Source organism: Anomaloglossus baeobatrachus, chromosome 5 (genome assembly GCF_048569485.1).
Source record: "Anomaloglossus baeobatrachus isolate aAnoBae1 chromosome 5, aAnoBae1.hap1, whole genome shotgun sequence".
In the NCBI taxonomy this organism is placed as follows: Eukaryota; Metazoa; Chordata; class Amphibia; order Anura; family Aromobatidae; genus Anomaloglossus; species Anomaloglossus baeobatrachus.
The window spans coordinates 254,728,212-254,800,300 of record NC_134357.1 but is presented as its reverse complement, the minus strand read 5'-3'; the positions used below and the strand labels follow the sequence as shown (position 1 = coordinate 254,800,300).

At 45.6% G+C, this 72,089-nt stretch overlaps 1 protein-coding gene across 1 annotated transcript; it reads right to left on the bottom strand.

Moving 5' to 3' along the window:
* Positions 1–29,737: 29,737 nt before the first annotated feature.
* RAD9A (RAD9 checkpoint clamp component A) lies at positions 29,738–63,867 on the bottom strand. The gene is made up of 11 exons (XM_075349366.1): positions 63,680–63,867; positions 61,996–62,066; positions 61,347–61,466; positions 60,151–60,265; positions 57,279–57,378; positions 52,838–52,947; positions 42,649–42,755; positions 42,485–42,549; positions 41,627–41,725; positions 38,173–38,368; positions 29,738–30,125 (listed from the first exon to the last, which is right to left on the bottom strand). The coding sequence occupies exons 1-11, from the start codon at positions 63,723–63,725 to the stop codon at positions 30,042–30,044; spliced, it is 1,113 nt and encodes a 370-aa protein (XP_075205481.1). The 5' UTR covers positions 63,726–63,867; the 3' UTR covers positions 29,738–30,041.
* Between the last annotated feature and the right edge of the window lie 8,222 nt (positions 63,868–72,089).

Below are 72,089 nucleotides of genomic sequence, written 5' to 3'. Positions count from 1 at the left end.
AGCCGCACCCTCTGCCCGCCCCCTGCACACACAGTCCCTGTCAGTATATTCTTCCCCAGCACCTGACCTGGTATCACTACAGCATTGCAAATAACAGCCCCACATCGGGGTCTGCACCGCACACATATGTCTCTGCACACGCACACACATGGCTCTGCACCGTACACATGGCTCTGCACACGCATGGCTCTGCACCGTACACATGGCTCTGCACCGTACACATGGCTCTGCACCGTACACATGGCTCTGCACACGCATGGCTCTGCACCGTACACATGGCTCTGCACCGTACACATGGCTCTGCACCGTACACATGGCTCTGCACCGTACACACATGGCTCTGCACCGTACACATGGCTCTGCACACGCATGGCTATGCACTGTACACGCACACACATGGCTCTGCACACGCACACACATGGCTCTGCACCGTACACATGGCTCTGCACACGCATGGCTCTGCACTGTACACGCACACACATGGCTCTGCACACGCACACACATGGCTTTGCACCGTACACATGGCTCTGCACACGCATGGCTCTGCACTGTACACGCACACACATGGCTCTGCACCGTACACACATGGCTCTGCACCGTACACATGGCTCTGCACACGCATGGCTCTGCACCGTACACATGGCTCTGCACCGTACACATGGCTCTGCACCGTACACATGGCTCTGCACCGTACACACATGGCTCTGCACCATACACACATGGCTCTGCACACGCATGGCTCTGCACTGTACACGCACACACATGGCTCTGCACACGCACACACATGGCTCTGCAACCCCCCATCCCCATCGGGAACACATGTGGAGTACATACTCACCCGTCCTCGGTCCCCGCCGCTCCTGCACGTTCGTCCGCTGTCTGTGCTCTCTTCAGCACAGTAGTGACGTCACCGCTGTGCTGCAGAGCGCACAGACAGCGGGAGGGACAGTGACTTCTCATCAGCACTTTCAAATGTACCGGCATCGGTGATCTGTGATGCCGGTACATTTGAATGTGCGATCCTGGGCAGGGGGCCCGGTGCTGGAGCTGACACTACGGCAGCTGCCGCCAGGCCCCGCCCCCAAATCACGGACCCCACAGCAGTGCAGGGGGAGGTTACTGGAGGTGCAGGGGAATGTGTGGGAGGGTGCAGGGAAGGGGGGCGGGGCTCATCACACTGTAGTCGCCCAGCAGGGAGGTGACATGCTGCTCCACATTTGCATGTCAACATGGCCCTGCCCATGTAGACGTGCAAAGACCGGAAGCAGCAAAATCGCGGCAGGAGCGGTCACATGACCGCTCTGAGCCGGGGGAGAGGGGCTGACAGCAGGGCAGGTAAGTGGTCTCTATCTACTTACCTGCCCCAATGTAGCCCAATAGGGAAATAAAAAAAAAAAGTCAAAGAAGCCGGATAACCCCTTTAAAGGACCACTCCAGAGGTAAAATAAAAGAAAAACGCTAGAGTGGTACTTTTAAGCATACATAAACAAGGTACGGATGTAAAGAACTTTCTTGTAGCATTAATCCTGGACATTGAAATATATCGCAGTGTATGTAGTACAATTGTTCACTCCGCTCAGAGAAGGTGCCCTCAACTAAGCTATTATCACGAAGCAGAATTACACTGCGTTACATATCTAAATGCATAAATCACTAAACAGCCATAAAGGGCAGCATGCTCGCAATACACAAACAGGGCATACAGAATAAGGCACAGGCAGTAAAGTCATATGATTTAGGTCCAATTCCCCCTACCTACCCCCTTCCCCACAAATCCTCCACCCCACTTCACAAAAAAATGATAGATTCTGCAAAGCCATAGGTATCTTTGTGGAATCTAAACAGGGCTGCCAGGAATACATTATGTAGCGTAAAGACTGTTTCACCAGCACTGCACAGATGCCCACACAGGGTGCCAGGGCCACACCAAGCCCAAACTGTGTGGAGGTTAGATAATCATGTGGAACAATATTTATATGGGAGGGAGCCACTTGTTTTAGAATACTGATTACAAACGTTATTAGTATTGCAAACCACATAGCTACAGTATACTGCAGTCTACAGTAAAAAAGCACACCGAGAAAAATACAATTTGCCCCCGGGAACAGTGGTCAAATTGTCTACTGTGAGTATGCCACACAAAAAAAGTCTACATGAACAAATGCATCATCTATAAAACCAATGTGCACCATACAAAATATGAAATAAGCAGCAGTCTGCATAGGAAGCTGTCATCAGCACATAGAGATAGACAGTCTAGAGAGTAATAATGCTGCTAGATAATAACTAGTGATGAGTGAGCATGCTCGCCAGTGCTCAATACTCGATTAAGCATCAGTGTGCTCGGGTATGCTTGTTATTTGATCAAGTATCGAGGGTTCTTAAGCACCATGATGGAGTCCCCGCCCGCATGTTTTACAGCTGTTTTTCTTCTATGATACCCGGGGGTGTGATGCCTACGGTCTCTCTGGAAGCACTTGAGGGAGTGTTAATGTAGGAGGGAGAGCTTAAATTATAGCAGGGTTTGTACACTTGCACCCTTTAGTGCCTTTCAGGTGGCACTAAAGGGTGTTTTTAGCATTGATTAACTTAATAAATGAATAGTTTAAAAATACAGTATAGGGTGAGATTGCCTGGTTGATAGTTAAAGGTACACAATTTGAAAGGGGGAGGAGTTGTAAATGTGTGTATCCTAGTTAGTCTCCATGGACTCTCATGCAATCAGGCCTGCAGTAGTATGCATTATGGGTGAGTGTGAGTCTATTATTTCCTTTTGCAGGAGGCCCCCCTGTCCTGCAGACTGGCTGGAGATTACCCATAATTCAAACTTGAACTTACATGAAAAAAATCAGAAAAGAGCAAAGTCCTGCACTACACATGCACTCATACCGCACCATGGGCTCATTCCTCACTGGGATAACACGATCCAGCTGTCCAGTCAGGAAAACTGGTTCAGTGTGCAGGTCGGCACAGGAACAGTCAGTCCCAATAATACCAAAGAAGAAGAAGAATACGACCGCACCAACTGTGATTTTTCATCCGGTGAATCTTTATTCCATATTGAAGGTGTGCGATGCAGGCGGGTGGAGGAGACCTGGATGCAGCCCCTCGCTGCGGACGACGGCCATTTCGCCTCTGAATGGGCTTCTACGGGTCCACGTCCACGTGGTGGACACGTAAAAGCCCATTCAGAGGCAAAACGGCCGTCGTCCGCAGCGAGGGGCTGCATCCAGGTCTCCTCCACCCGCCTGCATCGCACACCTTCAATATGGAATAAAGATTCACCGGATGAAAAATCACAGTTGGTGCGGTCGTATTCTTCTTCTTCTTTGGTATTACATGAAAAAAATGTCTAAGGCCTCAGGTGTATGCTATGCTTTTTACCGTGTTTTTGCTGCATTTTTCAGGTGTAATTTGTGGCACAAAATTGCAGGCATTTCCTTCCCCAGCAAAGTCTATGAGATTTCAGTTTTACTGTGCACACTTTGCAGCTTTTTTTGGCTGCATCTTTGTGATGACCGTTGATTACGTAGGAGCTTTGTGAATTTTTTTAAAATAATAAATTAGTGAATGAAGGATAGTGTGGGGTAGTCTTTATTCAAATAAACTATTTTTCCTGTGTGTTTTATTCTCTTTACACTTACGTACTTAGTAATGGGGTGTCTGATAGATACATTACCTCTCCATTACTAATCCCTGGGCTTGATGCCCGCTCACAATTCACAGCAAACATCAATCACAAAAAATATTACCCTGATTACCAACGCACCAGGACAATCGGGAATAGCCGGGATGAGCCAATTCTAGGGCGGTTGTGGGCTTTTATTTTAAGGTTGGGAAGGGCCAAATAACCATGGACCTTCCCATCCTGAAAATACCAGCTCCCAGGAGTCTATTTTACCTTGGCTGGTTATAAAAACAGAGGGGACTCCATGCCATTTTTTTAAATTATTTATTTTCTTCCCAGCAGTGACCACTAAGTCAGAGATGCATCCAAGAGTTTTATCCCTGATGTTTAAATTACATTTGAGCGCTGCTTACATCCAATTCTGCAATTTTCTGTCATTCCCATCCATCCTAAGGGTGTCTGATGAAAAAATGTTAGAGTTCCCCATTGACTTCCTTTATATTCGTTACTTGAATTGAGCCCATCTGAGAGTCCGACCGAATTTGAGAAACGAGTATTTTAGCTCATCACTAATAATAATATGATGTGAACTTTAAAGTATGTCAGACGCCACATGGCAATGCCTTTGTAAGGAAATAATGGAAAGCACAGATAAAATAAATGTGGAGAACTAGTAAGGGTCAAGATGACCTTGGAAAGGGTGAACAAGTTGCGTATGTACAACAGGACAATAGCATGTATGTGGCACAGTGCCCAACACTGTGAGCACCCTGTTGGAGTGCTGCACAATCATACTGTAATAACAGGTGCATCAAGCAATGCGTAAAGTGACAGTAAAATGTGAAAGAAAGCGAGTATGATCGTACAAATAACTACAAACCATAAGTGACCAGTGATCAACAGTGAAATCAAATACAACCCTAACAATATGTAAAGTAAAATAGATACAAGATGGGATCTGTACCACAAAGATACAAGAAAAACCCCACAAACATTATATAACATGTATGCATACATACAAAGCAAAAAAATATAATTCAAGACTTGTAATTAGTGTTGAGCGAGTATGCTTGTCACTACTCGGTACTCACACGAGTATCACTGTACTCGGTCTACTCGGCGGGGACCGAGTAATCTCGCGATACTCGTGCTGTACTCGTGGTCTTCATCCCTGCATGTTGGCGCTCTTTTGAGAGCCAGCCCTCATGCAGAGATTGGCTGGCAGACCACTGCAATTCCACAGCCCTGTTAGTTGTGGAATTGCAGTGATTGGCCGGCCTGCACAGCGTGACCGAGCCTTTATACCGGCGGGCACGCTGTGCTCTGCACACAGCCATCCAGACAGTCAGTGCAGGGAGAGTGTTGCTGCTTCAGGGAAAGGTTTGCGGCCCTTTATAGTTATTTCTGTAGCAGGGCTGCAAACAGTGTGACCAGAAGTCCTTCTCAGGACTATTGTAGTTGTATACAGGCAGGCAGGGTATAGTCAGGTCGGAGTACAGGAGCAGAGTCCTTCTCAGGATTATTGTTGCTGTATACAGGCAGGGCAGGCAGGGTATAGCCAGGTCGGAATACAGGCTAGTGACCAGAAGAGTCCTTCTCAGGACTATTGTAGATGTATACAGGCAGGCAGGCAGGGTATATAGCCATTCCTAGTGGTGACCGTATACCAGCCGTCATCATATCTGGGGCTGGTGTACACAGTCTAAAACAGTCCTGATAGTGTCAGACTTCTCAGTAATTGTCGCTCCTAAAAAGCTCTTAGGCTATGTGCACACGTTGCTTTTTTTTCAGCGCGGAAAAAAACGCACCCTCTGGCAGAGGGGAGAATTGTAAACAATGCTTTTTGAGAAAAACGCATCGAAAACGCATGCGTTTTTCATGCGTTTTTTTAGGTGCGTTTTTTTAAGACTTGTCAGTGTTAATAAAGTTGGTTGAACGCAGAACTTTGGAAAAAAAAAAACTGTGATGTTATTTCCTTCTCCACATTCTGTTTGGATAAATGGGAGGGCTTAGAATGGAAGGAGCACCATTTGAATTTTGGAAAAGTTGAAATAAACTTCGCGCACCATGTCACATTAGCAGGGCCCCTTGGGCACCTATACGTCAGAAAACCCCCACAAGTGATCCCATTTTGGAATCTGCACCCCTCAAGGATTTTATTCAGGAGTATATTAAGCATTTTGAATCCACAGCTACTTCACCCAAAATGTTGCTGTAGCAACAATATTCTCACTTTTAGGCTATGTGGCCATGATCTAGCGACACAACGTCTAGTACACAGTGTCAGCCTTCCTGCAGAGATGTGAGTGTTGTCCACGGGAGAACGCAGCTGGCCATGCCCACGATTTGGGTTCAGGTTGCTGTGGACTTTAGTTCTATTCTACCTGCAGAGAGCACTCTCGTCTCCACAGCATAAATTGACATGCTGAGGCTTGGGAAGCCACGCCACCGGTCAGTTTATGCTGCGGAGAAAAGAAGCACAGTGGGCACGGGATCTCCAAAAATCCTTCCACTGTGCTTCTACTGCACAACGCAGCGTTATTGACGCAGGGAAAACACTCAGCGCCCAAACCACTGCAAAACCTGATTGTGGGCACACAGCCAAAAAAGCGTCAATGGATGAATGGATGTCAAATATATATAACGTCCCACCCCCGCCTGCATATTCTAAGCTGGCACCTTTAGTACCTTTCATGTGGCACTAAAGGGTGCCTAGCTTAGCATTTATCCAAAAAAAAAAACAATGAAAAAAATGGCGTGGGGTCCCCCCTATTTTTGATAGCCAGTCAGGGTAAAGCAGACAGCTGTAGCCTGCAAACCACAGCTGGCAGCTTCATCTTGTCTGGTGATCAATTTGGAGGGCTCCCCAGGCTTTTTTTTAATTTATAAATAAAGAATTAAAAAAAAAATAACGTGCGGTCCTCCCAAATTAGATCACCAGCCAAGGTGAAGCTTACAGCTGGGGTCTGGTATTCTCAGGGTGGGAAGAGCCATGGTTATTGGACTCTTCCCAGCCTAAAAATAGCAGGCCGAAGCCGCCCCAGAAGTGGCGCATCCATTAGATGCGCCAATCCTGGCGCTTCGCCCCAACTCATCCCGCGCCCTGGTGCGTTGGCAAACGGGGTAATAAATGGGGTTGATACCAGATGTGTAATGTCACCTGGCATCAAGCCCAGCAATTAGTGATGTCACGGCGTCTATCAGATACCAGACATAACTAACTGAGAGTAAACAAAAGCAAAAAAAAATGACAAAAAAATTTTTATTAGAAAAAACACTCCTCAAATCATTCCCTCGTTCACCAATTTAATCAAAAAAGTTGAAAAAAATGGGTCCGCAGAAATCCATTTGGACATCCCACGTCGGCTCTGGACCTTCTAGAATATGGGGGCACGTTCAGGGAACGTATCCCCCATTTTCTAGGAGGGCAGACCCTCCATTTGAGGAGAGTGGGTGCCAAAAATCTGCACCCACTCTCCCCGGGTCACAGCTGCACAGTGCGAGCAGCCAGCACAGCTCTCTGAACACAGTGCTGGCTGTCAGCTGCTCTGCTCATGTGACCACACTGACCGGCGTCTGCTGTGAAGGAGGAGAGGGCCGCGGGGGATCAGCGCTGCGACCGGACAGGTAAGGGGGAATACCGGGGGAATAGGGGGTGACCTGGCAGGGCCTGTGGGGCATTTTTCTGTCGCATGTCTCAAGGCACATGCGACAGAAATCATAGGAGTAGGTTGCGGCCGGTGCGCTGCTGTGCATGTGTGGGCCATGTTGGATTTTCGGGAGGGGGGTCGGGGGTCGGGGCGGGCACTTTGGCGACACCGGGGGCTTTCCAGGACTTTGCCAGGAAGTGAGGTCAACAGGAAACCTCTTGACCTCACTTCCAGGTAAATGCCTGCGTTCTGGCATGCCAACAAAGCCCGCAGACCACAACAAAAAAGCAGCTCACTGCGGTGTAGCTGCGTTCTGACCCCCATCATTGATTCAATGGGGGAGAGAACGCAGCCATAACGCACAAAAGAAGTGACATGCTGCTTTTCTTTCCGCACCGATTTTTGGCATCCAAAACGCTGCGTTTAGAAACGCAGCGTGTGCACTGATTTTTCGGCTTTCTCATACACTTTGCTGGGAAAGCTGAACGCATGCAATTTGCCACTGAAACGCTGCGGTTCTAAACGCAGCATTTCCGCGGTAAAGAACGCAACATGTGCACACAGCCTTAGGTTCTTAGTGCGTCCGTGCGTGCATTTAAAAACCACACGTGTGTGCCTGTCGGTGGCAGCGTACAGGTGCACGTTTTGCACAAACTAGTATATAACGCACAAGTCTAGTGAATAATACACGTCAGTCAGCAGTGTCTGATAGTGTCAGACTTCTCAGTAATTGTCGCTCCTAAAAACCTGTTAGGTTCTTATAGCGTCTGTGCTTGCATTTAAAAACCGCACGTGTGTGGCTGTCGGTGGCAGCGTACAGGTGCACTTGTGTGCGTTTTTCACAAACTAGTATATAACGCACAAGTCTAGTGAATAATAAACGTCAGCAGTGTCTGATAGTGTCAAAAGGCTCAGTAATTGTCGCTCCTAAAAACCTGTTAGGTTCTTATTGCGTCCGTGCTTGCATTTAAAAACCGCACGTGTGTGGCAGTCGGTGGCAGCGTCAGGCTCCACATTGTCCCTGGATAGAGACGTGCATGACGGCCTGTAAACCTGAAGTGCCCATTGTAAGGAAGTGGGTCTATTGTAGTATAGCCCTTTGGCAGGGCAGCCAAAAATTGGGAGGCTCCACATTGTCCCTGGATAGAGATGTGCATGAGGGCCTCAAAACATTGTTCCCATTGCAAGGAGCGGGTCTCCTGTCGTTGTAATGCCCATTCTGAAAGAATGGGCGAAAAAATTTACCACTGGGGGTATACCTGAATCAACGGCCTAACTATTGTAACGGTCATCATGGTGGCGCATGAGGAGAAGGAGGAGCAGTCCAGCGATTAGTCCAGAAGTGTGTACCCATGGGTGAGTGGAGGTACATGGCAAATTCCCGTTACAAACTTTAAATTCCGCTGTCATTTGCTGGTGGTGTGGTGAAGTCTGGCCCAATCCAACCCTTGTTCATATTGATCAGAGTCAGCCTGTCAGCATTTTCAGTTGACAGGCAGGTGCGTTTATCTGTAATGATTCCACCTGCGGCACTAAAAACACGCTCTGACAAAACGCTAGCGGCAGGGCAGGCCAGGACTTCCAAGGCGTAGAGAGCCAATTCATGCCATGTGTCCAGCTTGGATACCCAATAATTGTAAGGCACAGAGGAATGTCGGAGTACAGTTGTTCGATCTGCAAGGTACTCCTTGAGCATCTGGGCAAACTTAGGATTTCTTGTGGCACTACCCCGCACCTCAGGGGCTGTGGTACGTGAGGGGCTGAGAAAACTATCCCACATCTTAAAGACTGTTCCCCTACCTCTGGCGGATTGGACTTGTGCCCCTCTCGGCTGTACGTCTTGGTTGTCCACTGATTCCTGACCTATGCCGCTAGCGTTTTGTGAGGGGAATGCTTTGCCTACTTCCGTGACTATGGCCTTCCGGAACTGCTGCATTTTGCCTGACCTCTCCGCCTCGGGAATAAGAGACATAAAGTTCTCCTTTTAGCATGGGTCTAACAGTGTTACCAACCAGTAATGATTGTCGGCCAAGATGTTCTTAACGCGAGGGTCACGAGACAGGCAGCATACCATAAAGTCAGCCATGTGCGCCAGACTCTTAACAGCCATCACTTCAGTATCCTGACCAACACGATGACTGAACATGCTGTCCTCCTCCTCCTCATCATCTACCCTGTCCTCTGGCCAGCCACGCTGAACCGAGGATATGACTGCATGTCATATCCTCAATTTGGCCGGAGAGTTGCTCCATGTCTTCATCCTCCTCCTCGTCATAGTCCTCCACTGCACGTTGTGATGAGACGAGGCTGGGCTGTGTGTTATCACCCACACCCACTACTGTTTCTTGCTCCAACTCATCGCACTCCGCCTGCAATGCATCATGTTTGTTTTTGAGCAGAGACCATTTTAGAAGGCAGAGAAGCGGTATGGTGACGCTAATAATGTCGTCATCGGCGCTCACCATCTTGGTGGAGTCCTCAAAGTTTTGGCGGATGGTACATAGGTCGGACATCCATCTCCACTCCTCAGGTGTTATGTGTGGAGTTTGACCCATTTCCCAACGGCTTAGGTGATGCAGGTACTCAACAACTGCCCTCTTCTGCTCACATATCCTGACCAACATGTGCAGAGTTGAATTCCAACGCGTGGGGACATCACACACCAGTCTGTGAGCCGAAAGATGCAAACGGCGCTGAAAGCCGGCAAGGCCGGGTGAAGCAGTAGGTAACTTTCGAAAATGTGCAGACAGGCGGCGAACTTTTACCAGCAGATCAGACAGCTCTGGGTATGACTTTAGAAACCGCTGAACCACGAGGTTGAGCACATGGGCCACGCATGGAACATGTGTCAGCTGGCCTCGCCTCAAAGCCGCCACCAGGTTCCGGCCATTGTCACACACGACCTTTCCTGGCTTTAGGTTCAGAGGTGTGAGCCAGTGATCTGCCTGCTGTTTCAGAGCTGTCCACACCTCTTCTGCATTGTGGGGTTTGTCATCTATGCAGATTAGCTTCAGCACAGCCTGTTGCCGCTTCGCCGAGGCAGTGCTGCAGTGCTTCCAGCTTGGGACTGGTGTGGAGGGTAAAGTGGATGAGGATGCGCAGGAGGAGGAGGAGGCTGAGGAGCATGACGTTCTGGAGCTGTAGAGTGTGGGTGAAACCCTGACTGAGATAGGGCCTGCAAACCTTGGTGTGGGAAGGACGTGTTCCGTCCCTCGCTCAGACTGGGTCCCAGCTTCCACAATATTAACCCAGTGTGCCGTCAACGAGATGTAGCGGCCTTGCCCACAAGCACTTGTCCACGTGTCTGTGGTTAGGTGGACTTTGGCTGAAACAGCGTTGTTCAGGGCACGTGTGATGTTTTGTGACACGTGGTTATGCAATGCGGGGACGGCACACCGGGAGAAATAGTGGCGGCTGGGGACCGAGTAACGTGGGACAGCTGCCGCCATCAGGTCGCGGAATGCTTCTGTCTCCACCAGCCTAAAAGGCAACATTTCCAGCGCAAGCAGTCGCGAAATGTTAGCATTTAGAAGTGTGGCATGTCGGGAGTTGGCAGTGTATTTGCGCCTGCAATCAAAGGTTTGCTGAATGGATAACTGAACGTTGCGCTGGGACAAGGGCGTGCTTGATGATGGTGTTATTTCTGCGTGGGCAACTGCAGGTGCAGGGCCGGAGGAGGCTTGTTCGCGGGCAGCATGGAAAGGGGATTGACTCGCAAGCACAACAAGCGAAGACGTGGCAGTGACATCAGCAAGCACTGCTCCTCGACTCTGTTGTACATCCCACAAAGTCGGGTGCTTGGCTGACATGTGCCTGATCATGCTGGTGGTGGTCAGGCTGCTAGTTTTGGTACCCCTGCTGATGCTGGCATGGCAGGTGTTGCAAATGGCCTTTTTAGAATCATCTGGAGCCAACTTAAAAAACTGCCAGACTCGGGAAGACCTAACATTTGTACAGGCACCTTGTGTCGTGTTGTTGTTCCGGAGAACGGTTGCCTGACTTCTGCCTGGGGCCACCACCCTGCTTCTTACTGCCTGTTGGGATGCTACGCCTCCCTCCCCCTGTGCACTGCTGTCCTCGCTCTGCATATCCTCCTGCCAGGTTGGGTCAGTTACTGGATCATCCACGTCGTCTTCCTCTTCCGCACCCTGCTCCTCCTCCTGACTTCCTGACAATTGTGTCTCATCATCGTCCACCCCTTGTTGAGACACGTTGCCAACTTCGTGAGAACGTGGCTGCTCAAATATTTGGGCATCTGTACATACAATCTCGTCATGACCCACTTCAACAGGAGCTGGCGAGAGGCCAGAATGTGTGAATGGAAACGTGAACAGCTCTTCCGAGTGTCCAAGTGTGGGATCAGTAATGTCCGTGGACGTGTACTCGGCCTGGTGGTAGGAAGGAGGATCAGGTTCTGAAATGTGCGGTGCAGTATCACGGCTACTGACACTTGACCGTGTGGAAGACAGAGTGTTTGTGGTGGTGCCAATCTGACTGGAAGCATTATCCGCTATCCAACTAACAACCTGTTGACACTGGTCTTGGTTCAAGAGCGGTGTACTGCTGCGGGCCCCAAGAATTTGGGACAGGACGTGCGAGCGAGTAGATGTGGCCCTTTGTTCTGGCGAAATTAGAGCTTGCACACGACCTCAGTCTCTGTCTGCACCACCATCACGTCCACTTCCTTGTTCGTTGCCAACGCCCTTGCGCATTTTGCAATGCTGTGCTGATGTGTATTCACTAGACTTGTGCGTTACGCTAAACGCTGCCACCAACAGGCACACACGTGCGGTTTTTAAATGCAAGCACGGACGCACTAAGAACCTAACAGGTCTCTATCCAGGGACAATGTGGAGCCTCCCAATTTTTGGCTGCCCTGCCAAAGGGCTATACTACAATAGACCCACTTCCTTACAATGGGCACTTCAGGTTTACAGGCCATCATGCACGTCTCTATCCAGGGACAACGTGGAGCCTCCCAATTTTTGGCTGCCCTGCCAAAGGGCTATACTACAATAGACCCACTTCCTTACAATGGGCACTTCAGGTTTACAGGCCATCATGCACGTCTCTATCCAGGGACAACGTGGAGCCTCCCAATTTTTGGCTGCCCTGCCTAAGGGCTATACTACAATAGACCCACTTCCTTACAATGGGCACTTCAGGTTTACAGGCCGTCATGCACGTCTCTATCCAGGGACAACGTGGAGCCTCCCAATTTTTGGCTGCCCTGCCTAAGGGCTATACTACAATAGACCCACTTCCTTACAATGGGCACTTCAGGTTTACAGGCCATCATGCACGTCTCTATCCAGGGACAATGTGGAGCCTCCCAATTTTTGGCTGCCCTGCCAAAGAGCTACACTACAATAGACCCACTTCCTTACAATGGGCACTTCAGGTTTACAGGCCCTCATGCACGTCTGTATGCAGGGGCATTGGTGAACCTCACAATTTTGGACTGCCCTGGTAAAGGAAAATACTACAAAGACTCACTTCCTCAAAATGGGCACATTAGACTCAAGAGGCCTTCATGTACGTCTCTTCTCAGGGACATCGGAGTGCCACACAATGTTTTCACGTAAAATCTTTCATGTAATCTCCAAAAGTAACATACACCAGCTCTATCTCACTATTGGGTATGTGCCCTTAACATTTCCGCTATGAAAATTCATTTTGGTGTCATGTTTGAAGGTTTTCTGGCGAGTCCGTAAAAATGGCGTAAAACGCGGACAAAATTGTTCACAGCTGTGACTTTTGAGTGATAAATGCTTCAAGGGGTCTTCCCCATGCTATTGCCATGTCATTTGAGCACTCTTCTGAGACCTTTGTGACATTTTTAGGGTTTCTACATGCTGCCGGGGGTCATTTCATAAAAATACTCGGGTCTCCCATAGGATAACATTGGGCTCGGTGCTCGGGCCGAGTACACGAGTATCTTGGGATGCTCGGCCCGAGCCTCGAGCACCCGAGCTTTTTAGTACTCGCTCATCACTACTTGTAATATCTGTAGAAATAAAAAAATGGGAAGGATTTATAAGTGTGTATAAATTATGTGGGTAACACATAAGAAAAACGTGTTATGTAAAAATCTATATATTACAAAACAGGAAGTAAGTAGAAATATGAAAATGCATTCTCATTTGACATAGCCCTAAAGAGTGTACACTACAGTTCAAAGGTTTGGGGTCACCCAGGCAATTTAGTCTTTTCCATGAAAAATCATACTTTTATTTATAAAATGAGTTGCATAATGAATAGAAAATATCGTCCAGACAGTGACAAGGTGAGAAATAATGATTTTTACTTGAAATAATAATTTTCTCCTTCAGACTTTGCTTTCGTCACAGAATGCTCCTTTGCAGCAATTCCAGCTTTGCAGACCTTTGACATTCTAGCTGTTAATTTGATGAGGTAATCTGGAGATATTTCACCCCATGCTTCCCCCCTCCGACAAGTTGGATTGCCTTGATGGGCACTTTTTGCATACTATACGGTCAAGCTGCTCTCACAACAGCTCAATAGGGTTGAGATCTGGTGACTGGGCTGGTCACTCCATTACAGATAGAATACCAGCTGCCTGCTTCTTCCCTAAATAGTTCATGCATAATTTGGAGGTGTGCTTTGGGTCATTGTCCTGTTGTAGGATGAAACTGACTCCAATCAAGCGCTGTCCACAGGTTATGACATGGCATTGAAAAAATGGAGTGAGAGCCTTCCTTATTCAAAATCCCTTTTACCTTGTACAAATCTCCCACTTTACCAGCACCAAAGCGCCCCAGACCATCACATTACGTCCACCATGCTTGACAGATGGCGTCAGGCACTCTTCCAGCATCTTTTCAGTTGTTCTGCGTCTCGTATCTTTTCAGTTGTTCTGCATCTTACAAGTGTTCTTCTGTGTGATCCAAACACCTCAAACTTCGATTCGTCTGACCATAACACTTTTTTCCAATCTTCCTCTATCCAATGTCTGTGTTCTTTTGTCCATATTAATCTTTTCCTTTTAATAGCCAGTCTCAGCTATGTCTTTTTCTTTGCCACTCTGCCCTGAAGTTAATGAGGCTGCTAGTTGAGGACCTGTGAGGCGTCGATTTCTCAAACTAGAAAATGTAATATACTTGTCTTGTTGCTCAGTTGTGCAGCGGGGCCTCCTGTGACGCCCTGGCCTATCAGGTCATCACAGGGTGTTGTGCAATCTGCCCTTCTGTGCAATATCCACCGCCTCCTTGGTTAAGGTTCCCTAACCATTGGTGTTGCCAAGAACAGCTAATCAACATCCTAGGAACACTCTGCACCACACTCACCAGACACACCAGTGGACAGCCTGAGTGGAATAGGGTCGCCCACTTGGGGGGTTGGTTAAGGGGAGGTCAGGAGTGTCAGGAGACAGTCAGTTGAGCAGTGACTCTCAAGATGAGAGGTCACAGAGTGGTGAAGTGTAAGAGAGAGGAGGTGAGAAGCTGGGCTCCCTGAGACTACTAGGTGGCAGACGTTGGTCTGGGCCTGGTAGCAGCTGGACCCCGGTCGCAGGGGATCATGACAAGGGGCACGGACAGTCGAGGACTGCCGGCGGCCTTGTGCCATCACCGGGCAGGGGCCAGGACACGACGGGGTACGTGGACCCTAGGTCAGGGAGTAGCTTCAGGCGTCCCAACAATTTACCCGACGAGGATGGAGCCTTCAAGATCCATTCTCCACTCGCTCCAAAATCGGGGTACTAGCGCAACGAGGGGGATAGGACTTTCCAGTCACACGGTCCAGAAAATCCCAAGCGTGAACCCTGAGAGCAAGCTCACCCAGTTAGCCACACCCAACCAGTTTTATACTCAAGGGACCAACCAGAGAAACTAGGTGCCAAGGTAAAGGCTACAGACTAACAGGCAACACCAACGGGCACGGGATCCAGACTCGCTCCCTCCAAGCGGCGGCGGTGTCCAGAACTTTGGTTTACCACAGTTGTCAGTGTTATTGGACTGAGTAAGTACACAACGGCACCTCCCCATCTCCCTCATCGAGTCCCGGGGCATTCCCCTACCCGTGGAGGGGTTAAACATCTGGCTGCCCACACCCCCGTCACCGGGTACTCGCAACTTCAGCGGTAGTACTTCACCTTACCACACACCACGAGTGGCGTCACGAACTCCAAACATACTCCCCCGTGTAAATATTCCCCTTTTATTTGGCCGCGCGACTCCGACCCCCGGGTCCGAAGATCCCTCGAGCCACCACGGATTCGGATCCAAGCAGCCTGGCTGCTGACGCGGGGGCGGCACACTCCCACTTCTCTTTCTAGTCTGGTTAGAGCCTGTTTGTGCACTCCTCTAAAAGGGAGTAGTGCACACCGTTGTAGGAAATCTTCAGTTTCTTGCCAGGCCATCCAAAAGGAAAAATATAATTTCCAAGGTTCTTACACCCCTTCTGTAGAAAATTCTGTGACCTTTACCAACACTGACTCATGTTCATCAGGTGGTATTACCGTTAGCCATAGGGTAGAAAATAAGGGAAAGCCCCCCCCCAACTATCAGTACGTAGTGAAGATTTGTAAACACTCCCACCTTATGTCATAATTTCCCAGCAGGTATGTTTATCATCACTAGTTCAGTGGGATAGTCTTTTAAGTCACCGTGAATGCACAACACACCGAATATCCGTCAGATGAACTGGGTTGCACCAGGTTTTATCTCACCAAGGTCACGAGGCTCCCTGAGTTCAGTAGGGCAACAGTCAGGGTGCCCTCTATCTCAATGATACACAAATGTTCATCACTGGGATCCTCCACACAGTCACACAGACCCTTTTGGCATACAAGGACTGACAGTACCCAAAATATGTGTCCTTAGGCTCAGCCAGTTGGGTGCAGTCGACACTCAAACAACTATGGGGGTCCACCATGGCCGTGGGAGACAGTACTTCAGGCTGCAGTCACTTCTGTATCAGTTGCAGTAAGTCAAAACATTGGGACCACTGGATTTGAAGGGTTAAGCACCAACCTCTGTGCATTTTAAAAAGATGAAAAGAAGTATACAGCTACCATGGGATCACACTGTAAATAGCCATAAAATGATTTGTTTAACAAATATGCCAAACATAGATAATTAAAAACATTTAAAAAGGCCACATGGCCATAACAACATTTATACTGGGCCAAAGTTTATAATAAAACGTAAGGCTACCCTAACTGCCTAAACAGAAATTTATGTTTGCACAATACAGATAAATCAAATGCAAAAAAGGTGCAATAAATGTGTACAATGAAACATATAGACCCCCTATTTGGGTTTGAGATGAAATAACTATATAATCATATAAAAATGGAAATGCATATTAAACAGACCATACTACCAGCATAACAAGATAGGGAAAAAAAGTCAGTGGTAGAGACATGCGGAATCTGCATGATAGAGAATAAGCAGTTAGGGAATAGAGGGTGTGCCACTATTCCCTAACTGCTTCTTCACTATCATGCAGCTTCCTCATGTCTCTACCACTGACTTTTTTCTGCCTATTTTGCTGCCTGTTTAATATGTATTTGAATGGTTATATGATTATATAGTTATTTGATCGCAAACCCACATAGTGGTCTAAATGTTGATTTATACCCTCTGTTGATTTCCAATGTACACATTTATTGCCCCTTATTTACAGTTGATTTAACCATATGTTGCACATTATAATTACATGAGGTACTCTGCTCAGGTAATTAGGGGAGCCTTATGTTTTATTATAAACTTTTGGCTGGTATACAGTGACAAGCAAATGGGTAACAATGTTTTGAACTTTTGACTTTCAGGTTCAATATCTCCCCATACACTACAGCTTTGAGCATGAGAGCACCTTCATTTTAAATAAATTTGACTTGCAACTATTTAGAGTATGATTAGTTTTGCAGATTCTTTTAATGCCACTGAATTGTTACTGTTTTGCTCCTAAAAATCAAAATGTACATTATTATTATTTTGTTAGTATTTTTTAAATCCACCATTAGCTTTCAACACTGCCTGGATTCTTATGAACATGCTCTCAATTAGATTCAAGCATGTGTTGACTGAAATCTGATTCCAGGTCTCTTCTACACATTCCCAATGTTGGTGCGTACAAGTTGACTCACTTGGGTACGTATACAACTTTTTCTTCATTTCTATTTACAAGTGTTCGATTGGGTTGAGGTCTGGGGACTGTGGGGGCTAATCCAGCACTTCTGCTTCTTTGTCATTGAACCATTTCTTCACCTGCCTCGATGTCTGCTTTTTCTCTTTGTCCTGCTGGAACACTGTCAGAGTAACTTGTCTTGTAGGATACTCCCATTTAGCTCAGCCTTGAGACCACCATCGATTCTGGACAAGTATCCATCATCAGACTTCCTTCAATGAACTTGACAGTTCCTTCAATTTCTCGATCTGTAAACCACTTTTTCACTAGTTTCTTCCAGAATCATTTGCACCCATCAGAGCCTAGCCTTCTTTCGACTTTTGTCTCATCGCTCCAAATCACCCATTTCCAATCTTCTATTGTCCCGTCAGCTGCAATGCACATCTGGACAGCATACTGTATCTTGCTGCACGTTGTGCAATATGGTAGGTGACACGTTTGCCCAAACATCTGTGATATGTAGGTCCTGCAATGTTGGTGGAGGGGTCGCATACACCTTCTGTTTGATGTGACCTCACAGAAAGAAGTCCAATGGGGTCAGGTCAGGTGAGAGTGGAGGCCACTCCACGCAGCCACCATATCCAATTACCCAATGACTTGTAGGAAGGTCTCTATGAGGTATCGCTTCACATCTGCAGCCTTGTGAGTTTTACCCGCTCTAATCTTAGCATTTCTGTATGCAATTGATGATGCCCTACAACTTTGTAATTCATTTTTTTTTCTATATCTTGCTCCTTTTGAGATAAAAATGCTAACGTTGTTTTCCACCAGGTGGCGCTATAGGTGGATTCATTGCATAGCGCATGGCTACTTTACTATACCTAGACCACTTCTATGCCTATAGATGCCGCCATTCTCAAGTTAATTGCGGAAGACAGGATATGGGTGGACACACTGTATAAGACACGATATAATTTTGCCACAGACTTCTAGTATGCAGGGGAATTCTGGATTATTTATTTTAGAATCCTTTCCTTATAAATTTCAAGATAATAGATGTACCAAAGAGTGCTTTCCCAGAGCTTATATAGCTTGTTCAAATAGATTACTGTGGATAGCCGAGCGTAATAGTGTCTTACCGAAAAAACAGAGAAGAGATCATTAGGGCTGGTCGCTCACCTTGTATGGCTGTGTGACACACAACCAGTAAGGCTAAGTTCACACTTCCGTTGTTTTGCATCCGTCACAATCAGTTGTGTGACTCATGCAACGGATGCGTTGCAGATAGTGGCATAACTGATGTGACTGATTCTGCAAAAAAAACGATCCGTTGTTTTTCTTTTTTTACTGTTTTACCGGCAGCCGGCTTTTGTGAATGATCAGCTGAATGTGAATGAAAAGCCGGCTGCCGGGCTTTTCATTGTATTTATTATGAATATAATATATTCTTGTATAACTAACTAACTGATTTGACATAATTTTAATCCATCAATAGCAAAGAGATATATATGCATATTTTTTTTGATAAATTAATATTTATTGCACTTTTCTGATTGATAGCTTGCATTCAATACCATATATGTTATATTTTTAATCCATCATTATTTGAGATAGGACTTTGCTTACTCCGAGTATTTTTTTCAAACTCATGCAAGATATTATTGTATCTATAACAGGAGGAATATATGCTCCATAATAACCTATTTTTGACATGTACTTGTCCCTCATAGCAACTTCTCTGTTTTTATTAAAAAATTGTTTTGAGATGAATAATAAAATATATACTATTGCGAGAGTGGGTTTATTTCTACGTGTTTCGAAGTGAAACCCCACTTTGTCAGGAAATCGGTGCATTTAGATCCACCATCATTAGATCCACCTGTAAAGGCCCAGTCACACTAAACAACTTACCAGCGATCCCAACAACGATCCAACCTGATAGGGATCGCTGGTAAGTTGCTAGGAGGTCGCTGGTGAGATGTCACACTAAGCGACGCTCCAGCGATCCCACCAGCAACCTGACCTGGCAGGGATCGCTGGAGCGTCGCTACACGTGGAAGCATGCTGCGCTTGGTAACTAAGGTAAATATCGGGTAACCAACCCAATATTTACCTTGGTTACCAGCGCACACTGCTTAGCGCTGGCTCCCTGCACACCTAGCCACAGTACACATCGGGTTAATAACCCGATGTGTACTCTGCTACGTGTGCAGGCAGCAGGGAGCCGGCTTCTGCGGACACTGGTAACCACGGTAAACATCGGGTAACCAAGAAGCCCTTCCCTTGGTTACCCGATATTTACCTTCGTTACCAGCGTCCGCCGCTCTCACACTGCCAGTGCCGGCTCCCTGTTCCCTGCACTCCTAGCCACAGTACACATCGGGTTAATTACCCGATGTGTAGTCTGGCTATGTGTGCAGGGAGCAGGGAGCCGGCACTGGCAGCTGAGAACGGCGGACGCTGGTAACGAAGGTAAATATCGGGTAACCAAGGAAAGGGCTTCTTGGTTACCCGATATTTACATTGGTTACCAGCATCCGCAGAAACCGGCTCCCTTTACATTTAGTTGTTGCTCTCTCGCTGGCACACACAGCGATGTGTGCTTCACAGCGGGAGAGCAACAACTAAAAAAATGGTCCAGGACATTCAGCAACAACCAACGACCTCACAGCAGGGGCCAGGTTGTTGCTGGATGTCACACACAGCGACATCACTAGCAAGTTGTGCCTCAGTAGCGATGTTACTAGCGATGTTGCTTAGTGTGACGGTACCTTAAGTCTCACCACTGCTCCAGATGTCTGGTTTTGGATGTGGAGCTGACGTCACGGTGACAGACAATCAGTAAGCCCAGCAGGTCAGAGAGGGGCGTCCCGTCTACATGGGCAGAGTCACTGAGCTCACCGCTTGGCTGTCACACTGTTGAAGTAATGTCATAATGTCAGTAGTCACAAAGAGACAGAGAGCAGCGGTGACACTTGCAAGGTGAATACAGCAATGTAATCAAAATATGTAATTCAGAACCATGCCTATGCTCCATATGCCCTGTTTTCTAGCATTTTCCATCTTTTCAGACAGTGTGGTTGACTGTTGTGCATGTTTAAAAAGATGGCATACTACTAGAAAAGAGGCAAACTGAGTTTACTTAAGACATACAGCAGTTGACACCAGAAGTTTACATACATTATCTAAAAAGACACATCTGCATATTTTTCTCACTACCTGTCATGAAATCAGAATAAACATTTCCTGTTTTAGGTCAACTAGGGTTATAAAAATCTAATATATAAAGCTGTGTGTGTGTGTGTGTGTGTGTGTCTCTGCTAAACAAGTCCGCACCATCGCATTTACAATTATAAAAATTTGCACAGCCACCCAACACTTTACAGTTATTCTCCAAAAAATACATTAAAGTCAATGGAGCTGGAAACTGCAGGTCATTAATAGTAGCTGTGATTGGTTGCTATAGGCAACGAAGGACATTCATAGTATAAGAAGCTTGTGTGTCAGGTAATATGATTTCAGTGGCGAGACACATAGTGAGACAGTCAGAGACACTGACAGAGAGACTGACAGAGAAAAAGAGACACACAGAGATAGACAGACACACAGAGAGACAGAGAGAAACAGAGACACAGAGAGACAGACACAGGCAGGACAGAAAAAGAGACACAGAAACAGACAGAAACGGAGACAGAAAGAGAGACACAGAAAAACAGAGACAGAAAAGCGGGCTTTACACACAGCGACATCGCTAGCGATGTCGCTGGTGAAAGCACCCGCTCTCATCGGTTGTGTGTCATGGGCAATCGCTGCCCGTGGCGCACAACATCACTTACACCCGTCACACATACTTACCTGCCTAGCGACGTCACTGTGGCCGGCAAACCGCCTCCTTTCTAAGGGGGGGGCGGTTCGTGCGGCGTCACAGCGACGTCACTAAGCGTCCGCACAAAAGAAATGGAGGGGCGGAGATGAGCGGCCGTAACATCCCGCCCACCTTCTTCCTTCCACATTGCCGGCGGCTGCAGGTACGGTGATGTTCCTCGTTCCTGCGGTGTCACACATAGCGATGTGTGCTGCCGCAGGAACGACCAACAACCTGCATCCTGCAACAGCAACGAATCGGTATTAGAACGACTGGAGAACGATCAACGATAAGGTGAGTATTTGTGATCGTTAGTGGTCGTTCGTACGTTTAACACGCAACGACTTCACTAACGAGACCGGATGTGCTTCACGAATTCTGTGACCCCAACGACATCTCGTTAGCGATGTCGCTGCGTGTAAAGCCCACTAAAGAGAGACAGACACAGAGAGAGTCACAAACAGAGACACAGACAAACAGAGAGCGAGACAGACAGAGAGGGAGACAGTGTGAGAGAGAGGGAGGGAGACAGAGTGAGAGAGTGGGAGAGAGACACTTAGGTACCCGGCGTCGCCCAAGATAGTAGCCATTTGCCCATTGCCAGAATAATGAGAGAATGTTTTATGGCATTTTTACTTTCTGCAAAGTCAAAAGTTTACATAAATTTCATTAGTTTTTGGTACCCTTGCCCTTACACTGTATGACTTGGGTCAAACATTTTGTATATCCTTCCACAAGCTTCTTACAACAGTTGGTAGGAATTTGGGCCCATTCCTCCTGACAGGACTGGTGTAACTGAGCCATGTTTGTAGGCCGCCTTGCTAACACCTGCCTTCTCAGCTTTGCCCATAAATTTTCAATAGGACTGAGATCAGTTCTTTGTGATGGCCACTTCAAAACATTGACTTTGTTCTCCTTAAGCCACTTTGTAACCAGTTTGGCAGTATGCTTCTGGTCATGGTCCATTTAAGTTCCTGATGTCTTGAAATGTTGCATCAGCATCGCCACATAATCTTCTTTCCTCATGATGCTATCTATTTTGTGAAGTGCACCAGTCCCTCCTGCAGCAAAACAACCCCCCACCCCCCCTGCCACTCCCATGTTTCACAGTTAGGATGGTGTTCTTAGGCTTTAAAGCTTCTTTTTTCCTCCTTTTTTAGTTTTGTCAGACCACAGGACATGAGTTACGAACCAGCACCGCCATAACCGCAAGCAGCCTGCTGCGGTTCCTGTTGCGCCCAGGCGCCGGCTGCCGTTCTTGGCCGTGCCTCGGGTCGTCCAGTTGGCTGCTCCTTCCACCACGTCTAAGTGTTGAGAGGCGGCTAGTGCGCATGCCGATTTACCCCAGCCGGAGTCTAAGCCCGGTGTTTTGCCTAGTGAGCACGCTCAGCCTGATTGTGTCATTTCTGAGACTAAGTCCTCAGTTCAGGCTACTGAGCATGCTCCTACAATTAATCCTAACAGCGTCTTAGACACAGCACGAAGTCCAAATACCTGTGCAAAGAGGCTGTTAGGATTAATTGTGGGAGCATGCTCAGTAGCCTAACAGCCTCTTTGCACAGGTATTTGGACTTCGTGCTGTGTCTAAGTTCTGGGATGTGCCTACTGAGCATGCTTGGGCAGTCTGATTTCTGAGTCTGTTAGGATTAATTGTGGGAGCATGCTCAGTAGCCTAACAGACTCAGAAATCAGACTGCCCAAGCATGCTCAGTAGGCACATCCCAGAACTTAGACACAGCACGAAGTCCAAATACCTGTGCAAAGTTCTGGGATGTGCCTACTGAGCATGCTCAGGCAGTCTGATTTCTGAGTCTGTTGTTCAGGCTACTGAGCATACTCAGGCACTTAGTGCATCAGAGGCTAGGTCCGGTAAGGACCTCACTGAGCATGTCCGTGAGGTGGCAGGCCCTGATAGGGCAGAGGGTGTCGGGTGTCCTGATGACGTGGCCACTCCGGACTGGCTCGCAGAGGCTCGGAGGCTCGCTCCTATTATCTGGCACCTCACCATTGGTCGTCAGACGATGACTGGTGAAGTGTTTGGGGCGTGGCTGCCATGAGGTCATCAATGACGTGGCGGTTCCGGATAGGCCGCTGGTGACGTCGCTGATGATATTGCACTCTGCTATTGGACCTTGGTGGTTCCACCCTGGGTTTGGGGCGGATCTAGGTTATAAAAGGGGCTGGAGACAACATGGAGGTGCGCAGTCTTCACTCAAATTCACTTAGAATCCATGGTAGCATGAGCCTTGTTGGAAGCGGTAGGTAGGGCTAGGCGAACGGTGCCTGTCACGCCAAGATTCGTGGCTCAGCACGAGTGTCAGGCGCCGTGCTTCCTTGCTACCATTCCTGTTGTGCTATAACAGTCCAGTGGCGTCAACTGGGCTGCGGCTGCTGCGTCACCTGTCCAGTTGTGCCTCCTACGCACACGGACAGCATACCTGCTGCGTCACCTGTCCGAAAGTGCCCTCTACGCACATGGACAACGCACCTGTTGCGCCACCTGTTCGGTTGTGCCTCCTACGCGCACGGACAGCATACCTCAGGACTCCTGTGGCGTTAACAGGGTGTTCCAGGATTGGGTGTGTGAACCTATTATCCTCCTTGGCTTCCCAGTCAACGCTACTGGTGTGATCCCTTGGCCTGACGTGTCCTCTACACACGTGGCCATTCGAGTAGTGACCAGAAACGCTAATCGAAGGACCGCTCGGCCTGTCGTGTCTGACACACGTGGCCGACAGGGCGCTGTCGCAGCGGTCTTCTCGGTCAACGCTACCTGGTCACCATCTGGCCTGACGTGTTCCCTGCACACATGGTCGGGGTTGCGCCAATTCCACCGAAGCGCTAACTGAGTTGTCGTCCGGTCTGACGTGTCTCTACACACGTGACCGGTTCCCAGGTCTCCTGGGTCATCAGTCCTACAGTCTCTGCCTAACCCACAGGGTGCCAGCAGCTCCATTGCCATCTGGAGCACGGTGGGCCCCGACTGGGGATTGGGATATATACCCCCTGGTCCTAACCTGCCGGTCCCCCCGTAACAACATGTCTCCAAAAATTAAGGTCTTTGTTCCTCTGTGCATTTGCAAACCTTAATGTGGCTTTTTATGTTTCTTTTGGAGTAATGGCTTCTTCCTGGCAGAGTGGCCTTTCAGCCCATGTTGATACAGTACTCGTTTCACTGTGGATAAGGACACTATCTTACCAGCTTCCGCCAGCATCTTCACACGGTCTTTTGCTTTTGTTCTTGGGTTGATATGCACATGTCTGACCAAAACACGTTCATCTCTGGTACACAGAGCTGCCTTTCCTTCCTGAGTGGTATGATGGCTGGACATTCCCATCTTGTTTGTACTTGCATATAATGGTTTGTACAGATGAACGAGGCACCTTCAGTTATATGTAAATTGCAGGAATGAACCAGACTTGTGCAAGTCTACGATTCTGTTCCTGAGCTCTTGGCTGATTTCTTTAGACTTTCCCATGATGCTACACAAAGCAGCAGTGTGTTTCAGGTGTGCAATTAAAATACATCCACAGGTGTGTCTCTAATTATCTCAGATGTTGCCAATAAAACTATCAGACGTTTCCAAAGACATGACATCATCATATGGGCTGTCCCACATTGTTAAAAAGGCACAGTACTTTTAGTGTATGTAAACCTTTGTAGAAAGTAATAAAAATGCCAAAAACATGTTCTCTCTTTAATTATTCTGGCATTTGGCAAATATAAATAATTTTGGTTCCTAATTGACCTAAAACGGGAAAGGTTTATTCTGATTTCATGTCAGATAGTGAGGAAAAACATGCAGATGTGTCTTTATAGGTAGTGTATGTAAACTTCTGGTTCAACTGTATGCAAGCCAACTATTTATTTTACTGACTTACTGTTAGGTCCAGAAATATTTGGTCAGTGAGAAAAAGGAATTCAGTGACTGAATCTTTAGCATTTGGACTCTACATGTCACTAATAAGGATTTAAAATGAAACAACTGAAATGCATTGAAGACTTTCAGGTTTAATTAAAGGGGTTGAAGGAAGATAGCCTGTGAAACATTTAGAAATTGTACCCATATTTCTGCAAAGCCTCATTTCAGGGTCTCAAGAGTAATTGGACAAACTAACTTTACCATAAATAAAAATAAAAAAACATAAATAATAAATAAATTTACCAGAAATAAAATAAAAGAGAATCCATTGCATGCAATCACTGCTTGAAGTCTGGAAGCCCTGGATGTTACCAAACTCTGGATTTCCTCATTTGTGGTGCTTTGTCAGGCCTTTACTGCAGTTGACTTCAGTTGTTGCTTATGTATGGGTCTTTCGGATTAACGTTTGTCTTAAGCATGTGAAATGCAGCTCAATGTGGTTGTAGATCTGGTGATTGACTTTCTCATTGCAGAATATTCAAGTTTTTTGCTTTAAAAAGTCCTGGGTTGATTTTGCAGTATGTTTTGAGTCACTGTCCATCTGTACTGTGAAGCGCCATCTGTGGGATCCCCCAGCTGTGATCACAAATCACCTGAGTAACGTCACCGCTGATCGCACGGCTCACTCAGTACTCAGTCTCTGTCTGAAGATCACAGCGGGCAGTCATGTTCTATTTCACTCACTGTGAGCTTTAGATGTAGCAGAACTGGGACCTCATGTGGATTACGTCATACCTGCAGGGCTGTTTTTGGGGTTAATAAAGGGGTGAAAAAGTGTTTTTTTAAATTTCAAATATAGGATTTTTTCGGTGTTTTTGTGTATTTACTGATACTTACAGATTAGACCCTCCCCATCAATAATCTAGGGCTTAATGTCAGCTGTGAGCTTTGATTAACCACTTATTACCTCTATTGCCACTGTACCAGAAGAATCAGGAAGAGCCTGGTAAAGTTCTGGGACTGTCATATCTAATGGATGCGACAATCCTGTGCTGCAGGCTGCTATTTTTAGACTGAGGGTGGCCCAATAACGATGGGTCTCCCCAGCCTGAGAATACCAGCCCCCATCTGTCGGACTTTATCATGGCTGGGTATCAAATCAAATTGATGGGGGGGGTGCAAGCTGGTTTTTTAAAAATGTATTTAAATTTAAAAAAAAAAAAAACAACAACAAACCATATGTGGTTCCTCTTTTTATACACAGTCAAGATAAGCACATGCTTTATCTGTGCTGGGTATCATAATATCGGCGGACCCTACACCAATTTTATTTTTACTGTACGATATAGAACCGCAGGCCGGGTCTTTGATTGGTAGCATCAGACACGCTGTCACTCAGCGTGAGGGTGCATCTGACTGCAACCAATCACAGACGCCGATGGGTGTGGAAAGCAGTGCATATGCATGAGCCTAATGAACGACCTGGACGTGAATGGGTGGCCGCAGGAGCAATTACAGCCGTGCTGGAGCCTCGAAAAGTATGACACGCTTGCTTCATTCTTATTTTCTTTATTTTTCCTTTATTCATTTTTTTATTCCTTAGTTGCCGGATCCGGATCAATACCCGGAATTCCCTGAAAATTCTGGGCCCGGGCCCGACCCTCGGGTATGTTTGAAACTAAGTGGATCCAGACTTTTACAGTCTGGGTCCGCCCATCACTATTCACTACGATTGAAAATATGCCAAATTTATATAGTTTATTTTGATACTTTGCACAGTAAGAAAATTTTTGCAAAAAAAATTGGTTTATACATTGCTATACTTTGAGCGCTATGATTTTTTTTTTTCAGTTGACAGTTGAGTGGGGACTTATCTTTTGATGGACAAGATGACTAAGGGGTACTTTGCACGCTGCGACATCGCAGGCCGATGCTGCGATGCCGAGCGCAATAGTCCCCGCCCCCGTCGCAGCAGCGATATCCTTGTGATAGCTGCCGTAGCGAACATTATCGCTACGGCAGCTTCACATGGACTCACCTGTCCTGCAACCGTCGCTCTGGCCGGCGACCCGCCTCCTTGTTAAGGGGGCGGGTCGTGCGGCCTCACTGCGACGTCACACGGCAGGCGGCCAATAGGAGCGGAGGGGCGGAGATGAGCAGGATGTGAACATCCCGCCCACCTCCTTCCTTCCGCATATCCTACGGAAGCCGCAGTGACGCCGGTAGGAGATGTTCCTCGCTCCTGCGGCTTCACACACAGCGATGTGTTCTGCCACAGGAGCGAGGAACAACATCGGACTGTCGCGTCAGTGTAATTATGGATTACGCCGACGCTGCACCGATGATACGATTAAGACGCTTTTGCGCTCGTTAATCGTATCATCGAGCCTTTACACACTACGATGTCGCATGCGATGCCGGAAGTGCGTCATTTTCAATTTGACCCCACCGACATCGCACCTGCGATGTCGTAGTGTGCAAAGCCCGCCTTAGAATGATACCATTTTATTTACATAAAACCTTTTGATTGTGGGGTTCTTTTGCATGGTAGTATGAACAACCAGCATTTTTGTTGTGTGTTCTTTTTATTTTTTTTACAATGTTCACTTTAAGGGATAATTATACCTCAGGTAATTCCAAATGCAATGATACCAAATTTGTACTTTTTTCTTTACTTTTGTTTTACATAAACACAATGCGATTTAATTGGAGAAACATTTTTCGATCATTTTTTTTTTACTGAGTTATTAGTTTTTGCAATGGTATTTTATTTTTTTTACTTAGTCACTTTATGGAACTTTCAACTTTGCTTCATTGACTGCTTGTCTAATACCTTGCAATACTTATGCATTGCAGTGTACTAGCAAAAGTGCCAGTGTTAAGGCCACTTTACACGCGTCAATTAATCGTGCGTTCGCATGAGCGATCGCACCCGCCCCCATCGTTTGTGCGTCACGGGCAATTTGTTGCCCGTGACGCACAAAGTCGGTAACCCCCGTCACACGCACTTACCTCCCGAACGACCTCGCTGTGGGTGGCGAACATCCTCTTCCTGAAGGGGGAGGGACGTTTGGCGTCACAGCGACGTCACACAGCGGCTGGCCAATAGAAGCGGAGGGGCGGAGATGAGCGGGACGTAACATCCCGCCTACTTCCTTCCTTCCGCATAGCCGGCGGCCGCAGGTAAGCTGCAGTTCATCGTTCCCGGGGTGTCACACGGAGCGATGTGTGCTGCCTTGGGAACAATGAACAACCGGCGTGCAGAAGGACGCTCAAGTTTTTGAAAATGAGCGACGTGTCAACGAGCAACGATAAGGTGAGTATTTTTGCTCGTTCACAGTCGCTCGTAGCTGTCAGACGCTACGATATGTCAAACGATGCCGGATGTGCGTCACTAACGACGTGACCCCGACGACATATTGTTAGATATATAGTAGCGTGTAACGGGGTCTTTACTCTGACAGATCTGTCTACTGGCAGGATCTAACAAGCAACCATACATAGACGTAGCGGTGATTCTTTCACCTCCAGGGTCCATAGCAACCATCGGGGGGTTGGATGGGATGATAGATGGAACCCCCCCACCTCTCACCACCTTCCTAATTCGGTCACTATTTATCACAGCATTAGAGGATTAAACATCCAGGAACCGGGATGGCATCAATCCTGGCTTTTACTGCAAGAACTTGACTGAAAATCAAGCAGATGTACAGTGGTGATTGCACCGTGAAGAGCTCCAATGCGGGATTATCTAGGCAAATAGGAAGTATACGTTGTACCAAGTACATCCAATGCTGGGAAGGCGTTAAAGAGAGACTTTCATAAGAAAATGACCTATTAATTAAATCAGCTTGCTGTGTTAAATGTATTTAAATACAAAAAAGTGTTTCTTTTTTACAAATCACATTCTGTATTAAGAAATTATAGAATCTTACACTGGCCACTGAGGCTTTTAGAGGCTTACATTCTGTTTCAGGAAACAACACATGTACATAGCTACAATGAACAGATCATAATGAAGGCCGGGGAGTAGGGTAGCTGTAACAATGCCTATTCCAACAGGTGGATCTTGTGTATAGAGGTGTTAACAGTCATTGTAATCCTGTCTATAATGACAAGTAGCCTAACTAAAAACTCTTTCTGAAATGTATGTGTCTAAAACGGCCAAATGTGGGCAATGTAAAAAATTGCAGGATTACAAATTCTGTTTTTGTTTTAATAAATCTTGTGCTATAAGAAAATAAAATGCAAATTCTTTTTAAAATAGGTCATTTTCTGATGATAAGTTTCCCTTTACGTCTCTTTTAATGGCTGTACTCAAAAACACACAATGTGTGAACTGCAGTATGGGGTATGTTAAAATCCACTGAAAACATTACACTGAAGCATTCATAGAGGAAGGTGTCAGGTTTTTCTAGTAATGATTACTGCGACTGGATCAATATGCAAATTAGTGACACAGAGCCTACACTTTTTCAAGGATGACCACAAAGAATAAAAGCCTTGTAAAAGGCAAATACTGAAAGAATTCACATAGATTAAATCAATTTTTATTGGTCTCCTATGGACTGAGAAAGAAATGCTGTCCTAAATTGGATTGTCATACGATTCAAAAAAAAAAAAAAAAAAAGAAGAGAGAGAGAATCAACAATTATTTATGTAAAAAACAAATGAATTACAAAACCTGTTTTATAAAGGTCTCCATATCCTGTAATACTTGTGCACCTCCACGTAACATTATGAAGTTCTTTGTAGCGTCTCTGTCGTCTACAGACATCGTGGGGCCATGACTCCTTACTTCACTAATCCAACATATTCTGTGTTGAGTCCATAAATGGACCTGGGAATGTGTCGTTTCCCGCTGTAGAGGACAGTGTTTAGTACTCTTGATTTTACACAGGACTACATTGCTGACTGCGTGCCAGCTCGGATTTGGTACAACACTATCCATCACTGTCCTCTGCAAGAACTTCTTGTCTTGTCTGCCCAGAATTTTGGATAACAGAGTCGAAGAATAAAGAGCGGAACTGAAATGTAGGAATAAGTTACAAACCGGAATTCAGTATATCATACAGCTTAATCAACTTAAACATTAATACTTTTCGAAACTCATCATTTATTTCTTTTTTTTTTGCATCGATGCAGCAATATGGGGTGTTATTTTTGAGGACAACCAAGAAAAACCTTTTCCACTATTTTAAATTGTTGATCACTGCTTATAGTGTATATAGTTATAGAACATGCGATGACCAAATATGTGGAATTACTGGCTAAAGGTTGACCCAAGCAATCGTTTTCCATTTTTTGGGTTTTTTTCTCCCTTTCTTCCAAGAGCCATAACTTTTTCCTTTTCCGTCAATATAGCCATATGAGGGCTCGATTTTTGCAGGGAGAGTTGTATTTTTAAACGACGCAATTCATTCTGCCCCATATTTACTGGAAAATGAGGAAAAAAATCCAAGTGCAGTGAAATTGCAAGAAAGTATGTATAAGTGTGTATATAAAAAAAAATTGAGCTTTTGTCGCCATTTTCCAAGAGTTGTAATGTTCTCATTTTTCGGGATCTGGGGCTCAGTGATGGCTTATTTTTTGCATCTTGAGTTGACGGTTTTAATTATAACATTCTTGGGTAGATAAGATGCTTTGATTGCCAGTTATTGCATTTTAATGTAATGTTGAAGTGACCAAAAAAAGTAATTCTGGAGTTTTGATTTTTTTTTCAGATTAATTGATTTTATATTTTGATAGATCAGGTATTTCTGAACACAGTGATACCAAATGTGTGTATATTTTTATTTTTTATTTATGGTTTTATTTTCAATGGGGCAGAAAGGGGGTGATTTGAACTTTCAGGGTTTTTTTATTTGTTTCATATTTAATTTTTATTTTTTACAATTTTTATTGATTTTTCTAGTCTCTCTATGGGACTTTATGCCTGCACTATCTGATAATTTCTGCTGAACAAAGTGATGCTCAGCATCCTTCTGAACAGCATAAATGCTGTTCTGTGAATATCAGCAGAGCATATCTGCTGATCATAGCTTTCTGCTCAATTTTACCATGACAGTGACAAGGGTCCTCATTTGATCCCACGCTGTCATGGCAACCCATTGGTGCCTCGTGATCGTATCACAGGAGCACCAATGGTGGCGGGAAACAATGCGATCTCCGCAGTCGCATGTTAGATCGCGATGTCAAGAGTTTGACAGAGTGATCTAAGGGGTAAACAAGCCTGGGTGGATCTCCAATCCACTGAATCTGTGAGATGCATATGTCTGCTGATCTAATCAGACATGCGGGAAATTGTGAGTCGGCATTAAAGGGACAGACACGACCAAGGACATACTGTATATATATATATATATATATATATATATATATATATATATATATATATATATATATATATATATATATATATATATATATATATATGTCCTTGGTCATGAAGAGGATAAGGTGCCAATAAAATCTAAATGGCTGTCAGAGCAATGTTTTTTCATTTATTCTTCTTTCTGTGTATGAGGGACTTCGCCTGTCTTTATACAGCTGTCCTCCCACTAACTGCAGTGCCCACCCAATGTAAAACTAAAGACAATTTTCTTAGACCACCAAAATACATGTTTACTTTATCCCCTTCATGACCAGGCAATTTTCTGATATTTCATTTTTTCCTCCTAGTCTTTCAAGAGCCATAACTTTCTAATTTTTCCATCCACATAACCATATTAGGGCTTCTATTTTGTGGGACACATTGTAGTTTTGAATGACACCATTCATATTGTCATGTGATGCATTGAAAAGTGGGAAAAATTTCCAAGTGTGTCGAAATTGCAAAAAAGAATGCAATTTCACAATTATCCATTTACGACGTTCACTATATGGGAAAACTGACCAAGGAATATGAATCTCTAAGTCAGTATGAGTATGCAGATAGCAAACATGTATAGTTTTTATTTAAGCAGTGAAAAAAACTTGGAAATTTGTTGCCATTTTCTGAAACCCATAACACTTTAAATTTTTCGGCATCTTGGGCTGTGTAAGGGCTTATTTTATGCGCCTTAAACCAACGTTATTACTAATACCATTTTGGGGTAGATACAATGTTTTGATCGCCTTTTATTGTATTTTAATGTACTTAGTGCTGCGGCAGCCAAAAAAACTCATTAACCTCATGAATATGTACTGTTTCCCCCACCCACAGCCAGTCCCGGCGTCTGTGACCGGTTGCAGTCAGACCATGGCCCCACCCTGCTGATAGCATATCTGACTGCTTGGAATTGCACAGGCTATCTGCGTGTGTATCGTGGTGTAAAAATAAATAAATAAAAAAAATAGACGTAGGATCCCCCCCATATTTTGATACCCAGCACAGATAAAGCATACGGCTACAGGCTGCAGCCCCCAGCCTGGTGCTTATCTTAGCTGTGTATCAAAATAAAAAGGGACCCCATGTTTTTTTTAATTTACATAAATAATTTTAAAAAACAGGGTGCGTGCATTCCCCCCCCCATAAAGCCGGCAGCTGGGGGTTGGTATTCTCAGGCTGGGGAGGACCATGGTTATTTGCCCCCACCAGCCTAAAAATAGCAGCTTGCAGCTGCCCTGAATTGTCACATCCACTAGATGTGACAATCCCGGCACTTTACTCAGCTCATCCTGATTGCACTGATATATTGTCAGAAAAAAAAAATGCATCAATGCAGCATTGTGTTTTGATGCGATTTTTTTGCCAGAAGATGCATATTTGGTGCAGGAAAGTGGTGTATAAATTTCAGCCCCAAATCTCCATTTCTTGGCAAAAAAAAACCAAAACAGTGGTTTTCTGCCAGGAGTTGCAGCTCTGTTGTCCGGTTGTTGTTATTCACCTGAGGAGAGGTTACGGAATTTAATGAGGTCACCTGAAATCAGTTCACCTGTGATCACAGGTAGGGTACTGTGGGAACCTCCAGCTATGACTGAAGATAAACCGAGTGACATCATTGCTCGTTGCTGCGGCTCAGTCAGTCTCTGCCTGAAGCCCTCAGAGTGCGGACATGTTAAATACCCTTGTTCTGTGACTTTAGCATGTGTGTAGCAGAATCGGGATCGTCATGGGACCTCGTGTGGATTGCGTCGGAACTGGGAGTTTGGGGTTAATATTGGGGTGAAAGAGACTGGGGTTTTTTGTATTTTATTTCAAATAAAGGATTGTTTCGGTGCTAGTGTTTCTTTTCACTTACAAATTAGTAATGTGGGGGGGTGTGGACACCTCCCATTAATAATCTAAGGCTTAGTGGCAGCTGTGAGCTATCATTAACCCCTGATATTATCCCGATTGCCACCGCACCAGGGCAATCGGGATGAGCTGGGTAAAGTGCTGGGATTGTCGCATCTAATACATGCAACAATTCTAGAGGGCTGCAGGCTGCTATTTTTAGAATGGGCAGGAACCAATAACAATGGGCCTCCTCAGCCTGAGAATACCAGCCCCCAGCTGTCGGCTTTATCATAGCTGGGTATCAAACTTGGGGGGGACCACAGGCTAGTTTTTTTAAATTATTTTTTTTTTTTAAAAAGCCACATAGGGTCCTTCTCTTATTTTGATACACAGCCAAGATAAGCACACGGCTGGGGGCTGCAGCCGTATGTTTTATCTGTGCTGTGTAACATAATATGGGGGGACCTACGAGAATGTTTTTATTTATTTTGACACCACTGTATAAACGCAGACAGCGTGTGCGATTCCAAGCAGTCAGACATGCTGTCAACACAGGATTGGGGCACGGTCTGACTGCAACCAATCACAGATGCTGGGACTGCTGCTGGGCAGGGGAAGCAGTGCATATGCATGAGGGTAATGAGCGGCCCCATAACTAGAGTTAGAGCTGCCGCATAGAGACTGGTAACTATAACACCCTTGCTCTAAGGGTATGTGACCAGGATCAGGACTCACTGCGTCCTGGACACAGTGGGTCCTGACCTGCGGGGTCGCGCGTCTCCTCCGAAGGAGAACGCAGGAGACCGCAGCTGCTTGTACCCACGATCAGGGTTCAGTGCGCAGCAGTCTCCAGCTTGTGTTCTCCCTACGGAGACGCATGCAAATCCGCAGCAAACAATTGACATGCTGCGGTATGGAAAGACGCACACAGGTCAGTCTTTGCTGCGGAAAAAACAAGCACAGTGGGCACGGGATTTCTAGAAATCCCATCCACTATGCTTGTACTGTACAATGCAGCGTTTTGGACGCAGCTGAAGCATGCTACAAACACTGACCGTGAGCACGCACCCTAATAACCCTAGCCTTTTCTACCACCATTTTAAAGCGCATGATTCGAGTCCCCATAAATGTATAGGGGGATCGGTGTCCAGGTTGATATCTGGGATTAATTTTGGTCCCAAACCGTGTTTTTGGGGTTTTTTTTCAAATCCACTTATACCTGCCAATCCCAGAAATCTGCGAGTTCGCCCATCACTAGTCACGGGAGCACTGATGGCGAGTGGAATAACACGACCCCTGCCATCGTGTGTTGAAAAATATTACCCATTCTCCATACCCACCCATATTACAATATTTAATAAAAAAAAAAAAAAAGCACCCCTGTATAGTATACAAAACAGTGCTTAGAATATGTTTTTACTCTTTAGGTGCTTAACATGATTGAACATAAAGTAGATTGAAATAAATAAATAACATAATTTCTATTAAAAAGTAGTTTTAGTTCCAAATTTTTCTCATTTTTAAAAGGAGAAAAAACAAACTACAATTTTAAAAAATGTTTTCACAATTTCTCCTTAGTATGGAAATACTGTCCATGTGGTTGTACACTTTAGGCACATGTTGAGACTCTTAAGGGAAGGACACAAAATTTTAAATGGCAAACTGCCTAACGTTTTAGGGTTCATGGACTTTTTGATGGCTTCTTCATTAATTTTTTTTTCAAGTGAAATGAACACTAAACTGAAATGTTATTTTTTTTAGCTACAGGATTTACTTAGCAGTATATATAGCATGTTCATTTTGTAGTTTGGGTCATTATGGACCCAGTAATACCAAATATTTCTAGTTTATTTACTTTATTACTTTATCACAATAAAATCCCATTTAAAATAAAATTATTTTTTTTGTGTTGTCAAAGCCATTTTATTCCTCAACAGGGCTGTGAGAGAGTTTGTTTTTTTGTGGAAAGAACTGTAATTTTAGTTGGTCTAATTTTGGGTCTCATGGCTTTGGATTCCTTTTAATTGAATTTCATGCGGCACGATAAGGAGAAATGGACAAATCTGGTATACTTTTTTAACAGTAGAAGTCCCAGAGAGGGGTCATTTAACATTTCTACCATTGGAACCCTATGGAGCTCAACATTTCTGGGACTTCTAGTGTTAATGGTGTTTCACTAGAGCCAAGAAGAGACAAGCTAGTGTTATAGTGTAGGTCATGTTAAATATGTGTTATTGCTTTTTTTTCTCCAATAATGAAGAACCTACACAATACAAAAAGGGTTATTTACATTTTTACATGATTTATATTTTTTAAAAGATATATTTTATTTTGTTGGCATTGTTCAACCCTATTGTTACACAGGGACAAAAGAAGAGCAAACATTTCTATTCAATCCCTGCAACTTGCTAGATCACACGCAACCTCCTCTCAATCCTAAGTGACTAAAGTCAGGCCAGGGCATTTTAGCAGGATGTATCTCAGCTTCAAAAATGACACCAGAATTGCGGTTGTAGTTGCGACTTAGCTCAAGAAGTCACTGGTAAGTGACGACTCCACACACCTGCAGTTCTCACTTTAAGCCCTGATATCTCAGCACAGATCTTGGTCTCATTCTGAAGCTGAATCTCAGCTTTACGGCACGCTCACACAAGCGTATGACTCGGATGAGCGCAATGCGAGAAAATATCCCATAGCACTTGGACCAATGTTATTCATTGAGGGAGAGCAGATGGTCAGCTTTTTTCTGATCCAGATTCTGGATGAGTGAAAAGTTGCAGCATGCTGCCATTGTCTTCGAGAGTCCTGTCGCTTGCACCCATGCAAGTTTATGGGTGCGAATGAAATATCGGACTACACTCTGATGACATCCGAGTGCAGTGCAATAATCGCATCAGCTGACAATGGAGGAGATGGGGAGATTAATCCCTCCCTCTCCTCCGCAGCTGCTGCCCCCTCCTTCGCAGCTCCCGCCCTCTCCTCCGTACCTGTGATCCCATCGCAGAATTGGATTACAATTGCATGACACTCAGCTTGCACTGGCAGCACAGCGGGGAGCTGAGGGTGATTAGCATCCGATGCACTCGCATCAGAGGCCATACGATTGTGTGAATCCAACCTTAAAATGAGCCCTGGATCACTTCTGTAACTCCCACCCAGGCTGAGATATGGCCATTAGTAGCCCTGACATATCCAAAAAATCCTTGCCTACTGAATTGCCACCCTGCTGCAATAAAGTATGAGATACTTCCTTAGCAGAGAAAAAGTTAGGCCTAGCACACATGACGAGTAATACGGAGAAAGTGGAATGCGTTAAAAAAAAAAAAAATCACATTCCACTTGGACCAATAGTACTTCATGGGGCAGCTCTGATTGTTTTCTTAGCCCTAATCGGATCGAGAAAACAGTCGCAGCATGCTATGGGTGGAATGCAAGCTTGTTTCATTCGCAACCATTTAAGTCTATGGGGCGAGAGAAACATCATATAGCTCTCACGTTACACCGGTGTACCGCAATGGCAGTGTGATTCTCTCATCAGCCGGCAATGGAGGAGATAGGGAGATAAATCCCTCCCTCTTCTCCGCAGCGCCGGCTCTCCCCTATCCATAGCGCAGGCCCTTCCCTCTGCAACTGTGGTCTGATTGCAGGATCGAACCACAGTCGCATGACACTCGGCTCCCGCTATGCTGCGAGCGTGAGCCGAGGTGTCATGCGAGCACTCGCACTAATCCCAGTGTGTCCTCAGCCTTAAAAGCGCTGTCCAGGATATTTCTATAACTTGGTAGGGAATCTAGCATGTGGCATCTAAACAGCAGATAATATACTAAAATAGCAATCTATCCTCCCAGGGCTTGTCACTTCTCAACCTGCCCTGATGTGATTTCCATACTTGTGAACACACACTGACCGCTATCTCCTCCACTTCTCTCAACTCAAATGATTGAAAGAAGCAAAACGAAAAAGATGTCCGCGCATGACCGCTAGTATGCAGAGCACATGTAAGCAGACAAGTCATGAATAGTGTAGCAGCAGAGTGGAATCCTAAGCGAGTCATCATTAGAACTCCCCATCTAATTACAAGAGTGCCCTGAACAGTTTCATTTTTAATGTTACATTTTCCGATATTTGTCCAATAAGTGGACATCGGCTTTAAGTGATGCTCCCACAATGAGCATTTGGTGTTTTTGACATAAAATTAATGAGATTTATAGAAATATCACGCCCACTGTGCTTTTTTTATGCAGCATAAACTTATTTGTAGTGAGATTTTGAAATCAAAGATGTCACTTCCCAAATGATTTATCTGTGACTGCCGCTCCTTCATAGACAAGTCCAGCAATACCTGCACACGACCAGTCTGTTCCTCCGTTACTGAGAAATCAGTCTGAATTGATATGCACATGAGGCTGAAGAGATATGGAAGATCTGAAGCTTCTGTCACTCCAGCTCTATTCCTCACCCAGCGCCAACTTCTCAGGTTTAACTGACGACTCTTTGACCTGAAGTTACAGAGCGTAACGGCTGTCGGCCAAACAGAGGCAGTGATGGGCGTGGAATAGAGCTGGAGTGACAGAGGCTCTAGATTTACCATTTGCAGATCAATACAAAACCCAATTTCTCAGATTCAAAGCAATGGACCGGCCTTGTAAAGGTATTGCTGAACCTCTCTCTGAAAGAGCTACATGCGCATGTAAATAGTTTAGAGGGTGAAGTTCTGCTGACAGATTTTAAGGTTTGACAAATTGAGAAGATGTAGAGGAGTTCAGACACAGAAAAGAAACAGACAGGGAGGAAGCACACATGGACACAGAATCCTATATGAAGGATAGCCCTCAGTTCTAGCTAAGCTGCGAGGATATGTACAGCCTCCTTACCTTTTTATTAGGTGGCGTCCCAGGAATCTCCCTCTCCTTATCATCGTCACTTCCTGAAGACAAGGCTAGTACAGGAATGGGATGATTGAATGTTGGACTACGGGGTGGTGAGGAAGCGCCCGCTAGAGTAGTTTCCATGGCGATCATGTAGTCAAGGTCATCGCCCAGAAAATCATCATCGTTTGGCAAGCAAGGTCTGATAAAGCAATTAAATCATTGCATTAGTGCTAAACAACTCCAGCCATTGCAGTCGTACTACAGGCGGAAAGCTGTTTTTTCTGCCCTGTACCCATAGTAGATATTTTTATGAATGGAATGGGGGAGATTACCGGGGAGGTTAGGCTGAATGACAAGAAGGTACTGCAGATGGAGACAGAGATCCTGATTCCAAAGATGTGTCACTTGCTAGGCTGCTTGCTGTAGTTTTGATAAAATCACTGTTTTACTACCAGTAGATTGTCACTACAGGACTACTAAACTTGCTGTCAGTTAGTCCAGCATATTCGTGAGCTCTGAACATGTCCACCCCCACCACTGATAGGCAGCTTTCTGTATACACTGTACATGGGCAGAAAGTCAATCAGAAGTGTGGAAAGGGTTATAAAGAACTCAACATTCAGAGAACTGCATGATCTGCAGCAGATAAAATAGCGATTGTATGAAATTGAGATTGAGCAGCTCAGTAAGTGACATAGCACTGGAATCAGGGTTTCTGTCCCTACATTATGATGCTCTCAGATGGAGAAGCAAAAACCTGATGACAGATTTACTTTAAACGACCGCCAATTAGCTACATGCAAGTTAACTGACTAGATTTCTTTGCATACAAAACTATTGTTCTCTGTGCACTGAATAATAAGTAATTAGCAGCACATGTCCTATTTACACAAAATTATGTTTTACCGACATCAAAGATTTTAAAAAAAGCTTAAACAAAATCTCCCCCCACTTATTTCTCATACTTAAACACCATGGCCTGGTGGGATTTTTCCCCTAATTTCACTTGCACCCATTAGGTACTTGTAACAAATTTTAGCTACATGAGGCACCACTTATTGAAAATGGTCAGTGCTAAGCTTCATCAGGAGTCAAAGGGGTATTCCCATCTACAAGATCCTATCCCAATATTATAATATTAGCAAATACCTCTAATTAGAAATGTAGTATAGTTCTCCTGATTAGCTATGTCTCTCACCTCATGTGCAGGGCATTGCAGCTTAGGTATCAATGGTTACATCCATGCACAACTAACTGTCACTATGAGTGGACGTAACCATAGATACCTAAACTGCAATACCCTGCACATGAGGTAAGAAATATGGCTATATCAGGAGAACTATTACATTTCTCATTGAAGATATTTGCTAATATTATTATTATTACACCTACTACTTATTGGGATTGAATCTTGGTGATGAGAATACCCCTTTAAGCCTATCCAGTTTATTGGACCTTGGTACACTGGGTGATATCAATGTGGCAAGAGTTATGCTGTTCTTATTTTTATCTTCTGGTCTATTGGACACAATCTATCAGCAATCTAGGTGCCACTTCTTGGAGTGGAACCTCGGTTAACGAGTAACCCAGTTAGCGAGTATTTCGCTTAACGAGCAAAGCTTGCTGGAAATTTGCAACTCGGTTTACGAGAAAGCTTTGCTGTATGAGCAAAATACTCACCGCACACACTTTCGGTTCCGTACAACCACCGCGCTCTAACACGCTCGTGCAGTCCGCACAAACACGCGCACACGCACACATTATGCTCACCTTACCTTCTGTTCCATCAACGGCCTCCTGAATCTTGTAGTTCGCCGCTACAGGATGTGTATCGGTAACTATCGCGACGAGGCAGGAACTTCCGCTGTCAGCCACTACTCAAAGGCAGCGTGCTGACCAATCAGAGGCAAGAGACTCCTGCCTTTGACGTCAGCGCTCTGGCAGCGGAAGTTCCTCCCTTGTCTTGATGGTTACCCGATACACATCCTGTACCGGCGAACTACAAGATCCAGGAGGCCGGTGATGGAACGGAAGGTAAGGTGAGCATAATGTGTGCGTGCGTGTTTGTGTGTGTTTATGTGTGTTTGTTTGTACGTGTGTGGAATGGCACAATAGGGGACCAGGGTGGGACATTTAACAAGTTGTGGAACGAATTGTCTGCATTACAATGATGTCCTATGGGAAATCTTGCTTTGCTGAACGAGTAACTTGGTTAACAAGCACACTCCCAGAACGGATTGTTCTCGTAAACCAAGATTCCACTGTAATTGCCTCTTAGCTCTAATGTATAATCTGCCTTTTATCCAATTCTTCTTCCTGAGGTGAAGGATAGCATTGGTCTTTAAATAATGGTTTCTCTGGAGGCAACGTTGTCGGCTGCCCCCATTTTGGACCTATGGCACTTTATTTTACTTCTGTATTGTCTGAATAACTAAAACCAAAGGAGGTGCAATGCAATGTGTTGTGTACAAACACTTACTTATGTTGTGTATATGTGTAGAACCCCTAAGTTCTACTTCCCTGATAAGTCCACAAAAAGCGTGAGAAGAATTCGTATGTGCTTACTTACGGCACTAGCTGCTTTCAGGGACAGCCCTTTTAGGCTGGTAGCCATGTATACCTATTCTGACCAGGTTGTTTTTTTTTTTTTTGTAGGAAGAACAGTGCAGTGGTACCATCCATACCTACAACTCCCCCAGATACATTTTAACTACCTGAAAATTAATAGTTACTGACAGAAGAGGTAAAACCATTTATTTTTCCCCTTCTGATGATGCAGAATGCAATTACATTACTGTGTGGTGCTGGATTATAGTGAGCACAACTGCTATTTGCCAATAAAATACAATGATGGACTTATTTTTCTGAGGATGGTATGACTTAGGTTTTATTACTGGCACCTCCTCTGTGATATTTCCCGCCTATGGTTCTCCTAGATCAGGCAAGTGGCTAAAAGTATCAAACATGATCACTAAGAACATGAGAACGTCAGATGTCACCACTGATCTTCGAACTTGGGGACTAGGAACCCGTGCTCTAGAAAATAGTGGGCGCTCCAACAGTCCAACGTCCACTGCTGGAGATCTCCGATGGATAGGTGATAAATGTTTCAGGCTGGAATACTTAAGTAACACTCATTCTCTTGTTGATTAAGAGTCTCTCAGGGTTTTACATGATTAGAAAGGGTCCACCCCCTACTATGATCAGTAATCTGCTGAATGCAGCTATGGTGACGTCCATATGAGCATAGCTGTAACATGCACTAAGGCTCAGCCACACTCAGATGACCGGGCTGAGCTATGGTGCCATACTCGTATGGACATCACAGCGCCATTTGCTACAGGAAAGGTGTCACGTCATCTCTATTCTGCTGAATATTTCTAAGCATCCATTTTATAAAGATACATTGGTTAAATTTATAGTGCAAGAGACTGTATATATAATACACAGTAAGTACCTGTGGTTCTGGGACTGAGAGGCTTGATCTGCATCCGAAAGAGTGGCAAGAACAAAATGAGCCTCGAGCACGGTATCATCAACACTGAATACAACAGGACTAGAAGAAAAAAAAAAAGAGAAATTAGCTGCACTGTGTAAGGGGTGGGCTTTGCCTCTACGACACCGAGGAGCCCTAATAGAGCATCGCGCCAGGAGCCCTAATACAGCATCGCGCCAGGAGCCCTAATAGAGCATCGCGCCAGGAGCCCTAATAGAGCATCGCGCCAGGAGCCCTAATAGAGCATCGCGCCAGGAGCCCTAATAGAGCAGCGCGCCAGGAGCCCTAATAGAGCAGCGCGCCAGGAGCCCTAATAGAGCAGCGCGCCAGGAGCCCTAATAGAGCAGCGCGCCAGGAGCCCTAATAGAGCAGCGCGCCAGGAGCCCTAATAGAGCAGCGCGCCAGGAGCCCTAATAGAGCATCGCGCCAGGAGCCCTAACAGAGCATCGCGCCAGGAGCCCTAACAGAGCATCGCGCCAGGAGCCCTAACAGAGCATCGCGCCAGGAGTTGTCATATCACCCTGAAGATTTTCTACATGTATAAACAAATAATATAACATGAGATTGTTGATTTAAACCAATACAATTAAAGAAAGGAAACATATTAACCTTTATAACTCAAACATTAAAATGCAATTACCATTTAATCTTTTTTTAATTCCATCCTATCAAAGTCCAAACGCCTCGTAACTGATCTGTCATGTGATGCTGATTACCTCCAAATTGTGAGCACTGACTGACTGCTAACGGATCAGTCACCAGTAGAAATGTACAATGTCTAACATAAGAAGTATACCAGTATAACATCCAGGCACTCACCAGCCCGCACTGTCAAAGTGTATTGAGATTGGTAGACCGGAAGACTCTGCAAAGGCCAGCAGACCCTGAAAGGCAGAAATAAAAAAAAGTTTAATAAGAAATAACAATGCAAACAGTAAATTTGGCTGTAAATTTGTTTGGGTGTAACTGGAACTATTCTTCACCCTAAATTCACGAAGACAAAACGTAATCTCTCTCTGGTCCTGCAGCTGATAAGCCAGGAATTCTTCTCTGCTCAGGGATAGTTCAGTCAGCATTGCTTTGCTAGGGTCTAGAGAAAAATAGAAAAGAAATAAATAAAAAATATATATATACACACATACATATTTTTTTTATTTATACTGTATTTAAAAAAGAAGAAAAACATAATACACTTTATTAAACTATAAAACATTTTTAAAGCATATTTGTAATTCCAGAATAAGCTGTTGCCTGTCTACATTAGGAACGACACACGTCAACACATTATTTCTGATAATCTATATGTGTGTTGCACTTTTCACCACTTAATCCCTCTGCAGTCTGTATCTCTAGTTTTCAGTTCTCTCTGACCTAATGTATGGAGACTAGCTACAGTGATGTCTACCATACACTGCACGCAAGATACAGATGCAACAGCAAAACTGAGCTGTGTTAGCTGTTAATCCATCTCTGTTGTAAGCTCCAGCACAATTTGCACCTCTCTGCTTATTCCCTCACTGAGTGCTCCCCACTACTTTCTTCATAGAGGCAAGGCACAAGGCATCATCAGAAATTGCTTTTGTGATGCATAATATATATATATATATATATATATATATATATATATATATATATATATATATATATATATATATATATATATATATATATATATATATATATATATATATATATATATATATATATATATTTTCTTTTTTTTTTTTTTTTTTAATTTATTTTTGTAAATGTTGCCTATATTCTTTCCAGTGGCCAAAGTGAAAATTGGAAGATTTTTTTTTAAATTTTTAATACAGATTTTGCTTTCTATAATTACTTTTAATACAAAATCAATATATTTGGGACTCACCATAACATTTCTTTCGTAACTTTCATTGGGGACACAGGAACCATGGGTTATGTGCTGCCACCTAGAGACTAACACTGAAAAATAGAGATCCCTAAGAGGAGAAAATATATCGCCTTACCGGAAAGATGAAAGAAAGATGTCTCTGAACGGCACATAACGAAAGGAATGAATGGTATCTAAGACCAAACTGAGGTCCACAAGATCAAGGTGGGTTAATACAATGGTTGCCCAGCCCAGACAGGCTGTCCTGACCTACCAGTCAAGCTCTATTTGACAAGCACAGACAAGGCAGGAATTGGTCCTTGAAAGTCAATCCTGTCTGAAGACATACAAGGAAATATTATAATGGAGGATATCGCCATTGAAGCTCTGCCCATAGCCTCTTTTTCATATGTGGAAACCTTTCTAAATTAAGTGGTAATAACATAATGGCTAAAGTTCTTGTTCCCTAAACCTAGTCAGAGAAACCTAATCTGAACTATTCAAAGCCTTCTGTGGATCCAACAGTCCTGCCAGTAAATTAAAATGTCCAAGAAATTGGGTAGAAGAGGGGACCACTGGGAAAGGTCTATCTGCATACTATGGGCGGTGCCTGGGGGAATCTTCAATGAAAAACATGAGTTGTGGACTTAACGTGAAAAATCTTGAGCTTAGTAGGCATTCAAAATTTTCAGCCCAAACTGGGGAAAGAAAATCCTGCCTCAATAGGGAAAAAACAAGATTCTCCTTCAATGTGGACAAGCCTTGACCTCCACCATGACCTGTCACCTACTGGGTGAAACTCCGGTGGAGAAGGTATGCTTCTTGGCAAACCATCAGAGATGCAAAATCTCCAATCGCCTTGGCAGTCAAAGCAACATAACAAAAGTTGATCATCTGAACAACCTGCATTAAACCTCAAAAGAGACAGATCTGGCCAGCGCTTCCATAGGAGGTGAAACGAAGGACACACTGTTAGGCTAGGTTCGCACACTGCGTCTTTTTGACACTGCGTTTTTGTGCGTTTTTGGCCGCTAAAAACGCACAAAAACGCACCTGCGTCGAAAAAACGCATCAAAAAACGCATGCGTTTTTGCCGCGATTTGGTGCGTTTTTGGCTGCGTTTTGCTGCGTTTTTGATCTCTGCGTTTTGCTGCGTTTTTTCCAATGCATTGTATGAAGGGAAAACGCAGAAAAACGCAGGAAAGAACTGACATGTCCATTTTTTTTTTTAACTCAAAAACGCAGGTAAAAAAAACAGATGTGTGCGGACAGCAAAAATGAAAACTCATAGACTTTGCTGGGGAAGCAAAGTCCTGCAGTTTTGAGGCCGAAAACGCACCCGAAAAACGCGCAAAAACGCCGCGAAAAACGCACTGTGCGCACATAGCCTTAGTATTCTTTAACCCAGTCATCAAGGATTGTAGGCAAATAAAGAAGGGAATTTTGTTTACTTACCGTAAATTCCTTTTCTTCTAGCTCCTATTGGGAGACCCAGACAATTGGGTGTATAGCTTCTGCCTCCGGAGGCCACGCAAAGTATTACACTTTAAAAGTGTAACCCCTCCCCTCTGCCTATACACCCTCCCGTGCATCACGGGCTCCTCAGTTTTGGTGCAAAAGCAGGAAGGAGGAAAAACTTATAAATTGGTCTAAGGTAAATTCAATCCGAAGGATGTTCGGAGAACTGAACAATGAACCAAAAGAACAATTCAACATGAACAACATGTGTACACAAAAGAACAACCAGCCCGAAGGGCACAGGGGCGGGTGCTGGGTCTCCCAATAGGAGCTAGAAGAAAAGGAATTTACGGTAAGTAAACAAAATTCCCTTCTTCTTTGTCGCTCCATTGGGAGACCCAGACAATTGGGACGTCCAAAAGCAGTCCCTGGGTGGGTAAAAGAATACCTCGATAAAAAGAGCCGAAACGGCCCCCTCTTACAGGTGGGCAACCGCCGCCTGAAGGACTCGCCTACCTAGACTGGCGTCTGCCGAAGCATAGGTATGCACCTGATAGTGTTTCGTGAAAGTGTGCAGACTAGACCAGGTAGCTGCCTGACACACCTGCTGAGCCGTAGCCCGGTGGCGCAATGCCCAGGACGCACCCACGGATCTGGTAGAATGGGCTTTCAGCCCTGAAAGAAGCGGAAGCCCAGAAGAACGGTAGGCTTCAAGAATCGGTTCCTTGATCCACCGAGCCAAGGTTGACTTGGAAGCCTGCGAACCCTTACGCTGGCCAGCGACAAGGACAAAGAGCGCATCTGAACGACGCAGGGGCGCCGTGCGAGACACGTTGAACCGGAGTGCTCTCACCAGATCCAAAGAGTGCAAATCCTTTTCACATTGGTGAACTGGATTAGGGCAAAATGAAGGCAAGGAGATATCCTGATTGAGATGAAAAGGGGATACCACCTTAGGGAGAAATTCCGGGACAGGACGCAGAACCACCTTATCCTGGTGAAAAACCAGGAAGGGGGCTTTGCATGACAGCGCTGCAAGCTCCGACACTCTTCGGAGTGATGTAACTGCCACTAGAAATGCCACCTTCTGCGAAAGACGTGATAAAGGGACATCCCGCAGTGGCTCGAAAGGTGGTTTCTGAAGAGCCGTTAGCACCCTGTTAAGGTCCCAGGGTTCCAGCGGACGCTTGTAAGGTGGGACTATGTGGCAAACTCCCTGCAGGAACGTGCGGACCTGCGGAAGCCTGGCCAGGCACTTTTGAAAAAATATGGAGAGCGCCGATACTTGTCCCTTGAGAGAGCCGAGTGACAAACCCTTGTCCATTCCGGATTGAAGGAATGAAAGAAAAGTGGGTAAGGCAAACGGCCAGGGAGAAAAACCATTATCAGAGCACCAGGATAAGAAGATCCGCCAAGATCTGTAATAGATCTTGGCGGACGTTGGTTTCCTGGCCTGTCTCATAGTGGCAATTACATCCTGAGATAATCCTGAAGACGCTAGGAGCCAGGACTCAATAGCCACACAGTCAGGTTGAGGGCCACAGAATTCAGATGGAAAAACGGCCCTTGTGACAGCAAGTCTGGGCGGTCTGGAAGCGCCCACGGTTGACCCACCGTGAGATGCCACAGATCCGGGTACCACGATCGCCTCGGCCAATCTGGAGCGACGAGAATGGCGCGACGACAGTCGGATCTGATCTTGCGTAACACTCTGGGCAGCATCGCCAGAGGAGGAAATACATAAGGCAGTCGAAACTGCGACCAATCCTGAACTAATGCGTCCGCCGCCAGAGCTCTGTGATCCTGAGACCGTGCCATGAAGGCCGGGACCTTGTTGTTGTGTCGTGACGCCATGAGATCGACGTCCGGCATTCCCCAGCGGCGACAGATCTCTCGAAACACGTCTGGGTGAAGAGACCATTCCCCCGCGTCCATGCCCTGACGACTGAGGAAATCTGCTTCCCAGTTTTCTACGCCCGGGATGTAAACTGCGGAGATCGTGGAGGCTGTGGCTTCCACCCACTGCAGAATCCGCCTGACTTCCTGGAAGGCCTGACGACTGCGCGTGCCGCCCTGATGGTTGATGTATGCGACGGCAGTGGCGTTGTCCGACTGTATACGGATCTGTCTGCCCTCCAGCCACCGATGGAAGGCCAATAAGGCTAGATACACTGCCCTTATCTCCAGAACATTGATCTGAAGGGAGGACTCTACCGGAGTCCAGGTTCCCTGAGCCCTGTGGTGGAGGAAAACCGCTCCCCACCCTGACAGGCTCGCGTCCGTGGTGACCACAGCCCAGGATGGGGGTAGGAAGGATCTTCCTTGCGATAGAGAATTGGGAAGGAGCCACCACTGAAGAGACGTCTTGGCTGCAAGGGACAGAGAGACGTTCCTGTCGAGGGAAGTCGACCTCCTGTCTCATTTGCGGAGAATGTCCCATTGGAGTGGCCGCAGATGGAATTGCGCGAACGGCACTGCCTCCATCGCTGCCACCATCTTTCCCAGGAAGTGCATGAGGCGCCTCAAGGGGTATGACTGACCCCGAAGAAGAGATTGCACCCCTGCCTGCAGGGAAAGCTGTTTGTCCAGCGGTAGCTTGACTACCGCTGACTGTGTATGAAACTCCATCCCGAGGTAAGTCAGTGATTGGGTCGGTGTCAACTGGGATTTTGGGAAGTTGATTATCCACCCGAACTGCTGGAGAGTCGCCAGAGCGACTGTAAGGCTGTGTTGACACGCCACCCGAGAAGGTGCCCTGACTAGGAGATCGTCTAAGTAGGGAATCACCGAGTGGCCCTGAGAGTGTAGGACCGCCACAACGGATGCCATGACTTTGGTGAACACCCGTGGGGCTGTCGCCAAGCCGAAAGGCAGTGCCACGAACTGAAGGTGTTCGTCCCCGATGGCGAAACGCAAGAAGCGTTGATGTTCGGGTGCGATCGGCACATGGAGATAAGCATCCTTGATGTCGATCGATGCTAGGAAGTCTCCTTGTGACTTTGAGGCGATGACCGAGCGGAGAGATTCCATCCGAAACCGTCTGGTGCTCACATGTCTGTTGAGCAGTTTGAGGTCCAGAACGGGACGGAATGATCCGTCCTTCTTTGGCACCACGAACAAGTTGGAGTAAAAGCCGCGACCATGTTCCTGAGGGGGAACAGGGATCACAACTCCCTCTGTCTTCAGAGTGACCACTGCCTGCAAAAGTGCGTCGGCCCGAGCGGGGGGCGGAGAGGTTCTGAAGAAACGAGTCTGAGGACGAGAGCTGAACTCTATCCTGTAACCGTGAGACAGAATGTCTCTCACCCATCGGTCTTGAACATGTGGCCACCAGGCGTCACAAAAGCGGGAGAGCCTGCCACCGACCGAGGATGCGGTTCGGGGATGCCGAGAGTCATGAGGAGGCCGCCTTGGAGGCAGCGCCTCCGGCGGCCTTTTGGGGGCGTGACTTAGACCGCCACGCATAGGAGTTCCTCTGGCCTTTCTCCGGCCTGCTGGACGAAGCGGATTGGGACTTGGCGGAGGGACGAAAGGACCGAAACCTCAATTGAATTTTCCGTTGCTGAGGTCTCTTAGGTTTGGACTGGGGTAAGGAGGAGTCCTTTCCCTTGGATTCCTTAATAATCTCATCCAATCGTTCGCCAAACAATCGGTCGCCAGAAAACGGCAAACCGGTTAAGAACCTCTTGGAGGCAGAGTCTGCCTTCCATTCGCGCAGCCACATGGCCCTGCGGACTGCCACAGAATTAGCGGATGCCACCGCTGTACGGCTAGCAGAATCTAGGACTGCGTTCATGGCGTAGGAAGAAAAAGCTGACGCTTGAGAAGTCAGAGACGCAACCTGCGGAGCAGAATTACGTGTGACTGCATTAATCTCAGCCAGACAAGCTGAGATAGCTTGTAGTGCCCACACGGCTGCAAAGGCCGGGGCAAAAGACGCGCCCGTGGCTTCATAGATGGATTTCACCAGGAGCTCTATCTGCCTGTCAGTGGCATCCTTTAGCGATGAGCCATCTGCCACCGATACCACAGATCTAGCCGCCAATCTAGAGACTGGAGGATCCACCTTGGGACACTGAGCCCAACCCTTAACAACGTCAGAGGGGAAGGGGTAACGTGTGTCAGTAAGGCGCTTAGTAAAGCGCTTGTCCGGAACCGCTCTGGGCTTCTGGACAGCATCTCTGAAGTTAGAGTGATCGAAAAACGCACTCAGTGTACGTTTGGGGAACCAAAACTGGTGTTTCTCCTGCTGAGAAGCCGACTCCTCTACAGGTGGAGGCGGGGGAGACAGATCTAACACCTGGTTGATGGACGAGATAAGATCATTTACTAAGGCGTCCCCTTCAGGTGTATCAAGATTGAGGGCAACGTCAGGTTCAGAGCCCTGAGCTGCGACGTCCACCTCGTCCTCCAGAGAGTCCTCGAGCTGGGAACCCGAGCAGCGTGAAGAAGTCGGGGAAGATTTCCAGCGGGCCCGCTTAGTCGGTCTGGGGCTGAGGTCCGGGCAGGAGTCCTCCGCGTGGGACCTAGGGCCCAACCTGGGAGCGCGCTGCGGCGCGGACCGAGAGGGGCCTGGAGGCGACGAGCTAACAGGGACCGGGGCCTGAGTAAGGACCGGTCTGGACTGCAAAGCTTCTAGCAGCTTGGCAGACCATTTGTCCATAGACTGAGCCATGGATTGTGAAAGTGACTCAGAGTTTCTCAGCAAACGCAGCAAACTCTGTCCCTGCCGCCTGGACAGGGGGAGCAGGGGGGTCTACATGAGCCGAGGGGCCCACTAGTGACCGAGGCTCCGGCTGGGCAAGCGAAACAGGGGTCGAGCATTGCTCACAGTGAGGGTAGGTGGAACCCGCAGGTAACATAGCCGCACAAGAGGTACAGGTCGCAAAAAAACCCTGTGCCTTAGCACCTTTGCTCCTTGTGGACGACATGCTGTTGTCTCCTAGGAGAGTGATCACTGAGGGTATATGGGAAGGGGTATACAGCCCGACCGAACAGAAATATGTATATAAATACGTATCTATTCCGGCACCCTGGGGGGGACCAGCACCGGGTGACCGGTGTGGCTTACCGACCGCTAAAAAGCGGAGTGTGTGTCCTCCAGATTCCCTGCCTTAGGTCTCCCAGAGCTGCAGAGCTCTTCTCTGATAATCCTCCACCGGCAGAATGCCAAAAACATGGCTGCCGGAGCTCTCAGGGGAGGAGTGGAGCCGTGGGCGGTGCTAGAAAAGTGCGGGAATCTGGGGTCCCCACAGTGATCAGTGAGGGGGGAGGAAACATACAGGATGCTCCGGCCCTCACAGCCGACGTCAGGCCGGCCGTCCCGCCCTTACCCCTGACAGGCAGGCCCGGGGGCGGGATTTTTGCTACTAGGCCGCGATGAAGCCGGGGACTAAATTTAAGACCGCGGCCGACAAGCAGGCGCGGTCGGCGCGGAAGTCCGCCGGTCTTCACAAATCAGCAGCTGCTGCAGCGTCCGGGAAGAAGGTGCTCCATGCACAGTCCCCATGGGGACACAGAGTACCTTATAGATGCAGGGCCCGGTCCCTGAGGATGAATAGACTCCTGTCCAGCAGATTCCCACAGGGGCTGCGGAGGGAGCCCGGTCCCAGTGAATGGATGACCGGTCAGGATCCCACTTCTCCCAGAGCCACTAAGGGATGGTGAAGGAAAACGGCATGAGGCTCCGGCCTTTGTACCCGCAATGGGTACCTCAACATTAACAGCACCGCCGACATAGTGGGGTGAGAAGGGAACATGCCGGGGACCCCGTGGGGCTCCTCTTTTCTTCCAACCGATATAACTAATCTGAGAATGCATGAGTGGATGTGTGCCTCCTTCCACACAAAGCATAAAACTGAGGAGCCCGTGATGCACGGGAGGGTGTATAGGCAGAGGGGAGGGGTTACACTTTTAAAGTGTAATACTTTGTGTGGCCTCCGGAGGCAGAAGCTATACACCCAATTGTCTGGGTCTCCCAATGGAGCGACAAAGAAATACTAGGGTAAAATGGAGAACGCCTTGGGGACTGAGACACTAAAAGGAATTACCCAAACGTATAGAACTAGCATCTAAAGTGTCACTCTATCCAGGGATGATGCATCCACAAGGACAGAAAGTTGGGATTTCCGGGAAAAATAAAGAACCTTGTCAAAAAGTTTAGATGGTCAACAGGATAAGAGATGAGCCATCTCTAGGGCTCTGGGTTGCTCAATCCTACACTTAGAAGGGGGGTACACTGGGCAGCTCTTGATCAGGCGTCAACAGAGAGACAAGAGGTGACAAATGTAAAGCGCTACTGATTAAACTCATGGTTAGCTGCACTTACACCAGGGAAACAATGTGCCCACGGATAGGCCGGATGGTGACTGTAGAGATGCTAATAGTGTGGTGCAACCACCAATGGTCAAAGTGCAAAGGGAGGAAATGACGGCAGCGTCTAGAGCAAACAGGCCTGGTAAAAAAACTACTCAGGGAAAATAGTGCTGCCTAGTCCACAAAAAACAGAAGGGGTGGAGGTTCCAGAGAACATAAACCCCAACATGAAGAAACGACCACAGATGAGTTAGCGCAAGTCACGACTGCAGCAAGGGACATACTTAAATGTTCTGAAGAGGCCTGATACTCTTGAAAGCCATTGAGTAGACCAGGCTCCATGTTCTACTATGTGCAATGCTATGGAGGGCATGCGGATCAGAAGCCAACCACCCCAGGTACCTGATTTCCACTTGCGTAGAGATACACAGTCCTACTATCCCAATGGGAGGGGATACAGGTTGTAATATCCATAGTTCCGTGGGGTGAAACAGAGAGGCATCATTCCGTTGTTACCAATTCTAAAGTGAGAAAACTTAGTTCATAACCTAACCAAGAAAAAGGCAAGTCTGAGATTCAGACCATTGTGGGCTTCCAATATAACAATAAGCTAAATTGAATAGCTGGGTGTCAGCTGGCCAGGTGTACCCTTTTGAGGAGGAGTCAAGATCTATTCTTATTGTCAGCCTCCAGGTGGCAGCACATAACCCATGGTTCCTGTGTCCCTTAATGAAGCGTCTGAGAAAGCTTGATTTAATTTAAGTGGTTGCCCACAACTAGGACAACTCCTTCTGATTCCACAGGTTTCCCACCGGGTAAAATAAAAAAATCTATACTTGCCGCCCATGTCTGCACCATTCCATTGGTGTCTGGGCTCGCGTTACCAGGGCTCCCATGATGTTGTGACATTATTTGAGCCCCACATCCAATCACTACTGGCTTCTATCTTCCCGCCTTAGGACAAATGAGTTAATCAACAGGAAGTGAGCGCTGCGGCTACCACTCATTTCCTGTTGACTGCTCCCGTGTTCGAAAGAGAGGAGACAGAAGCCAAAGATGATTGGACATGGGGCTTGCGCGACGTCACAACATCTAGTGAGCTGGACATCGCTGAAACGGCACCGGCATGGACAGGAGTACAGTCCTAGTGGTGAAAAACCCCTTTAATAGGTAATTTTCTGATGATACACCTTCTATTAAAGGGAATTGAGCTGGTAGTGTGTCTTGCTTTGACCAAGGCAGATTTGAACAGCTTTTTTACCATTAGTTGTGAGTTTAAGAAATGAGGGGAGAATACAATTTTACTGATAACATATATAGCAAAGTTTCTTATGCTCTCCAGTACCATTGATTTATGCAAAGTTTTAAACTTAAACATCAGCTTGTACATAGGTTGAAGTCATTGTAGACTAATCGTCCTCAACAACAAAGGTTACATCCATGTATAAAACTCTACTGAAACATCTTACACATGACCATATCAACCTTGAAATTATATAAAAACAATAAAGGTGAGAGAAAAACTCCACAAATACAACTCCTCTTACCAATGTCCTCTTCCACATAGTTCCTGAGCGTTACTTTTCCACAAGGACTGGCTCTCAGCGTCACTTCTGCAAGAGTCAGTGGGAAGTGCACCACAGCATCTGAAAGCAGCCTAAGAACCAGAATTAGAAGAGGTAGAAACTTATCGGATTTACTTTTATTTGAAAAAAAATGCTTATCCATTAACAGACAATTTTTGGCCACAGGTTGAGATTGGCATTGTAACTCAGCCCCATTTACATTGGGTGCTACAATACCAAATTTCAACTTTGTAATGCATTTTAAAAAGGTCCAACACAGAGTTTTTAGCACCATATTAATCACTTACATTCTGCTAGACACTTGTGCTATACATCAATATTAACTCAATAATGACCAAGAGCCGTAAATTTCCTTTTCAAGAATTTTATTGATTTTCAAGTTCAGCATGACAATTCAAAACACAATCTCGAATAAATCAATCGACTTACAAATATGCTTGCCAACATATATATTGTAACAGAGATTGGGATGAAGGCAAAGAAACGCTTGGTAATAGAGGTATTACGAGAGAGGGACAGCGGCAAGAGAATGTGTGAGACCTTCCCATTGGGGAAGAAGAGAAAAGGGGGATAATAAGGCTCCGAGCATGGTACCCAACCCCGCTACGATGATTATCCACGGAGGAGTGGGAATGCTAATACGTTTCCTATAGCACGACCCATCTTAAGACTGTTTGAAACAACAGGGAGGAGAGGAAGGCTTCCGAATGAAACCGTTTAGTTGCCACCGATGATTGCTCTTCATGGGACTGGGCCACTAAGGTCTCCATCCTGTGGGATAAGGAGACCTCGGTGAACCATTCCTCAAGAGTGTGAGGGTCCGTTGACCTCCAGTGACGGGAATTATTGTTTTAGCTGCTTGTAATAAATGTAGCAATAATTATTTTTTATAGGCACTTTTTGACATTGGAAACATGAACAAAAGCAGTGCTTCTGGGGAAGATGGGACTGAGACGTCCGTGACGGCCTTCACCACCTTGAGCACCCCCTCCCAGAAGGGACCCAAGGTCAGACATGACCACCAAATATGGGTCATGGTCACCACCCCCCATCCACAGCACCAACACAAATTGGACACTCCTGGAAACCATTTGTGCAGGACCACAGGAACACAATACCATCTTGAGACTATCTTAAAACTCGTTTCTTGAGCGTTTGTCGCTATTATAGATTTATGAGACAGGAAAAAACACCTGTCCCACTGCTCCTTTGTGAACGTGGTATTAAGTTTGCGTTCCCAGGCCCCACAAAACGATGGGGGTGTCCACAATCCCTCTGCCGTGAACATGGCGTGGAGAGCTGCGATAGCATGAGGAGGCATTGAGGGGGCAACACGGAGTTTCTCAAATCCTGTGAGGGAGTGCCCAAAGACATATTTATCTATGATTGTTTGAAAGTAACGTTGGAGCTGCATGTACTCGAAGGTATGCCGAGGTAAAGCCAAGCGTTCCCCTATGATGGACTGTTGTAAGGGGGGGAAGGGTGCCTTGTGGAGCGACATGATGCATGCGAGTGGTGTTTTTTTAGAGCTAAATAAGAATGCACGTGTGGAAATTCCCGGCAGAAAGCGGGGAATTGGAGTCTACCAGGGGTTGTAGCGGCCCGTTTGGGTCTATTAGAATTCCCCTAACTGACGGAGTAAGAATAATTTGTAACGTTTGTTTAACCGAAAAGAATAAGGGGATGTTTTCCCGGGTGAAGGAGGGCCAGGTCCATGGAGTTGTGACCACCGATAAGGGACACGTTTCGTGGGCTAATTGCACCCATAGCTTAGAGGTCTGACAATGAATGAATTAGATCTAACAGTCTTGCATGTGCGGTCGCAAAATAATAACGTCTACAGTCGGGTAACCTGGTCCCGCCGGCCATTTTCGGACAGGTCAACACTTCAAAACGAAGTCTAGGTTTCCTAGAAGCCCAAACAAAGTTTCTAAAGGCACGTGCGCTTAGATCCAAAAGGGAGCAGGAATATACATCGGGATGGTCTGCAGGAGGTATAGCAGCCTGGGAAGAACCGTCATCTTAAGGATATTAACTCTCCCAAAGAATGAAAATTCTGACATATCCCAAACCGCCAAGCACCCCTCCAGCTTTGCCTGCAACGGAAGGAAGTTCCACGTGAACAATCTCGTAAGGTCTGATGGGATGAGGGTCCCCAAATAGCCTATAACCTTATTGGGGGGCTAGCGAAAGGGGTAAGCAGACTGCACTAGCCCAAGTACCTGTTGGGGGAGGGCTATGCTCAGGGCCTCAGATTTATCTAAATTAAGTTTAAAATTGGACCAATCTCCGAACCGCTGGATAATGGACATCAGGTGTGGCAGGGAGATAGGCGGGCTTGAGATGTTAACCAATAGGTCAACTGCGAAGTCCGAACATTTATATTCTACTCCCGCATCCCTGATATCCCGATATCCCTAATGCCACCATCCTCACAGATGGCGTGCAGTAAATGTTTTATCACCAAATGTAAAGGAGGAGAGATAATGGGACGCATTCCATTACCAATGGGGAAGGAGTCAGACAGCGTACTATTGACCTTTATTTTAGCCAAGGAGGAGTGATACAGGGCCATCACCTTCGAGGAAAATCCTGGACCCAGGCCAACGCTTCGCAGAGTTTGAAAGATGGCAGACCAAGAAATCTTATCAAAGGCCTTCTCTGCGTCCAGCAACAATACCATAAAGTTGTCACCGGACATTGTTTATGTCAAGACTGGTAGGGGACACAGGGCAGAGAGAGGAGGACCAGTACCAGTCAAGGAGGCTGCTCCTTATTACTAGGCCATTAATAAGGGGTTAATTAACAGTAGACATGCCCTTCAGAAAAAAAAATAATTTTAAATCTATCCGAATAATTTACCTCTAACCAGGTATTTTCTGAGTGGGGAACTATGATACCTATGTATATGCAGCCGTTTTGATTGTGGAAGCAGCAGAAAAACTGAAATATCACATGGTCATAAGTATTCAGACCCTTTGCTCAGACACTCTATTTAAGTCATATGCAGTCCATTTCCTTGTGATCCTCCTTTAGATGGTTCTACTCCTTCATTGGAGTTCAGCTGTGTTTAATTAAACTGATAGGTGTGTGCCTTTCCAAATCAAGTCCTGTCTATATAAGACCTCACAGCTCACACTGCATGTTAGACCATATGAGACTCATGAGGTCAAAGGAACTGCCCAAGGAGCTCAAAGACAGAATTGTGGCAAGGCACAGATCTGGCCAAGGTTACAAAAGAATTTCTGCAGTACTCAAGGTTAGGTACAGTTAGGTCCAGAAATATTTGGACACTGACCGAATCTTCGTGATTTGGGCTCTACATGCCACTATTTTTTTATTTAAAATGAAAAATCTAAGATGCAATTGAAGACATTCAAGTTTAATTACAGAGATTGAACAAATATATCCTGTGAAATGTTTAAGAATAGCAACCATTTCTACAAAGCCAGATCAAGGGCTCAAAAGTAATTGGACAAATATACTTTACCATAAATAAAATGTAAATTTGTAATACTTAGTAGAGAATCCTAAGATACTGAAACACCTACTTCCTGGAGAGTGGTCTTCACTTGGGTGCATATTGTGAAGGAGTTTTTCTTCACCATTAAAACGATTTTGCGGTCATCCAACACTGTTGTCTTCTGTGGAGATCCAGACTTTTTTTTAGTTCCCAAGCTCACCAGTGCACTTTTTTTTTTCTCAGAATGTACCAAACTGTTGATTTGGCCACTTTTAACATTTCTTCTTTTTTCACCCTAATCTGTATCTACTCTATTGAGAGCTCCTTTGACTGCATGTTGTTGGTTCAGAGCTTCCAAATACAAATGCCACAGCTAGAATCTGCTCCAGACCTTTTACCTGCTTAATTGATGATGGATTAATGAGGGAATAGCTCATGCAGGCCACTAAAGAGCTTTTGAGATAATTGTCCAATTACTTTTGGGCACTTGAAAAAGAGGCAGCTACATATTAAACAGCTGTAATTCCTAAACCCTTACTTCATTAGAGCCACCATCGTCTGGGACTCCCCACTGTGAGCCAAAGTAATGGAACCAGTCTTTCCAACTGGATGCTTGACAAGCTCCATATCAGCAATGATGCATAACACAAACATTTTCCTCAATATTTAGCTCTAGAGATATATTTTGGCTTGAGAAGCCATCACCCCTCTATATTTATTGTAGTAATGTAATCATTAAATAAAATATTTCAAAGTTTTCCAATCAAATGTTATCTCTGTTCGTGGGAAGGAGCCGCAGCGGTCAACTGATAACCGGTCTGGAGCAGGGAGCGTTCTGCATGGGGGAGTATACCTTCTTTTATAGTTTTACCTTCATGGCTCTCCACCAGCAGATTTAACATTTGCGCAGTGAACCCCTTTACTGTAAAAAATATTTACCTGGCATTTGCTCGAAGTACATTGGGACAACTGTCTTGATTATACACAGCTTGTAAAGACTCACAATCTTGATATGACAAGTTATGGGTTTTTGTAACTCCTAAAATAAAAAAAGAATGGATTATTTAATAGTAATAATTGATAGTAATCCATAAAAAGGGTTGCCAACTTGACTTTTATCTTTGCTAGTCACCTTATTAAAAGAATCAAAGTAAATATTTTTTAGAACATTTTGAAAACCATGATAAATCATTACGATAATAAGTGATATCTAACGCCCATAATCTAAACAAGCCTGATGAATTTTGGAAACAAGTCCTGTGGGCTCATGAGGTTAAAATAGAAGTCTTTGGCCACAATGATCAAAGTTATGTGTGGGGATAAAAGGCACAGAATTTCAGGAAAAGAATATCTCGCTAACCATTAAGCATGGGGTTGGATCAATCATGCTTTGGGGTTGTTTTACAGCAAACAGAACAAAGAACATTTCATGGGTAGAGGAAATAATGGATTCAATGAAACTTCAACAAATTCTTGAGGCAAACATAACATCTGTAAAAAAGCTGAATCTGAAAAGAGGATGGCTTCTACAAATGGATAATGATCCTAAACATGTCAAAATCCACAATAGACAACCTCAAAAGGAGCAAGCTGAAGGTTTTACAATGGCCCTGACAGTCCCTTAATCTGAACATTGAAAATCTGTGGCTAGACCTGAAAAAAGCAGTGCATGCAAGACGACCCAGGGATCTCACAGAACTGGAAAACTTTTAAGGAAAAATGGAGGAAAACCATCATACAAGAATTGAAAGACTCTTGGCTGGCTTAAAAAATAGCTTACAAGCAATGATACTTGCCAAAGGGGGTGCCACTAGGTACTAATCATGCAGGGTGTCCAAACTTTTTAATTGGCCCATTTTCCTTTTTTTGTTAATTATCATGTTTCACATTCTAAAAATTTTTTGTGAGGAATAAAATACAAAGGAATTATGAATGAGTTTTAAGTGTAGCTAGCATTTTTCTTTTAATATAATATGCCTCCCTACACATGTTGCTGGCTACTTAGTTGGCTGAAGTGCTCAGCTCCTGCATGCACAGAGTGATGCCCAGTCTCAAAAGAAAGTTTACAAACCCAAAGACCACTATATGCACGGGCTCAGGTACACTATAAGGCTATGTGCCAACGCTGCGGAAAATTTGCGGAATTTGCAGTGACTTTTTTTTGCGGAAATTCCGTGGATTTCTGAAAAATCTGCAGTAGAGGGAGTCCCCAGCCATTTCTATGGCATTTTGGAAGTGCTGTGCCCATGCTGCGTTTTTTTCCGCAGAGGAAATAATGCGGATTTCCCTGCGGAAAAATATGCAACATGTGAATTATTCCTGACGACGATTGTGTCCGCGCGATCCTATACTTACTACTTACCTGCCTTGATAGAAGACACCGGAGTCACTTCCCCCAGTGCAGAGGAGCGCTGTGGAGTCAGGAGCAGGAGGTGAGCGGGGCCTGCACAAGATCCGGTCATGTGACAGCCAGAGCTAGTTCAGGCCCACCCACCTTCTCCTGCAAAATGCAGACAGACACGGCCGGAAAGTCACGTACTGCATGATGGAGGTAAGTATGAACGCCCCGATCACTCAGCACTTGTTCTGCATTGAGGATGCAGTGCTGAAACCACGGTACTATATCCTCAATGCAGAATGCCCGCACCATATCCGCAGGACATTCCGCAAATAAACCGCAGCATGGAAACAGACAAAGTTGTGCTGCGGATTTCTGGGAGCTCCTGCGGATATAACCGCAGGACACTTTCCCCGTGGGCACATGGTCTGCGGTCTCAAAGTTCAGGGGACTGATTTAGAGGCTGAATCACTTTATGAATCCGGTCTGCGGTCTGACAGAGTTTAGGCATCTCGGGTCCTAATTATATAGCAATTTAATACGGTTTACCAAAGAGAAATAATAAATATTGATGTAAATACTTCTACAAAGTTTGTCAAATGTTCTGATTTTAGGATTACTCCCCTGGTCTAGCACTGAGTCTCCACCAGTGCGCTCTATTTCTGTCATTGTCTGCAGCACTGACATCCCATCAACAGTGCTGCAGCCAATAACTGAACTCAGCGGCTCTGCTCGACTTGACGGCAAGTGCCAGAGTCACTGAGCTTACTGATTGGCTGGGACCCTCTCGGCGTGACGTCAGCACTGCAGGCAATAATAAATACCAGGAGCAGTGTTGGAGACTCAGCACTGGATCAGGGGAGGGGGAGTAAATCAGTTTAGTTTTCTAACAAACTACAGCCAGGCGACAGGAGTTTCCAAAAACGGAAAATCCCTTTAACAAGTCAGCATATATTGTGTAATGACCGTGTCGGACTGTACAGGACATGGTCTGCTCATACCACAGCTCCTGGGCTGGGGAGGATGCAAAAAAAAATATACAGCCATTATAGTGTGGGATCGCAAATTATTCTTTGAGGTAAAACATTTTCGAAAAACAGGCTGGAAAATGTTTTACCTCACAAAAAGAATCAGCTATGATCCCATGCTCTAATATTTGTATATTTTTTTTCTTCCCGGTTCAGGAGCTGTGGTATGATCAGACCATGTCCCTGTACAGTCAGACGAGGCCATTACACAGTATATAGCAGAGGCATAAATATAGGATTATCTCAGCACAGGAGCTGTGGTATGATCAGACCATGTTCTGTACGGTCAGACACAACCATTACACAGTACATAGCAGGGGCACATATATAAGATCTCAGGATAGGAACATTTTTTTATACACATCCTGTTGTGGAACTTATTATTATTCCAAGATCAACTTTGTGCTTGGGACAACCCCTTTAAGTGCACTTGCTACATACACACCATATTTGCAAAACAGCTGGATAACTAAGCGGCTGCTGTCCGTGTTCAGTTTGATCACACATTTCTCTACAGTCTTCTCCAGAGAGGGCAAGGAGCGGAAGACACCCATCACTGACTAAGAAGAGAAAACAAAAGGTTAGCTGCCAAACATATATTCCTCATAGACAATGAGGCCTATGTATAAAAACTAGTGCTGACAAAAAGTTCATCATCTACCCGAAGCAAGCACAGATTTACTTTTTTTCAGAGCAAGTCAGAAACAAAATTAAAAAAGAAAAAAAAAAAAAAGATGTGATCGGGGCCAATTGGAACGGCTTGACTTATCTGCACTAGTTTCCACATGTGAAGACAAATACGTGGAACGCATGCTGGACTGGCTAATACGTGGAACGCATGCTGGACTGGCTAATACGTGGAACGCATGCTGGACTGGCTAATACGTGGAACGCATGCTGGACTGGCTAATACGTGGAACGCATGCTGGACTGGCTAATACGTGGAACGCATGCTGGACTGGCTAATACGTGGAACGCACGCTGGACTGGCTAATACGTGGAACGCACGCTGGACTGGCTAATACGTGGAACGCACGCTGGACTGGCTAATACGTGGAACGCATGCTGGACTGGCTAATATGTGGAACGCACGCTGGACTGGCTAATATGTGGAACGCATGCTGGACTGGCTAATATGTGGAACGCATGCTGGACTGGCTAATACGTGGAACGCACGCTGGACTGGCTAATACGTGGAACGCACGCTGGACTGGCTAATATGTGGAACGCATGCTGGACTGGCTAATACGTGGAACGCATGCTGGACTGGCTAATACGTGGAACGCATGCTGGACTGGCTAATATGTGGAACGCATGCTGGACTGGCTAATATGTGGAACGCATGCTGGACTGGCTAATACGTGGAACGCATGCTGGACTGGCTAATATGTGGAACGCATGCTGGACTGGCTAATATGTGGAACGCATGCTGGACTGGCTAATACGTGGAACGCATGCTGGACTGGCTAATACGTGGAACGCATGCTGGACTGGCTAATACGTGGAACGCATGCTGGACTGGCTAATATGTGGAACGCATGCTGGACTGCCTAATACGTGGAACGCATGCTGGACTGGCTAATATGTGGAACGCACGCTGGACTGGCTAATATGTGGAACGCATGCTGGACTGCTACCTACCTTCATATAGATTTTGCAATGGCAAGGTCCGCCGGTTGCCTCGTAGGCGTAGAAGAAGAGTGGAGCGAGAGTAAAACAGGCGTAGGCTGACCGCGAGGAGTTGACTGAGCGCAGGCAGAGCTGAGAGGAATAAGAGGATGGTCAGACATTAGAAAATACACCTACAAATGACTGATCACTTACTTTACTAATTATTAAACATAGGTATATTTTCTACTTAGACGAGTTTTTCCAGGATAATGAAATCCTTGCTGCTTTCTTGCAAAAATAGCGCCACCCCTAACTACAGGATACGTATGGTACTGCAGCTCAGCATCATTTACTTCTATGGAGCTGAGTATCCAAACCAGACACAATCCATGCTATACAAACACATGCAAGGTGATCTCTTAGCCCAGAATATCGCTTTAGCCTCTTCTCCAGAGTTAAGTGTGAGCACCAGCTGAAGAAAGGTACTTTTATGTGTGTAGCTACATGACAGGCTGACGATGTGACACATAGAGGATCGGAGTCTACCAGAGCTTCAATCTGGCTCCTAGAGGTGGTCCTGACTAGGGGTCCCACATTGGATGTCCTTATGGACAGATTTCCATGGTGACAGATGAGCATCAGAGTAATTACATGAACAGTATTGTCTACATTGTTTTACCCCATCATCCAAAGGTTCAAAGTAAAGTTCTTCTCCAATCCGGGATAAGGAGTGGATGGCACGCCCCAGAGCTGAAAGACAAGTGGCAAGTCAGGCATGTTACATGGAGCACCACACTACACAAAGGTAGCAGAGATGTCATTCTAAGCATTAGGCTGGCCAGATGGCAACGTGAGGATGCTGGCGACACATTCATTTACCAATGCGGTATACAACAAGCTACTCAACATGATGGAGGCTTAAAGGGAATCTGTTACCACCTAATCTGAGAGCAGTGTAATGGAGGGACAGAGACCCTGATTGTAGAGATGTGTCACTTACTGGGTTGCTTGCTGTGTTTTGATAAAATTACTGTTTTGTGAAAGAACTAGCAAACCTGTACCATGTATACAGCCATACTCAGGAGCTCTGTATACCACTATCTTAGCAGCTTTCTGCCTATGAACAGTGTACAAACAGTGGTGTGCGATGGGGTTCCAATCCGTGGTGTGCGAGGGGGTTCCAATCCGTGGTGTGCGAGGGGGTTCCAATCCGTGGTGTGCGAGGGGGTTCCAATCCGTGGTGTGCGAGGGGGTTCCAATCCGTGGTGTGCGATGGGGTTCCAATCCGTGGTGTGCGAGGGGGTTCCAATCCGTGGTGTGCGAGGGGTTACAAACACTGGTGTGGGCAGGGTTATACAGAGCTCAGCATTCAAAGAGCTGCTATATATGGGAGAAAACTGAGATTTTATCAAAACTATAGTAAGCAGTAAAGTAAGTGATACATCGCTAGAATCAGGGTCTCAGTCTCTACATTATGCTGCTCTCAGATAGGGGAGCAAAAAATCTGGTGAGATCCCTATAAAGACCATGGTGGCCTGCCCACCTTTTCAAACACAGAAGCAATTGTTGGGCAAAGTGCCACAGGGCCTTATAAACCCACTGTTCCTGCCCTGTCCATCATAGCTCTGCCACCATTTATGATTGACATTAACGGGAACCTGTCTTGTCGTTACACTATTATTCTGTAGATATGGGATTACTCTGCAGGGTGATACTGTTATGAAGGTGCCCGGCCGCTGTACTGAAAGAGTGGCCCCAGGAGCAGAATGACCCTTATTCCTCCCGGCAGCCTCTGGCTGTCAGTCCTGCCAGCATGGCCACAGTCACCCCCCCATACTGTGAGCAGCACGTCCGGCACTGACTGACAGCCAGGTCTGCACTGATAGCACTGCTCATGTTGTCCAGTGTCACACTGTGCAGCCGCTAGTAGCCCGTAGATTAGATGAACCCCACCATCTGCAGGATAGCGTTATCCCACCTGACAGGTGCTTTTTAATGGGAAAAGTACAGTAACGCAGCACCACAAGGGATTTACATAGGATTTTATATAAAACATTCTGTTATCCAATCCCATAAAATGCCCCAAATAATGCCAGAGTACAAATATAACAATAGTGTCCTGTGCCCGCTGCCATAGGAATGCATGGGCTCTATAGCTCACCTATCACTGGGGTCTGCGTTGCTAAGCAACAGATGCCATATGCCTATAAGGGGCACTGCTCAGTGCACAGACCTCAGCTAGCCTCTAAGTATCACACTGCACATTAAACTCTTGGGTTGTCATTATGAGGGCATCCCTGTAAGCCCAGCACCACAGCTGTGCCCAGGACAGAGCTCAGCTCTGCTACAGCATGTCTGCTCACCTTTAATGTTGGCTCCAGTGATCACACACTTCACTCCTGCACCCATTCTGCTCCCACCAGACTTCACCGCTGTTGGCAAAGGAGGGGGCACTAAGCGAACCCCCAAACCATCCGGTCACCAGGGGACAGCTCCATGCCAGCACTACCACTGCAGGAACCAGGCAGCATGGACGGGATGGCTAGTGACGTCAGGTCACATGGTGCTCAGGTCACATGACCGGCCTGGCAGGGAGGCGGGGTGTGTGTGTGTGTGTGTGTGTGTGTGTGTGTGTGTGTGTGTGTGTGTGTGTGTGTGTGTGTGTATACGTTTGTGTGTTGTGAGTGGTGTTCTGTTCTGTGTGTTTGTGTATACGTGTGTGTTCTGTGTGTGTATGTGGTCTGTGTGTATATGTATGTATATGTGGTCTGACCGTCTGTGTGTATGTGTTTGTGTGTATATGTGTCTGTGTGTGTGTATGTGTGAGTGGTTTGTGTGCGTATATGTGTGTGTGTTTGTGTGTATATGTGTCTGTGGTCTGTGTGTGTGCTTGTGTGTGTGCTTTTGTGTATATGTGTGTGTGTGGTCTGTGTGTTTGTGTCTGTATATGTGTGTGTTCTTGTGTGTATATATATGTGTGTGTTTGTGTGTGTATATGTGTTTGTGTGTATATGTGTGTGTTTGTGTGTGTATATGTGTTTGTGTGTATATGTATGCGTGTTTGTGTGTGTGTATATGTGTGTTTGTGTGTGTATATGTGTGTTTGTGTGTATATGTGTGTGTGGTTTGTGTGTGTATATGTGTGTTTGTGTGTATATGTGTGTGTGTTTGTGTGTATATGTGTCTGTGGGTGTGTGCTTGTGTGTGTGCTTTTGTGTATATGTGTGTGTGTGGTCTGTGTGTTTGTGTCTGTATATGTGTGTGTTCTTGTGTGTATATATATGTGTGTGTTTGTGTGTGTATATGTGTTTGTGTGTATATGTGTGTGTTTGTGTGTGTATATGTGTTTGTGTGTATATGTGTGCGTGTTTGTGTGTGTATATGTGTGTTTGTGTGTGTATATGTGTGTTTGTGTGTATATGTGTGTGTGGTTTGTGTGTGTATATGTGTGTTTGTGTGTATATGTGTGTGTGTTTGTGTGTATATGTGTGTGTGGTCTGTGGGTGTGTTTGTGTGTATGTGTGTGTGTGGTCTGTGTGTGTATATGTGTGTTTGTGTGTGTAATTGTGTGTGTGTGGTCTGTGTGTGTATATGTGTGTTTGTGTGTGTATATGTGTGTGTGGTCTGTGTGTATATGTGTGTTTGTGTGTATATGTGTGCGTGTTTGTGTGTATATGTGTGTGTTTGTGTGTGTATTTGTGTGTGTGTGGTCTGTGTGTATATGTGTGTTTGTGTGTGTATTTGTGTGTGTGTGGTCTGTGTGTGTATATGTGTGTTTGTGTGTGTATATGTGTGTGTGGTCTGTGTGTGTATATGTGTGTTTGTGTGTATATGTGTGTGTGTTTGTGTGTATATGTGTGTGTGGTCTGTGGGTGTATATGTGTGTTTGTGTGTATATGTGTGTGTATGTGTGTGTGGTCTGTGTGTGTATATGTGTGTGTATGTGTGTGTGGTCTGTGTGTATATGTGTGTTTGTGTGTATATGTGTGTGTGGTCTGTGTGTATATTGTGTGTTTGTATGTATATGTGAGTGGTCTGTGTGTGTCATGCAAATTTATGTAGTGTACAAGCGATGGTCGGACAACTAGAAATTGCATGTAAGCAGTAATCGCATATGGAGGTTTCTCGCTATTAATCATTTACATATATTCATGTATTTGTTTATATTGTTTATTTAATAAACATTTAACCTTTTTAATGTACTTCTTTAGTCACTATTTGCCTTAATTCCCCCTATGTCTACCACCTGTGGGGATAGGCTATTTAAGATCTGAGCCCCACAGTGTGCCTAAACCACATCTAGCATCCACGTTTGGCATTGTTGTAGTGATGAGAGCCCACTTAATTTATCAGGTGCATGTCTCCAGAAGTACAAGCTGGGCACAATATATAAGCACTACTATGTACTGGGCACTACAATGGTATATTTGCAATTTTCACTCCGCAACATCCATTGCTGCTTGTTTCTGTAAGACACCCTAAAGGCCGCTTTACACACAGTGACATCACTAAAGCGATCTCGTTGGGGTCACGGAATTTGTGATGCACATCCGGCCTCTTTAGCGATGTCGTTGCGTGTGACACCTACGTGCGATTGAAAAAGGTTGCAAAATTGTGCAAAATCGTTAATCGGGGACATGCCCCCCTATTCCCAATTATCGTTGCTGCTGCAGGTATGATGTAGTTCGTCGTTTCTGCAGCAGCACACATCGCTATGTGTGACACCGCAGGAATGAGGAACCTCTCCTTACCTGCATCCACCGGCAATGAGGAAGGAAGTAGGTGGGCGGGATGTTACGTCCCGCTCATCTCCGCCCCTCCGCCTCTATTGGGCGGTCGCTTAGTGACGTTCCTGTGACGCCGAACGAACCGCCCCCCTTAGAAAGGAGGTGGTTCGCCGGTCACAGCGACGTCGCTAGGCAGGTAAGTAGTGTGACGGGTCCGAGCGATGTTGTGCGCCACGGGCAACGATTTGCCCGTGACGCACAACCGACGGGGGCGGGTATGCACGCTAGCGATCTTGTTAGCGAGATCGCAGCGTGTAAAGCTGCCTTTAGAGTCAAAATAGATACTACACCTTTAAATAATTTCCTATAGGGCTGTCATTTCCAAAATGGGGTCACTGGGGAGTTTTCTGCTCTTTTGGCACTTAGTTTCTGGTGTCCATATACAGAGCCCCTATTGTACAAAAATTTCTGCTCCAAGTCATATCGTGCACCTTACCTCAAGAGACTTACCGCATGGCTAAGCAGTACTGTACAGCCACATATTCAGCAGAAATTGTGTGATTAATTTTGGTGCCATTTTTACCCATTTCCCTGAGTGAAAATATAAAATCTGGGGCTAAACCAAAATTTATGTGGTAAAAATATAATTACTTTTTCTTCACTATCCAATGGTATAAAATTCTGTGGTGTCAATATGATCTCTGCACCCTTAGATGTATTCATTGAGTGGTGTAGTTTGTAAGATGGGGTCACTTATGGGGGTTCTGCTGTTCTGGCACCTCACGGGCTCTGCCTATGTGACATGGCACCGTCACACCATTCCAGAATATCTGAACTCCAACATAGTGCTCCTTACTTTCTGAGCTTTGTATTGTGCCGCCTCCAAAAGTAGTTTTTGACCACATTTGGGGTATTGTAGTACTCAGGAGAAATTATACACCAAATTATATATTTCATTTTCTCCCATTACCTCTTTTCAAAATTAAAACTTGTGCCCAAAGCAACATTTTAAGGGAAAAAATTGTAATTTTAATTTTTCTTATCCCGAGGTTATACAATTATTTTATTCCCCTGAGGGTTAAAAATGTTCACTAATCATCTAGATGATCTAGACATGATGATGCATTTCTTGGGAGGTGTAGTTTCCAAAATGGGGTCACTTGTGGGGGTTTCTGCCGTTTTGGCATGTTGGGGGCTCTCCAAATATGACATGGCATCCGCAATTTATTCCAGGTAAAATGGCGCTGCTTCCCTTCTGAGATCTGCCCTGTACCAATATAGTAGTTTTCCACCACATATGTGTTATCAGCATAACAGAAATATTGCAGAATATGTATGGTGCATTTTTTCCTGTTAACCTTGTGAAAATAAAAAAATTGTGTAAAAAAATGGCCACTCGCTGTGATATTCATATGTAGCAGAGCTGAATCGTCATGGGACCTCGTGTGGATTACTTTGAAGCTCAGATGTGTTGGGGGTTAATAAAGTGGTGAAAGAGGGCAGGGTTTTTTGTATTTTATTCCTAATAAAGGATTTTTTCTGTGTTTGTGTTTGTTTACTGTCACTTACAGATTAGTAATGGGTGGGTCATAGATGCCTGTGTCATCACTAATCTGAGGTTTAGTAGCAGCTGTGCGCGGTTATTAACCCCTCATTACCCCAATTGCCACCGCACCAGGGCATTCAGAAGAGACGGTAAAGCTCCAGGCTTGTCACATATAATGGATGCGACAATTCCGGGTGGCTGGCAGCTGATATTTTTAGGGTGGACCTCCCCAGCCTGAGAATACCTGCCCCAGCTGACGGGCTTTAACTTGGCTGGGTATCAAAATTGGTTCCTCTTGTTTTGATACCCAGCCAAGATAAGCACAGGGCTGAGGCTGTAGCCATGATCTTTATCTAAGCTGGTATCAGAATACCGGGGAGGGGGACCCTGCACCAGTTGTTTCATTTATTTATTTTTATACCACGATACTGACAGTAAATGCTAGACTGTATGGGCTCCTTCCAGGAAGACATAATTTCAACACGCCCCCATCACATGATAGAGGCAAGTTCAAAATGCCGTCCGACATTACTGTTCTAACTCCACCTAGGCATGTAGCTGTTTATTATAGAAGCGGGGTTCTGGGGGTGAGACCCCCAGAAAGGGGGAGTGCAGGGAGGGGGTGAAGCCCCCCTTGTATGATCATGGTAGCCCACTAACCTGGAATGTGCCCATACATTCTAGGCCCCCGGTAGATGCTAGAGTGTATGGGCTCCTTTAGTTTCACTGCTCAGCCCACCCACCGGCTGTCCTGACGTCTGTGATTGGATGCAGTCAGCTGACACGCTGACACTCAGGGTGGGGGCGTGTCTGACTGCGCATCTGACTGTGATTAGCAGCCCAGAAAGTGAATGCAAGGCGCAAGAGCAGATTACAGCCATGCCGGAGCCTTGGTAAGTACACCGCTTGCGATCTCCGTATTCTGATCCCTATAGACTTAAATAGGGGCTGGATTCCAGAGCGGATCCGTTTTTTTTAAAAGAGAGTAGGTTTTTTGCGAGTCCGCCCAACTCTAATCTTAATCTCTATCTATTTAATGCAATACTCTAAACTATTTTCTAATATACTCTAATTACAAATCCCCTCTTGTAACGCCTGCCTGGATCCACAGACTCAGATGGGCTGTAAAGGGGAGGCTAGAGGGAAGCCACTCACCAAGCAGGACCCCCAGAACCCTGAAACACTTTAACCCCTCTACAGGGATTTGGAATTACACAGGGAACTGGAGATCACTACCTGTGGAAGGCTGCAGTCCGATGAGAGTAGTAGTCAGGCAGGGTCAACCCAGGAATAGCAGAACAGGGACAGAATCGGCAGGCAATGACGTAGTAAGCAAACCTAGCAGAGGTCAAATCCGGATTGGGCAGTGAGGTACAAAAACAGTAGGCAGGAGGGTAGTCAGAAAACACGCAGAAGTCAACACACAGGAATCACCAAACAGAATAGGATGTAACAGGAGCCAGGAAAATCAGAACTATCTCTGGCAGTGGTCATGTGACAGGAGTGGGAATAAGAAGGGTGTGGTGTCTTCCCATTGAATGTAGCTGAACGCTGGCAACTTCAGCTGGAAGACACATGCCACCCACAGTCAGCCAGCGGTACTGCAGATCCCAAGCTAACCCAGCCCAGTGGATGATCGGAGCCTGTGCCCACCGCTGGCATCGACTCCTCTCCCATCACCAGCACCATCCACGGCAGGAACACGGCGTCGCCTGGCGATCGGAGCAGAAGTCGCTGGAGCAGACTCCGGCGGTGATGTAACACCTCTCCTTCTCTGTCTACACTAGATAGTTTTCTTTTTTCCTTTTTTGGTGACACTTTGTTTGAGAATCCCCAGTGCATGCTGTGATACTCAAACGATGCACCATCAGGGGGCAGAGGCTGCTGTCATTGCCACAGCCCCTGCCTCCTCCCTAAACCTAAGAATCTTCAGTGATGCTCATTGCAGGGGCTAGGCTTGTCCGAGTGTGCTGTGCGATGTGCACAATGCCAGTTGCCGGCTTGGGTCAGTAGTAATGAGCCAGCACCAGAAAAGAGTGTGTGTTGTAAAACTACCCAGCATGCAGAGACCAGCCATGCCCCCGAAAGTGATGTGAATTGAGGGGCGGCGCTGGTTTCTACACACCGGGTCTTGTTACACTGCGCACTGACACTGTGCTGTGCTCTGATGGCTCATTACTACTGATCTAAGCTATCAACACAAAGTGCACTGTCATTGTGCACAGTGTACAGTATGTTGGGATTAGCCAAGCCCTTGAATTGAGCATCACTGAAGACTCTGTTTCAGGGAGGGTGCAGGGGCAGCTACAATGGATACAATTTAAACTACGACCACTGACCCACAAGGCTGTTCATAATCTATCTCCTCCATGTATCTCCTAACTAATCTCCCAATATCGTCCCTCACGTGAACTCCTTTTCTCCTCCACTGTCATACGTACCTCACCCGATCGGCTCCAGAACATCTCCCACCTTCTGGAATTCCTCAACACGACTGATAGTCTACAATATTCAAAACCTTCAGAGAACTTGAAGACCCATCTCTCAAGAAAGCTTACAGTTCTGTCAGGAGGAATGGGCCAAAATTCCTACCAACCATTGTGAGAAGCTTGTGGAAGGAGATCCAAAACTTTTGACCCAAGTCATACAGTGTAAGGCCAATGGTACCAAATACTAATGAAATTTATGGAAACTTTTGACTTTGCAGAAAGTAATAAAAATGTCTTAAAACATTCTCTCTGTCATTATTCTGGCATTTGGCAAATATAAATAATTTTGGTTCCTAATTGCCCTAAAATGGGAAAGGTTTATTCTGATTACATGTCACATAGTGAGAAAAACATGCATACACACGTGGTCAAAATTGTTGATACCCCTTGTTTAATGAAAAACCCACAATGGTCACAAAAATAACTTGAATCTGACAAAAGTAATAATAAATTAAAAAAATCTATGAAAATGAACAAATGAAATTAAAACTCATGAAATAGTCCTGGACAGAAATGATGGCGCCCTCCTCCTCCTTAACTTAATATTTTGTTACACAACCTTTTGAGGCAATCACTGCAATCAAATTATTCTTATAACTGTCAATGAGACTTCTGCATCTCCCAACAGGTATTTTGCCCCACTCCTCAAGAGCAAACTGCTCCAGTTGTCTCGTGTTTGAAGGTTGCCTTTTCTAGATGCCATGTTTCAGCTCTTTCCATAGATGCTCAATAGCATTTAGGTCAGGGCTCATAGAAGGCCACCACAGAATAGTCCAATGTTTTCCTCTTAGTCATTCTTGGGTGTTTTTAGCTGTGTGTTTTTGGTCATTATCCTGTTGCAAGAGCCATGACCTGCGACTGAGACTAAGCTTTCTGACACTGGGCAGCATATTTCTCTCTAGAATCCCTTGATAGTCTTGAGATTTCATTCTACCCTGCACAGATTCAAGACACGCTGTGCCAGATGCAGCCCCAAAACCTAACAGCCTCCTCCATGTTTCATAGTAGGAACAGGGTTCTTTTCTTGATATGCTTCATTTCTCCGTCTGTGGACATCGAGCTGATTTGGCTTGCCAAAAAGTTCCAATTTTTGTCTCATCTGTCCATAGCACATTCTCCCAGAATCTTTGTGGCTTGTCAACATGTAGTTTGGCAAATTCCAGTCTGGCTATTTTACAATTTTTTTTTCAACAATGGTGTCCTCCTTGGTCATCTCCCATGAAGTCCACTTTGGCTCAAACAACGATGGATGGTGCGATCTGACACTGATGTTCCTTGAGCTTGAAGTTCACCTTTAATCTCTCTAGAAGTTTTTATCTTTTGTTACCATTCATATTATCTGTCTCTTTGATTTGTTATCAATTTTCTTCCTGCGCCACATCCAGGGAGGTTGGCTACAGTCCCATGGATATTAAACTTCTAAATATGTGCAACTGTAGTCACAGGAACATCAAACTGCTTGGAGATGGTCTTATAACCTTTCCTTTAACATGCTTGTCTATAATGTTCTTTCTAATCTCCTGAGACAACTCTTTCTTTCGCTTCCTCTAGTCCATGTTGAGTGTGGTACACACTATGTCACCAAACAGCACAGTGAGTATCTGTAGCCCTATATACAGGCCCACTGACTGATTGCAAAAGTGTAAACACCTGTTATGTTAATAAGTGAACACACATTGATTTAACATGTCCCTTTTGTCACATTGTTATCCAGGCCTGTTTCATGAATTTTATTTTTTTTTTAAATTCTGTGGAAGTAGAAAAGCAATGTGTGACTTTAATTAGTTTATTTTCATAGATTTTTAAGTTATAATTTGTTTTGTCAGATTCAAGTTATTTCTGGGACCATTGTGGGTTTTTCTTTCATGAAACGAGGGCTACCAACAATTTTGACCACGTGTGTATGTGTTTTTTTTAGATAGTGTGTGTAAAGTGTGTGCGTAAACCTCTGGTTTCAACCGTATAGGGAATGGACATTTGAATTTCAAAAAACGACGTGTAGGTCGCCTGA

Coding starts and splice junctions, on each gene's coding strand:
- RAD9A (XM_075349366.1), bottom strand. CDS start 63,725: ATGGGTGCAGGAGTGAAGTGTGTGATCACTGGAGCCAACATTAAAG. Junction 38,369..41,626: donor TCTCAGTCCCAGAACCACAG/GTACTTACTGTG, acceptor TTGCTTTATCAG/ACCTTGCTTGCCAAACGATG. Junction 30,126..38,172: donor GGACGCCACCTAATAAAAAG/GTAAGGAGGCTG, acceptor CCTACATTTCAG/TTCCGCTCTTTATTCTTCGA.